This window comes from Hoplias malabaricus, chromosome 4 (assembly GCF_029633855.1).
Source record: "Hoplias malabaricus isolate fHopMal1 chromosome 4, fHopMal1.hap1, whole genome shotgun sequence".
Classification (NCBI taxonomy): Eukaryota; Metazoa; Chordata; class Actinopteri; order Characiformes; family Erythrinidae; genus Hoplias; species Hoplias malabaricus.
The window spans coordinates 24,043,619-24,103,697 of NC_089803.1; the positions used below are offsets into that span (position 1 = coordinate 24,043,619).

The 60,079-nt window shown below is 39.3% G+C and overlaps 3 protein-coding genes across 3 annotated transcripts; 1 reads left to right on the forward strand and 2 right to left on the reverse strand.

Moving 5' to 3' along the window:
- The first annotated feature begins 13,474 nt into the window (after positions 1 to 13,474).
- LOC136694995 (T-cell leukemia homeobox protein 3-like) lies at positions 13,475 to 22,377 on the forward strand. The gene is made up of 4 exons (XM_066668808.1): positions 13,475 to 13,639; positions 13,685 to 13,850; positions 20,540 to 20,780; positions 22,164 to 22,377. The coding sequence occupies exons 1-4, from the start codon at positions 13,475 to 13,477 to the stop codon at positions 22,375 to 22,377; spliced, it is 786 nt and encodes a 261-aa protein (XP_066524905.1).
- LOC136695575 (claudin-23-like) lies at positions 17,040 to 17,780 on the reverse strand. Its single transcript, XM_066669724.1, has one exon. It carries the CDS (start codon positions 17,778 to 17,780, stop codon positions 17,040 to 17,042), a length of 741 nt encoding a protein of 246 aa, XP_066525821.1.
- Positions 22,378 to 24,345: 1,968 nt separating the features above from the next.
- LOC136695161 (Kv channel-interacting protein 1-like) lies at positions 24,346 to 59,196 on the reverse strand. Its single transcript, XM_066669029.1, has 8 exons — positions 59,057 to 59,196; positions 34,020 to 34,144; positions 31,482 to 31,551; positions 31,118 to 31,188; positions 30,712 to 30,819; positions 30,386 to 30,490; positions 28,556 to 28,618; positions 24,346 to 28,427 (listed from the first exon to the last, which is right to left on the reverse strand). Exons 1-8 carry the CDS (start codon positions 59,112 to 59,114, stop codon positions 28,380 to 28,382), a joined length of 648 nt encoding a protein of 215 aa, XP_066525126.1. The 5' UTR covers positions 59,115 to 59,196; the 3' UTR covers positions 24,346 to 28,379.
- Between the last annotated feature and the right edge of the window lie 883 nt (positions 59,197 to 60,079).

Here is a 60,079-nt window from a genome sequence, read left to right on the forward strand (position 1 = left end):
TAACCGCTTATCCAATTCAGGGTCGCGGTGGGTCCAGAGCCTACCTGGAATCATTGGGCACAAGGCAGGAATACACCCTGGAGGGGGCGCCAGTCCTTCACAGGGCAACACACACACACATTCACTCACACCTACGGACACTTTTGAAGTCGCCATTCCACCTGCAACGTGTGTTTTTGGACTGTGGGAGGAAACCGGAGCACCCGGAGGAAACCCACGCGGACACAGGGAGAACACATCACACTCCTCACAGACAGTCACCCGGAGCGGAAAACTAACCCACAACTTCCAGGTCCCTGGAGCTGTGTGACTGCGACACTACCTGCTGCACCATGCACCACCCCTATCTCTATGCAGTGGTTCACAAAATTAATGTTTTATTTCACTTTATGCCTTCTTTTTGTTATTGTTTTGTTATGTATAGTTGTCAGAGCGTCACACCCATACAGATTATTAATTTAGATCAAAGATACCCCTCTGAAAGTTGACAATATTTTACTCACAATATTTTACTTACACACCAAGTACTTGTAAATGCTATAAAGCAACTTACTTAAAGCTTTTACAAATGGAGAAATAGCAGCCTGCTTCATAGTGGTCTTTAAAAGCACAGTAAAACCATTAGTATTGAAGAAAATGCAATACACACACACACACATAGTGACACACACACACACATACACACAGTTATCAGTAAAAAACACATCCCCCAAACACTCACACTCTCTGCTTGCTTCTGTAAAGGACAATCTGCTCAAGTATGTGTGTCCCCTGCCAACTTCCGCCTCCCTGTAGGAGTATCATTGTGCCTGTGTGTGTGTGTGTGTGTGTGTGTCTGGCCTGCTCATTTGCTGCTTGGCTACATTCATAAAACTGGGAAGTGATACATTGTGCATCACCCAATTGAGTGTGTGTACATGTGTCAGTTTGGAATAGAATCCAGAATCCATCTTTGGTTCAGAGCAAACCAATAAGTCACTAACAGCTTCTGTTGGTTAGTGCATGTCTTTTTAATGTGTGAGTGAACAAGTTGAAGAGTGACGGCATGAGAGAGAATGAAATATAGATGAAAATATAGATCATGAAGTAGAAAGAGAGATAGAGAAGGCAGCTGTTGAGCCCTCCCCACCCATAGGGGTCCTCACACCAATCAACACCACTCTATCAGATTAGCTTCTAATGGCCCCAACACCCTTTTGCCTTTGACTTTCCATTAGCTTCATTTTTAACACAGCAGTAATCCGGTGATTTAATAACCAGTACTCCTCTATACTCAGGTACCGATTTTGGAGAATCATAGTTCGATTCTGGATCACAAAAGCCAACTCATCCCATGTTTACCAACAGTTGTATTCTAACGCAACAATAATAAGTCACACTTATACAGCGCCTTTCATAAACCCAAGCTATTGAAAAGAACCCCAACATTCCCAAGAGCACAGTTCCATTGCTCTACAGCCCAGTGCTCCAAAGGTATTATACTGTGATCCTAGGACTCATGTACAGCTGCTGCAGAGTATCCCATGTCATTTTCATGTTCTCCCTTACAGATTATATAAATTAAACATGGACAGTACTGTTCAATATTTAGGCACCTGAGAAAATGAGATTTAAAAAGGCTATTTATCCAAGCAGTAAGAAATCATTCACTCAGGACAAAATCCTTATATTGTAATAAAAAAAAAAACATAATTACAATAAGTAATGATATTGTGCACATATGTGAGCGTGAAAGAAGTACCAAGTACATGTAAGTGCTATAAGTGTATAAATGCAAATTTCCACAAATGGGGAAACCTCAGCCAGCTACAGGGTGGTCTTTAAAAAGCACAGCAAAATCCTTAATATTACTGGAAATTCAACACACACACACACACACACACACACACCACACACACACACACACACACAAACCCTAATATTAGAATAAAAAACAAATAACATTATTACATTAAGCATTAAGTAGTGTATGTTAATGTTTTGTTTAAGCCTTTTCAGATCTCTCCTCATGGCAGTTTCCAATAGTCCAATAGTCCAATAATCTTCCAATAGTTTTTACCAAGGATCAGGCGTGCCGTTGATTTAATAAATCTATACACTCAAGGAGAATATCTGGAAACAAAACTGATCTTCACACGACACATCTACATTTTTAGAAAAAGACTAATCTTTTAGCTGTGTTTTATGTTAGTTGTTCATTCATTCATTATCTGTAAGCGCTTATCCAGTTCAGGGTTGCGGTGGGTCCAGAGCCTACCTGGAATCATCGGCGCAAGGCGGGGGGCACTAGTCCTTCACAGGGCAACACAGACACACACAAACGGGACACTTTTTGAGTAACCAATCCTGTGGGAGGAAACGGGAGCACGCGGAGGAAAACCACACGGGACACGGGGGAGAACACACCACACTCCCTCACAGACAGTCACCCGGAGGGGGAAAAGAACCCACAACCTCCAGGTCCCTGGAGCTGTGTGACTGCGACACTATCTGCTGCACCACCGTGCCCGCCCTGTTAGTTTGTTTTTAATTGTAATTATATATAAATTTATAAAAGCACCATGTTACTGAGAAGATACATTTATTTAAATTGAAATAAGCGTATCAATTTTGCACTGTACGTCCACAATTGGTGCACTTTAAAAAGAGTTGATCTACACTTTTGGGCGTAGTGTGTGCCTTGATTTACATTCCATGTTATCTTCTACCTTCTGTACATCTGATAACATCTTTTTAGATGTTAGATGTATGTGTGTTCTGTGCATCAAAAAAACAAACAAAAAAGACAAAACACAGCTGTAGCTTTTGATCAAATGTGAATGTCCACTCACTCAGGGCAGCAATGTTCCCTTCAAGCTCATTATCTGTTCATTTCTGTAAATGAGCTCATATTTCTTCATGGCTGCTTTATGGAGGCTGATTCTGTTGACAACACTTATTTCATTTTAGGGACAGTCTCAGTTGCATTGATAGAATGTCTGTGCGTGTGTGTGTGTGTGTGTGTGTGTGTATTTGTGTGTGCATGTGCATGTGTATGTGTGTAGGTGTGTGAAGGGGGAGTGTGACAGGTGGATCTTCAGCAGGAGGGGGCAAGCTTGGGTCACCCCCATCTGGGGGACCATCGCCATGAAGGTGCACACACAAATACACACACAGACACACACACACAAACACAAGGTGGTGAGAGCAGCTGCCCCATTCCACCCCCACAGTCAACAGAGAGAGAGAGAGAGAGAGAGAGAGAGAGATAGATAGATAGAGAGAGAGAGAGAGAGGAAAGAGAGAGAGAGATGTTTGCGGAATGTTATGAATTATATTAGAGAGAGCATCAAGTGACAAAAAAGGAGTAAGGCAAAAAAGCAAAAAATAAAGATTTGTAAGGACCAATCGTGTGTGTGTGTGTGTGTGTGTGTGTGTGTGTGTGTAAGTAAGTAATGTTTCTGGATGATGGTCAGAATTGAGTTGTGCGACGAGAGTAGGCTGGAGGCCTTTCACAATTACACACAGACAGAGCACTGAACATGACAAACGACTGTCATTCATACAGCATCTCTCCTCTCCTCTCTCTCTCTCTCCTCTCTCTCTCTTTCCCCACAGGGAATTAGAAGCAGAAAATATGAGAAACTGAAATGAGAGGAAATGCCTTGCAAAAGTTTTAGATGTGAATGCAGACCTTGTACTGAACTGAAAACCAAACTGTTGACCTTCGACTAATGATTATTCATTTCTTTCTCTTACTTTTCTTTCATTCCTCTTTTCCATTTCTTTTACTTAAACTTCTTTTCTATATATGACTATATATGTCTTTTACCTCGGATGTCATGGCGGAAGCAAAAATGCAGTATTTGTTACTGTACTTTTTATTAAAAAAACAACAGGATAAATCTCTGCATGAATTCAACAATTTTATTTTGCTCATGTGGTGTCATAAGCTTTCCTTAAAAACATTGATATCGCACTGATTGCACAGAGATTTTATTCCAGATAGGTTGCTGAGTGACTATAACAATGCAGAAAAGAAGATTGTTATGGTTTCCAACATTTAATTCAACATTAAAAAAAAAATAACAACTGTTTTATGAAGAAAAAGGGAGCATGAAAACAGTTGGTAAGAATAAAAATAATGGGGGAAAATGGAATAGCATATTGCATATAGCCCCAATGAGCTGACTGGTAATGTGATATATACACCAGTTATTAATCATATACTCCTCAAGTATCAGGCTATATTATACAGTATATGGGACAAAGATATTTGAACACCTACACATTACACCTACAGAAGCCTTTATGGCATCTCATACCCACAGGTAATAATATGGCACGTGTCCTCCCTTGCAGTTGTGACAGCTTCTGCTGTAAGCCCTCTGAAAAGTGTTCTTACAAGTTTTTTGTAAATTCACTGTAGGAAGTTTTTGCCAATTTTTCAAGAAGATTTTTTGTAAGGATAGACAGTAGGGCCTGGCTCACAATCTCAGTTCTATTTTCATCCCTTATGTGTTTGATGTGTTTAAGATAAGGGCTTTGTCAGGGCCTGTCAACACCTTTATGGAGTTTGTTTTGTGCACAGGGGCACACTCGTGCTGGAACAGAACAGAGTTATACCCCAAAAGTATGAGGCAAACCAATTGCCCAAAATGTCTTGCTATGCTGAAGTATTTAGATCCCACCTCACTGGAACGAAGGGCCTGGGAAAAACCCAAGAAAAACAAACCAATAGTCAGGCAGGTGTTCTCTTGCTAATTGCCAACCCCAGACTTGTCCATCATCCAGAGAAATGTGATTCATCATTCTACATAACACTTTTCCCCTGCTCCAGAGTCCAGTAGTGTTATCCACAACTCCACACATGGCTTGGTATTGTGCTTGGTGATGTCTTGCATGTACCTGCTTAGCCAAACCGATGCTATGTACCTCCCAGTGCACTGCTTATTTTAAGGCTTTGAATTCTATAATTACTAAGTCAACAGATCACTGGAGACTTGTAAACACTGTGCAACTCAGCACACAGCAACTTCAAAATATCATTAAACATGGTCTGCCAATTCATGGCTGAGTTACTGTGGTTCCTAAACACTTCAACATTTCAATAATATCACTCAGAGTTGATTGGGGAATATTTAATTGGAAAGAATTTTTTTAAGGGGGGGGGGGGGAGGGGGGGGAGGTGGGGGGGGTTGTGCACCTGTAGCATTGTAGGACCACATTTATTTTAATTGATTTTTTTTTTTTATTTTAATTTAAAATTGAGTGAGCACTTTAGAATAGCTAGATGCTTGATTTTATACACCTGTGGCAATGGGGACTGAACGAAACATCTGAGTTCAATGATTAGGAGGTATGTCACAATAATGTTTGTCTATACATCTATATGTACAATATAATCCTGCATGCAGTTGTTCAGTAGTGTTAAGAAACAGACCATAGCCATGATACTCCCAAGCATATTGGGATATAAATTAATCATGATATAATAACATAATCATATTAGACCCACAACCCCACCCACCCCCTTCCCCTACAGAGAGTATGTGAATTTGCTTTTGAGATTGACAAATACAATGTGTGTGTGTGTGTGTTGTGTTTGTGTGTGTGTGTGTGGTGTGTGTGTGTGTGTGTGTGTGTGTGTGTGTGTTTTGTCCCGAGGGCAGGACAGGTGGGTTTTGGTTGCTTGGTTTGCTGGTGTGATGGAGCAGGACTGTGGAGTGAGTGATGCCAGGGCCGGGTGCAGTGAGACTGGGGGCAGCTGGTGGATTTCCTTTCACTCTCCAAAACCCCCACCACCAGCCCACAGGAGGGGTGAGGAGGTTAAGAGCTAACGGAGACACTAACTGGATAATCAGCTTTTATTAAGTGACCTGTGCTCCATAGAGAGAGAGAGAGAGAGAGAGAGAGAGAGAGAGAGAGAGAGAGAGAGAGAGAGAGAGAGAGAGAGAGAGAGAGAGAGAGAGAGACTCTAAATGACTGAGGAGGTGAGCAACAAATACCCCATCAATAAAATAAAAAGCTGCACATCATTTTCACAGTTATCTTCAAAATGGTACCTTTACCCTACAAGGCAAATACATTCATGCTTAATTAAGATGATGTTGCAAGTTGAATTTGAAATGCTATAAAATCAAAATGTTATGATGTGAAAATCATTTGAACCCTATATTTAATAGTAAACAGTGCAAAGACAACAAATTAAATGTTAAATGAAATCAGAAAAGTCTGTCTGCGTTGCCCCTGTGAAGGACTGGCGCCCCCTCCAGGGTGTATTCCCGCCTTGCGCCCAATGATTCCAGGTAGGCTCTGGACCCACCGCGACCCTGAATTGGATAAGCGGTTACAGATAATGAATGAATGAATGAATGAAATCAGAAAATGTATTGCCCATTTTGAATTCGATGTCAGCAACACACATGGTTTACCACTGTGCTGCTTCACATCTTCTTTAAACATCACCAATGTAAATGTTTGGAAACAGAGGAGACCAGTTGATACAGTAAAATGTTTTCCCATACCTTTTTTCCCCGAAATAGTTTCCAATACATAGAAATAGATACCAATACATTTTAAAATGGGCATAAATGTTTTAAATATATATGGTTATCAATTTTCACATTTCACCATTAGGCAAGTCATCTCCTCATCTGATGAGTCTTTTTTTGCGTGTGTATTTAGTATTCTTTTGATTTCAAAACAAACTGGCTCAAGAATTTCATCCCAAGCTAGAAATAGCCCCTCACTCTGAGGATACATCATCAGAAGGTTTCATTGTCTTTAAAAGAGGACATATCACTTTAGAGACCATGAAAGCTGTGCTTTAGGAGGAGAGAAAGCATGTTTACAGCAGACATATTGATGGTTTCTGCATAGTGATAATGTGCCATTTATGTCAAAAAAGGTGAGGCCAACATGACATTTTTAGGCAGAATGTTTAAAATAAGACTACACTTATAGAGACTTATAAATTAATTAAAAATCAGTTTATTACATAGTTATAGTTAGCCTGTAAACACTTTAATGTTATTAATAACTATTTTATCACAACAGTGACCCCTTTTTTGTCTAATATACAAAGTGTCAGGGAACTTACTTAAAATTTCAATAAGCTAAGATTAACCTGAGATAACCTGAGGTTGTGAAATTCGTAATCTTGTATGTTCAAGCACACCACATTATCAACAGTGTCTAAAAAAGGCATTCTATCTATCTTTTCTGAAGCTGATAGGCTTAATGATGGCTCATGAAAGAGACCAAGTAATGTCAGTATTCTGCAAGATCTGAGGTTAAACAGTGTAGATGGATGTGCACATAGATGGATGTGGGTTCACTATTTGGCAACAGGTCATGATTGCTCATTAATAATCACAAATAAACAGCCTGTAAATTATTTAGAAAGCTTTATAAGTGTAGTCTTGTTCTAAAGTGATACGGATTTTTTTAAATTAAAAAGCCACTTCAGCATGTGCCTTTACAAAGGCTCAAAAAACACTTTCAAAACACAGAGAACCCAGGGCAAAATGACAAAAATGTGTGAGACATAAGTGGACAGTGGATGACCACATCATAACAAAACCACCATCCTCAAAATCAGCCACACAGAATCTAAACTAACAAATAAAACTAAACTAACAAAATGATATAACAGCAGTAACCGATTAGTGTTTTTTCACGAGGGCCGTGACACATGCCGAGGGCTGCTTTGCAAAGACCTGTCCCCTGAGCTCCTCACCACAAACAGAGCCCATGGCAGACGCCACAATGTTTAATATATTAACATGGCAAATCACTTATCGTAACAATATCCATGCTGGCTCATTGCTATCTTATTGTCTTCTGCTCTCGAACAAGCAAAGGCCTAATTCCTATCCTGCTGGTCTTTATTATCCTATACTTTCTCCTTTGTTGGATTTCAGTCATTTGCATTCATCATCTTCCATCCTTTTTGTTCTGTCCATTCAAGGCCCGGCAGTTCCTGAACACCCCTCTTTGTTCACAAGCATGTGAACCAACCATGCATTCAACCATCAAACAACCATCTCTCTCTCTCTCTGCCTCTCTCTCTCTCTCTCTCTCTCTCTCTCTCTCTCTCTCTCTCTCTCTCCCCCATTGCCCTCAAGGTGTTTGGGAAGGCAGAGGCAATTACACTGCAAAAAGAAGATATAATAAATATGTTTGGCTGAGTTCTTCCAGAGCTCAAACTCTTCCCCAGTAAACAGAGTTCTAGGAAGGCAATCTAAAAAGTTTGGGTGTGTTTTGATTTTTCAACAGCTAAATTATTTTTGATTAAAAAAATATCTCTAATTATTTCTGCATCACAGTATTAACACAAGGAAGTGTTTTGTTGGTTTGCACTTACATGCCCTAATGCTAGATTATTATACATTATACATTATAATGCACTTTGCACCTCCCTAACTCACTCTAATTCATCTGTGTCACTGTTAAAAAGACCTTTCGTTTCGTTCTTAAGTTCAAGATATAACATGGTTTTAGCAATGAACTCCTGCAGGAACGTTTAAAACTCCCTTTGTGTAAAGTTTGATTCATGACACAAGAGAAAAACAAGAACACCATTTTGAGATGGAATTCAGAACAAACAAAGCTCCCAAAAATAAATGGTGGGTACTGACATTGTGCAACTTCAACATAAGAATAAACTGCCCTCACTGTCATGAATACGCTTGATGTCCCCATCCAAGGTTTTGGCTTCTTTTAAACTTTTTGGATCTTTAAGTGTTTTCTAAGTTGATTGATATTGATTTGACAAGTTCTTTTTAAAACTGTTGTTAATATTGATTTTATATGTGTTATGAACTCCTGCCTTGCAAATTGTACAGGAAAAAAGACTAGAAGCAATGTGAAAACCCTGGGGTCCAGCTGTACACATCAAGAGACTTTATTACTGTTGTTTTTTATTGTGTCCATTAAATGCAATGGGAATGCATGAAAATACATTCATTATCTGTAACCACGCAAGGCAGGAATACACCCTGGAGGGGGCGCCACAGACACACCAACGGACAAATTTGAGTCGCCAATCCACCTACCAACGTGTGTTTTTGGACTGTGGGAGGAAACCGGAGCAAACCCACGCCGACACGGGGAGAACACGTCACCTGGAGCGGGAATCGAACCCACAACCTCCAGGCCCCTGTAGCTGTGTGACTGTGACACTTCCTGCTTCGCCACCGTGCCGCCCTTCATGAAAATACAGTACGTCAAATCTGCATTAAGTTAAATTTGGGCGCAGGAGATAATAACAGACTCAAATCACTTTGCTCATGTTTGTAGGGTGTGTAGGGTGTGTGTTTTTTAATGTTTTTGTATTTATTTGTTTTCCAAAAGACAAGCTTAAATATGCGGCACAATCTCGGTGTCGGTTTCGCGGTTTCATCAAGTTCATTGTAAAAAGGGAATAGTCATCCTTTGCTCTGTTATTTTCCTTAAATTCCTTGCTTGTCTTTATAGACTGGAAATATGTGTTTCTGTTTTCTCGCTTCGGGGCTACCGTTAATATACTCTTCAGTCATCTAAGATTTACAGAGGTATAACTCTTAATAAAAACATGGAAGCTGCTTTTTAAAAGCACTATTACTTACGCCTTCAATTCACATTTTAGTGACTTGGCTGCTGTTTAGCTGTGCTCCTCTCTATTCCATCGTGTCTCTCTCTCTCTCTCTCTCTCTCTCTCTGACTCGTTATTACCCCCCCCCCCCCCTCCTCCTCCACATCCCCAGGCCCCTTGACCTCCTGTTTCTTTCTCTCTCTTGTGGTCCAAAGCCCACGCGCGTCTGTCTCGTCTGTCTGGAAAGGGAAAAAAATAAAAACGGAAGTTGCGAAATTGATAACAGCGCAGACGCGCGCGCGCAATAAAAACAGAGCCCGCGGGCCTCGAGCCGCAGCCGCTATTATGGTAATGTGGCGCTAATTTCTCAGACAAATCGCCTTCTTTTATTCTTTTATTCTCCCGTTTTATCCCTCTCTCTCTCTCTCTCTCTCTCTCTCTCACACACACACACACACACACACGTGATGGATCTGCAGCCTGTGAAGCGTTGATTAACCTCTCCTCACAGAGACCCTGAAAAATGTCGCTAATAAAGGCATATAAATAAGTTGCGTGCGTGCGTGTGTGCGTGGAATCAACTGCACGCGGCTGCTACCCTCAGGGCTGTTTGCTGAAGGGCTTTTGTCACATTGTTGTGAAACGAGTTACACACAACCAGCAGAGAGATCAACACCAGTTCGCTGACTTTAAACAGGAAAGATTTGTGCGCGGTTCACTGTGATTCTTTTCATCATTGCTATTTAGCCGGCTACTTACGAAAACTAACTAACTAACTAACTAAATAAATAAATAAACGAGACCCACTCAACTGATACAAAATTATGATTATGATGAAAATGATTAAATTAATCCTCTGGAGGAGGGCGGCACGGTGGCGCAGCAGGCAGCGTTACACAGCTCTAAGGACCTGGAGGTTGTGGGTTCGATTCCCGCTCCGGGTGACTGTCTGTGAAGAGTTGGTGTGTTCTCCCCGTGTCCGCAGTCTAAACGCACGGTTGATTGACGGTTCTAAAGTGTCCCTAGGTGTGTGTGTGTTGCCCTGTGAAGGATTGGCGCCCCCTCCAGGGTACATTCCCACCTTGTGCCCAATGATTAGGCTCTGGACCCACCGCGACCTTCGAAGCAGGGGATGAATGTGATTGGTTAAAACAGATTGGGCAGAAATGGTCAAGCACCATAATCCAGTAAAGTTCCACATTTCAGTGTTGCCATTATTTAGTGAGGAGCCGGTGGAGCTGCTCACTCATACACTCTAACAGTGTCCGATTACCACTGACATGGTGGTTCACTACATGGACAAAGAACTGGAGAAATTACACCTACAAGAGGACGTATGACATCCCAGTCTTAATTCAAATGCATTCATTTGGAGCTGGTCTCATCTATGAAGCTGTAATAACTTCCACTCTTCAGCAAAGAGTTTCTCCAAGATTTTGGAGTGTGTTTGATGTGGGAATTTTCACCAATTCATCCAGAAGGGCATTTTATGCAGCTGCTTGTCCATGGAAAGCCATGCCTAGAAGCTCCCAGGTTTTGTGCTGATGTTAATGCCAGAGGAGGTTTGGGGCTGTTATTGACTCAGCTGGGTGTTGGTGATTTTAACTCAGTGTGTGCCACAGAATTCTGCGATCCCATTCTGTAATTTTAAGTAGTCTGCCATTTTGTGGCTGAGTTGCTGAGGTTCCTAAATATTTCCTAAATATTTGTTTTCAGTAGTGCATCTTATTACACTTGAATTCAGTGAGCACTTTAGAATGTTTGTGAAGGCAGACTGCATGGCTAGTGCTGGATTTTATACACCTGTAGCAAATAGACTGAATGAAACATCTGAGTTCACTGATTAGGAGGTGTGTCCCAACACGTTCATTTAGTGTATATTAAATAGACTTCCATTCATTTTGAGACTTTAAGAATTGGTTTTGTGACGGTTCTATATCGCAATCTTTTATAATATCCAGTCTGACAGAAGAAACCGATTGATGTTGTTATAAAACCATTTAAAATGTATTCTGCATCACTCTGAAGTACGCATGACTATGACGTCACCTTAAAATGGTATTGTTTATATTAATATCACCCTAATCATATATTTTTGTATTGATATATGTCAGGGTTAAAACTGACTATGTGTTCATGTTAAAATAATTCTAAGCCAAATTCAAATTACATTTCATAAAACTGATTTATAAGCTGAATTACGTCATAAAACAGAAAAGATGTTAATCAAAGAATTAGGAACTAGTCTCAAAGTGAAAGTGCATAATTCTAAATGAGTATTTATTTATATGTTCTAGGCCGTGTTCTGTATTTCTGGCCGCTGCTTTCGAGTCAGAGTAAAAGGGACTGAGAGGAATTAAAAAGGTAATCTAGAGGGGAAATCAGGGACCGCTGAGTGGAGACACAGAAGAACCTTATCCAGCCGGTTGCCCACGAGAAGAAAGCTGGACCTGTAACATCCTGCGCTGCGATATGAAAGTGTCTATGGACCGTCAACAGAAATATTTCAGTTCTCTTCCCATAGCGTTCTCAGCGATCACGTTTTAAAATGTGTTTGTCGTAAGAACCTTTTTCCTGAAGAACCATTTCTGTAAATTAAACTGTGGATTTGCATTATTTATTTAAAAGAACCTGTAATATAACCCGTAAATTGTTAAGAAACTTCAGAAACTCTCTGCAGAGTGTCTGCATTCACATCGTAAATAAAACGGACCCTTGTTCGAATAACCTTGTTTATTGTAGATAATGTATTTTATATTGTCAATCATACGATTAAGTCCATCTGCATTTACTCCGTTATATCCACTGACTGGGGAGCGTTTGGTAAGTTTAAAATATCTGTAGTCCATGTTTTATTCTGTTTATCAACGGTCAGGACACTGTATCCGCGTTACACCCAACAACAACATTACCTCAGTGTGACTTTCCAATCAATTAATACCTGCTCTGTTGGTCCTGTGAGAGGGTCATGGCCATTGACGAACAGCGTGAAAAGCACAGAATGCCTATCAATGTACACAGAGAAACAGAGATTCACTAGTCTTTAATTAAAAAAAAAAGAGGTTATTTTAATGGTTAGGTTGATAAATGTACACTGATTTCGTTTATTAATCAAACAATTAGAATATTCATGAATAAAGCATAAATAGAAAATATGTACAATTAATAGATCACTGAATTAAAAAACTTAAAACATTGGCACCTTTTCTCAGACTCCGTTTTAGACCAATCACAAGAGGATGTTCATCGAGGATGTTCTTGAGCGCCCTTAATGAGGCTCCTATACGCCAGTGAAAATGGCACAAATATGTTATTCATTAATTAACTGAAACATAATAAATAACTTCACGGTGCTTCAAATCCACGGAATCTAGTTGTAATATACTGTAAATAATACTGTAATTTGATGATGTCACACATTCATTCATATCCTTCGGCTCATTCTACATAAATATGATATATTTGCACGTATATTAATCTGTCGTTTTTTGAATATATATATGTTTATTTTTTCAATGTGTATATATTTCAGGTCATCAATTAAAAAATTCTCTTCGTCAAAATTACATATTTTATTTGAAAGAAAAAAAACTCTTAATACCTTAGACCTTTTGCCCATTTGAGACTGTCGTTAGTACACTATCTAGAACCACCTTTGCCAAGAAAGCATCCAATCGCTGAGTGGGGGGCGGGGTTTTCCTGAAGGAGCGTGGAAAAGAAGCGCAGAATAATGTGAGAGATACATTTCAGTTGGAGAAGTGGTCTCGCGCTCCTGGACAAGTGGCTGGAGGCGCGCGCTGCAGAACGAGTTAAAGACCACGAGGAGGGGAAAACATCATGGAAAATGAAGCTACACAGATACAGTCCCGTCTCGCGTGATAAGTCTTATTCATTCACCTCACCCAAACCCACTCAGAGATGGAGCGCGCGCCGGGGCCGGAGTCCTGCAAAAACACGCACGAGCCCATTCGTTTTGGCATCGACCGGATCCTGGGGTCCTCAGTTCCGGAGACCCTTGCCGAGCGAGCCGGTCCGCAGCGCGCTCTGGACGACGGTGTGGGGGCCTTTTTGGGGAGTTCTTTGGTCTCACAGGGAGGTTCTGTTGGGGTCTCTGTGGGGGTCCCTGAGCACGGCTCAACGCACCAAATCGGGGGCTATAGAGTGATCCGTGTCCCCGCTCACAGGCCTTTAAGCAGCGCTGTCCCACCGCCCGCGGTGGGGGGTTTCGGGGGTCTTGGTTTCCCGTGGATGGGGCACAACCGCAGATTCAGCACCAAAGACAGACTCCTGACAGGTAACCGCAGCTCAGACACTCTACGGTGATTTAAAACTCTCTGTATACGCTGGAGGAAAACAATTGCGATGTTCCACGGTGAAGGATGAAGTATTAAATGTCTATGAAAACATTTTGCCACAACATCTAAATCAACAACAACAACAATAATAATAATAGTGTCGTTATCAACATTTTGAACACTTTAAAAAGTGCTTGCGGTACAGTACATTTTTTACAAATTATTATTATTATTATTATTATTATTATTATTATTCATCATATTAATTTACAAAAATAATTTCAGCCTGATGTATAGAATATTATCAGTCTTTTATGGCAGTGATTTTAATCATATCTGTCATGTGATTTGAACGCAACTGTTAACATGAACATGATTTAGGGAGCTGAGGAATCAACCCCTCAGTGTCTAATGTAATTCATGAACGGATGAGCTGAAGTCCATTTAGAGTAACATCTACAGTAAAGTCACCAGTGTTAAATTAACACTATTAGTGCAACACTTTAACACTCTCAGTGTTAACGCTAATGGTGTTGATGTAACACTGGTGAATATACTGTGTATTTGTCTGATATAAGTCCACTTCAGTGATTTGACTTTTACGTAGAATAATAAACACTAGCTCCACAGACAGTGCACATATTTATCCACAATTACTCTAACCTTTTTGGCCTTTACACAAACAAACAGCCAAAAACAAAAATGGCCAACTGACATGACACACAAAATATACAGTGTAAAAATGTGTTCATATGGGATATGTTCACCTAAAAATATGTATAATAATAATAATAATAATAATAATAATAATAATAATAATAATAATTTAGAATTTACCATATACTATAATTCACTCTGCTATACTTCACTGCATGCCGTCAAACTGAGAATCAATCAAATGTCACAAAGGAATAAACCCTTTCAGAGGAAAGTGGGCCAAGGATTGACGCCGTTACATTTTATTCGTCCATATTTGTGGGTGAGGAACATCTTCTCTCAGAGGGTGGTGTGGTGGGGGGGGGGGCGGCATAGCTCCTCCTATAGGCCAAAGCATATCTGCAATATTCCATGGATGGAAAAGAAACCCACCGTTTATTTTCAACAAAATATCGCACAGTGGCGTTTGGTCCTCCAGGGTCTGGCACCAAATTTCGGGACCATGTTTCAGTAGTTCAAAACAATGTAATTAAAGGACATTTTAAAAGACTTAAGCAGCAGACAAAAAGCAAAGTACGCATGCGCTGAATCAAATATCTGCTACAGCTATAGTTTGCGTTTACTTTGTATTTGTTGTGAATTGCTACTGCTACAATATACAACTAGAAATGCACACATATTTACCCAGGAGCATCAAACCACTTCAGCTTCTGAAGCAGGACGTATCGTGTAAGACGCTGTCTGGCATTGTTTATTTATTTAACAGAAACGGAAAAATATTGGACCTTGACCATCCAGATTATTGGACCAAACCAAAATTACTGGACCTAGACCATCCAAAATTCTTGGTCAATAAAGTAATTTGGTTTCCCCCCTGGAAAGTTTCCTCGTGCTCGTGTTTCTTTCACAATCAAGTAAGCGGAAGAAAATAAAAGATAGGCATTTTGTTTGATAGATGTTTTATTTACGACTGCCATTGGAATTCAAGTTGAAAATGTGATTTCTGTCAGTTTACACTGGAGTAACTCATTTGAAATAAATAAACAAACTAAACTAAAGAAGTAGTAGAAAGGACACATTAAAAAGTCAGGTTGTTTTCAGTCATTTGTCTTCCGCTAAAGCTCAGAAGCCTAGAACCGTTGTTTAATAAAGAACCCCGGTAGAACCTTCATTTTTAACCATGTACACTAATGCTGTTTTGCAGATTGCAATGAAGATGATGCATTAATATAGAAAATAAGCATTTACACTATCACCACAAATATTGCAGGGCATTAGAAAGAAAGAAAGAAAGAAAGAAAGAAAGAAAGAAAGAAAAAAGAAAGAAAGAAAGAAAGAAAGAAAGAAAAAAGAAAGAAAGAAAGAAAGAAAGAAAGAATGAAAGAAAGAAAGAAAGAAAGAAAGAAAGAAAGAAAGAAAGAAACAACGAAAGAAAGGAACACATTTTTCTATAAAATATGCTGTACATTTCAATGTTCGAGGTGGCCTTTCTTTCCTTATCTCGTCATGTCTTTTCTTTCTTTCTCTTTTTTCCTTTCTTTCTTTCTTTCTTTCTTTCTTTCTTTTTTCCTTTCTCTTTCTTTCTTTCTTTCTTTATTTCTTTTTTTTTTTTTCTTTATTTCTTTCTTTCATTCTCTGACATCTGTTCACGTGACCTTCGCGAGCAGGGACAAGTGAGGGAGCACTTTTTTTGGCCACGTGTTGTTTACAGCCCATTTTCTAAAACAGGTATCAGTTTCAAAGAAATACCAAATGAAACCACTTTGCGATCTGAAAAAAAAAAATATATATATATATAGGTCCAATATCCCCTCATCCGAGCTTTATATACATTTGTCCCTGATTCCAAAGAGATATAGAATATTTGTGAGGTGTACTAGAAAAATCACTTAGAATTAATTTAATCCGAAAACCTCACATTTTAAACTTCACCATTTACAATAAATACAGCCTAATACCTTCCAGGCGTTTTAGCTATAACTCCATTTTCCTTTTAGTGTACATGAGAATATATGAATATTCAATTAGCCCAAGCCTCTGTCTGTGCTTTACCCTATACTTTTGCTTGCAGTTCAAGCTGATTGGATAGGTTCCTAAGGTTTGTGACTTAAGAAGCCTAGGTTGTATGAATCTGCCTGTTTGTTACTGTGTTTGGAACACTGCAGATTCAGAGCAGGGGCCATGGGTTGACTCTTTATTTCACTCAAGATACGCCTTGTAGCATAAACACACCATGAACATGTTAATAATTTTAAGGTTTAAAATTAAATAAATAAAAATAAAAGACCTGATTAACACAGGATGAGATGGAAAAATAAGAAAAAAAAACATAGAAAATCATATCCAAGCTGTTGCGTATGGATGTATAATAATATGTGGGCTATGTGACGTCACAAAATGAATCACGTGCTGAGCCCAATTTCCATATATGGATATTATGGTCTGAGTTCCGTTTTTTTTTAATCTTCAATATCAGAATGACCCCCTGGTCATGGGCCCTGTACCCTGCACAATTTCCTATCCCTGTAGCTTCACAGAGTGCGCGTGCCACTGAACGGGATTTTCCGTCCGAAGCTGATGTCGTCTCCCAGTGAATCCACGGAGTAAGGCATGCTGCTCGCGCGGCTCCTCGCGTGTCCTTCGCCCTCATGTGGGTGATGTTGATGATGATGGGGGTGGTGGGACGCCCCGAGGCCGGGATCTCCACCGCCGGCGCGTTTAAATCCGCAGCGGCAGGTGCAGGGCGCGCTAAACATGACCAAGCCGCCGAGTATCGTTGCGATGCCGCCCGTGTACCCGAGAACGATGCAGTAGCCCACGCGGATATCACTGGACGGAGAGTTGATGTAGGTGTGGATGTGGTGGTACCAGGCCACGGGGACAATCGCCAGAATCCCTGAGATGAATATGAACAGACCCCCGAAGGCCGCCACCGACCACCGGGGCTTATCGGTCCAGCAGTGTGTCCCGATGGTGACCACCGCGAGACCGATCACCGTCACGATCAGACTCGAAAGCATCATCCTCCGCGCGATCTCGATGATCTGGTTGTCGAAGTACTCTTTGTCCTCGTGATTGCACAGAACGTCGCGCGACTCCGTGTAAGACCTGCAGATGTCCCAGATGCCCTGGTGGAGCACGAGCTCCGGGGGCTGTCCGCTGATGTTGTGGACGGTCCGCCAGTTGGGCGCCACGGTGCTGGTCAGATCCAAGATCCAGCCACAGGGCGTGAGGACCAGGCCCAGCAGCAGAATCCCCGGGCTTTTCCTCATCGTGGAGTGAGAAGGTGGATGTGCGAGAGAGAGAGAGAGAGAGAGAGAGAGAGAGAGAGAGAGAGAGAGAGAGTTTAGAGGAAACCTGTGAACTCTGGAGCGGGTGGGTCCCACAGATTCCCACGGTTTAAAGGCCATCACGTGGTAGGCCATTCAACAGGCGTCAATACTGACTCGGGTTTCGACAACTTTGTGTTACACCTCGTGAATACTCGCGCCATAGGCACGTCAACAGTGCACCGAGTCCACATGAGTCCAAACTCTTAAAGGGGAAAGGACATGGCCTTTACCTTCAAAAAGCAGACAATTCATGAACGTTCTGTTGTGTAAGATTTGATGAAGGACTGCATGGGTTATTTACACTGTACACTGTCAGAAAATGTAAGGTACAAAGAGTGTAAATGTACTTTTAAAGGTTTTTATTGTGTCCAGCTTCACAGTCTTGGTTGAACCTCAGTCTTTCTTTTTATGATCCTGATCCTATACCAGGATAACTGCTGCTGAGATGATCATCCACTTCCATTCATTTATTGAATTCTGTCTCCTGTGCTCAGCTGCGCCCTTTTGCCCAAATTGCTGGCATTTTAGTGTTGTGCTGCAGTACAGCCTTGTAACACATTACTTATTTTGTTCGTGATTATACTCCTCGGTGGAAAGCAGATTAACATGACTCCTGTCCACCTGGGTCAAGTGTATAATTATCCTCATTATCACTTAACTTGGATACGGTCATCTTGACATCTTACGTGGTACAGAACTGTTTTCAAATGACAGAATACAGCAGAATACACCATTCTCCACTTATTGCAATGATTTTTTTTGTTTGTTTGATTGTTTTTTTGTTATTTGATTAATTTAGTTTGGTGAATTGAACCCTGGAGGCAACAGACCCACCTCAACCCTGAACTGGCTAAGTGATGAATGAATGAATGAATGAACAAATGAATGAATGAATGATATATTTCAACCTGATAATTCTAACATGCCCCCTCCAGGGTGTGTTCCCGCCTGCGCCCAATGATTCCAGGTAGGCTCTGGACCCACCATGACCCTAAATTGGATAAGCGGTTACAGATAATGAATGAACGAATGAATTCTAACATTAAGGTTTTGTTTGGAAAAATGTCTTTAAAAAACAATTAACAGAGGACTTACAAAGCTTAAAACCTTTAAAAAAAAATATTATAGTTTAGTAAAGGGCGGCATGGTGGTGCAGCAGCAGGTAGTGTCGCAGTCACACAGCTCCAGGGGCCTGGAGGTTGTGGGTTCAATTCCCGCTCCGGGTGACTGTCTGTGAGGAGTGGGTGTGTTCTCCCGGTGTCTGCGTGGGTTTCCTCCGGGTGCTCCGGTTTCCTCCCACAGTCCAAAAACACACGTTGGTAGGTGGATTGGCGACTCAAAAGTGTCCGTAGGTGTGTGTGTGTGTGTTGCCCTGTGAAGGACTGGCGCCCCCTCCAGGGTGTATTCCCGCCTTGCGCCCAATGATTCCAGGTAGGCTCTGGACCCACCGCGACCCTGACCTGGATAAGCGCTTACAGATAATGAATGAATGAATAGCTTAGTGAAATTGTGGTTTCTGCTCAGTGTAGAACAGGTAAAGTTAAAACATGAATATCATTCAAAAATAGCTATTTTAACTAAATCATGCTGTTCCTGAGAAAACCTTTCGAAAAACTGCTGTCTGTACCAGAGGAGCTGTTGTTGTGCTTTGCCTGTTTTTTTGCTGCAGCCATCACCAAATGTCATTCTGTTTATCATTTTGCTGGCTCAGAGAAACGAATGGTGTTTAAGTTTAGCTTAGTTCATTAACACAGTGGTGCAGTATCCTATACATTAGTGCACTGCTGCCCTGTCAGGTGAAAGAAAAAACTGCCAAGTGCCGGTGGGAAACTAATAATGTATTCTTAAAAGTGAGGCTGCGAGCCAATTAAAATCATACCGTGGGCCGCATTTGGCCTGGGGCCAGACTTTGGACACCCCTGAACTACAGCAACACAGACAGAAACAATCTAGAAATTGTCTAGTATATACCTTTAAGCAAAATTAACAGTCCTTGTAATAAAGTTGTGTTTCAAAAGGCATTCTTCTTTCTCTCGAAATATTTTGATGAAAAATAAATAATGCTTACTACAATTAACAGCAAAAAACCCTATATTTGAAACTGACCAGGTAATTTCAGAGTGATCGCATGTGTGAATAGAGCCACTAATGTTCCAGAGAATCCTGCTGTTCCTCAAAGGCATCGCTACACACCTCTGGCCCATGCCGAAAGAACATGGAACATTTTCTGTGAGAACATAACTGACATAGAAAATCTTTGGCTGTACACTACCCGTGTGAAAAGGCAACTGTGGAAAATGCCCAGACCTAATTCCCTGGACATTTTCTGTGGTTAATATGTGAAATCAGCTTTAGAAATGTCACACCGAGCACTTCAACAGACACCAAATAAAGGAAAGGGCATCACAAATAAGGGAAAGAAGAGCAAAGAGGTTGGATTACCAAAATAAACTCACAACTCCCATCCTGTCACACTAAACTTAACACATTATTACTAACTAAACTATGCCAAAAAACAACAAATAACAAATCTCTGTTTTACAGTGGGTGCAGGGCATGATGGGAACTACTTACATATAGTTATTTCATTATATCAGTAAAACAACTGCATAATACTTTTAATACTCTTTCTCTTTCTCTCTCTCTCTCTCTCTCTCTCTCTCTCTCTCTCTCTCTCTCTCTCTCTCTCTCTCTCTCAGTATCTGCTCTGTTCCCTCTGGGCGGGAGTAGGAGAGTGGGTCACCCCTATCAGAATCGCACACCCCCCAAGCGTAAGAAGCCACGCACATCCTTCAGTCGCATGCAGATCTGTGAGCTGGAGAAACGCTTCCACAGGCAGAAGTACCTGGCCAGCACAGAGCGTGCCGCTCTTGCCAAGAGCTTAAAAATGACCGATGCTCAGGTCAAAACTTGGTTCCAGAACCGCAGGACCAAGTGGAGGTGAGTGGACATAGTGTGAGAAAGAGGAGGACCACAAACCAAGAGCCATCATTTCATATTATTCCTATTCTTCTTTACATTTGCATGAGTCACTTTCACCCTGAATACCTGTCTGTACTAATGTAGCAGTGCCATTGGCAGACCATGGGGAAACAAAGAATCTATTGAACGTTAAAAATAATAAAAAATATATATAATCAGATTTAAATGATTAATTCATTCATTATCTGTAAGCGCTTATCCAGTTCAGGGTCACGGTGGCTCCAGAGCCTACCTGGAGTCAGTGGGCGCAAGGCAGGAACACACCCTGGAGGGGGCGCCAGTCCTTCACAGGGCAACACACACACACACACATTCACTCACACGGACACGGACACTTTTGAGTCACCAATCCACCCACCAACGTGTGTTTTTGGACTGTGGGAGGAAACCAGAGCACCCGGAGGAAACCCACATGGACACAGGGAGAACACACTAAACTCCTCACAGACAGTCACCCGGAGCGGGACTAAAACCCAAAACCTCCAGGTCCCTGGAGCTGTGTGACTGTGACACTACATGCTGCTCCACCATGCCGCCCCTTAAATGATTCCGTTTCATGTAATTAATTACAGTCCATCCAGGAGTACAGCAATGACAATGTTGTGAAGGCCATTTTTCTGAAAGCCTGTAGGGCTGGTATAAGTCATTCACTGTCCCTTCTGTAGACACTCCTACCTTGTTGGAGACAGGAGCTCATCTGAAGCTGCACAGTTTTTGTTCCTCAGTAGACACAGCGGACACAGCACGCTGTTGTCTGGATGTTTCTGGTTGGTTCTAAGTCCAGCAGAGACACTTAGGGGTTCAAAAACTCGCACAGTCCTGCTGTGTCTGATCCACTCATCTCAGCGTAACACACACTAACATACCACCTCCAGGTCAGTGTCACTGTAGTGCCTGAGAATTATCCACCAGCTAAACTTACCTGAGGTGCGGGGGTCCTGTGGGGGTCCTGGCCATTGAAAAACAGGGTGAAACAGAGCAAACAAAGACAATTTTATATAAAACGAGCAACAAGTGAAAAAGGAAAATCACGTTGTATATTACATTCATTCGATTCATGTTTCATCTGTTTGTTTACAACATTTTTCCAAAGTTTGGAATCACACTTAGAGTAAAACACCAGAAGTTACTTTAAGGTTTGGGAACAGCAGAAATTCCTTACTTGACGATTAGTCAAGATATTTATCACATAATATCAGTAACTCAGAGTCTCATTAGTTCTTTACACATGAAACAGTTTATTTTTCCATATTCATATGAAATTTTTGAAATGATAAAGTTATAAACCATTCTCTCCAACTCATTCCCTCCATTTCCCATGTATGTGTGTAACTGCTGCAGGAGACAGACAGCTGAGGAGAGAGAGGCAGAGCGACAGCAGGCCAGCAGGATGCTTCTGCAGTTTCAGGCCGACGCTCTGCACAAATCCATCACTGATTCGGTGTCTGCTGATCCTCTCTGTGTGCACAACTCCTCCCTCTATGCCCTGCAGAGCCTGCAGCCCTGGGCCCAGGACAAACCTAGAAAACTGAGCCCCAATACGTCACAGACCTAGAGCAGCACCAGCGGTGATAATGTACCTGTGAGATCTAGATCTTCAGCACCTAAGATCAACAGCTGATTATATGAATACTAAACATCTGTGAAACAAAGCACATGTGTACAAATCTGTAAAAGCTCAGTGCTAAGACATAAACATTATGGCCAAATGTATGTGGACAACTGATGATGATGTCATCCATTTTTGGCACTCATTTCGAGACCTTGCTTTGTGCACAAGGGCCGTTATTGTTTTTAACAGGAACCCTTTATGGAAGGGTATCCAGATACTTTTGGCCATACAGTGTCAAAAGTAAGAATACAGGGTCAGAATTATACCACTGTGACAAAGGAGTGTAGTCACGGGGTCATGACTGATGTTACAGCTAAAAATGTGCAAACAATATTTCCAACCTGCACAGTGTTACCATGCAAACCTTTCCAGATCCAAGTTCTTTGTGTTTAGGACTTAAATCTTGGGCTTTTTCAAGGGTGATTTGCATATTATAAATGTGTGGCCAATGTAGCTTGTGTAGAAATTCATTAGAGTTAAACATGGAAAGATGCAGTGGGTGTTGTTAATGTAAAACATAAAAATAAGGATAATGCTCCTAAGGAGATTTCACAAAGCAAATATTATGTAAAAATACTTAGAGAGGGTCTTCACGCTTGCTAATACATATAAACAAAAGAGTCCAAACAGAGACGAATCATTTTCATTCAATATTTTGACGGTCTGCAGAATCTCTTGTCACAGTGTTGTTGGCACAGTTTTTTTTACTGCTGCACAGTATCCAGTTAAATGCTTGTTATTTTATATAATGGGGGAGCTGTATATTTGTATCTCTGGAAATGTATCTCTGGTCGTTACTGTAATGGCATTGTTAATGTTGGGCCAAACTGTGGTCTGTGTGACGTCAAGGTTCTCAGCTGAAAAAGCTGGCATGTGATAATTCTGTAGCCAAAGCACAATAATGAACCTGATCCCTGTACATTCTTTACACTTGAAAGAAAGTGTTTGTGGAAAATGACCTATTCTTTTCTTACAGAAGAACAAAATGTTCCAGAGGTATTCAACTGCAGTCCTTTTGTATTTGCTGGTACACAAGTTGGTCAATCAGTTACAGAAAAAGTTCTACTTCCACCCAGGAATACAAAATACAAGACCAGAAACCAGACTGAAGGTTCAGAGTTGAAAAACCTTGTTGGGTTTTGGTTAGTTTTCACAGTCACAGCTTAATCTTAAACCAGAGATCTTCACATTCAGTCACTGAATCCAGCTTCTGGTTCTTGAATTTTGTAATAATCTGTAACTGCAGATAGATGTTAATGATTAGCCCCCTAGTGCCAGGACGACCAGTGACTTAAACCCCAGATTGGGACACTTTTCTAAAAAGTGATTTCGATGTTCTAAAGAACTTTCACAATTTTTTTAAAATCAAAAAATAGAGCTTCTAAAATCATTGTGATGATTTTCACTTCACTGACCAGTAACAGGGAGATTAGAGCCTCTATCTTTGCTATTTTGGGCTCTGTACTACAGAAACTGCACTATGTAACTTTTGGAGGAAGGTAGGAAACCCCCCAGTTACCTAACATTGATTTAAGGCTTATTCATTGATTAATTACACTATTTTCAGGTTATTTAAACTCTGTGGGAAACAACCCATTTGGTTCTTTAGGGAACCCAAGATGGTTCCAAAAACACATTTATGGGTGTAAACTGATCTTAGGTCATTTCCAAACACAGATTCTGAATGGTTTGAATTTGAAAGGGTAAAATGATGTATAGAAAAATATACAAAATATATTGTTATGTAAATAATACTGATCATAATATCTGTTATAAGATGTTTTGACAAATGTTTGTGTTTCCTGATGTTTATACTTTAATTAGAATGGGTGTAAAATCTAAAAAAACAAAAAACAAAACAAAAACAAAAAAAACAATCAGCATTATTCTTTGAAAACTTTTATTGTTAAATATCCTTTTATACAGCAACAAGAAAGGATGTTTCCTGTGTCTGTCTGAGTGCTTGTCTGTCTGTCTGTCTGCCTTATTTGCTTTAGCTTAGGGTACAAACAACAATAGGTTTTAAGAAGGTTTTAGAAAAACACGAGAATCCAGTCACTGATGAACACACATCAGTGTTTCAAAAAAAACAAAACAGAATTTATATTTTATTCGAAAACAATGCATGATTTAAACATGGCCCAAGGTTTGTTCTTCTTTCTACTGACTCTGGTCACAGTGAGTGGAGATATGGCTGTATGTGTATTGCACATTATTCTTGGTAAAGTATCATAACAGCTCCTATTAAATACTGGCTTATTTTAAACTTGGTTAACTGAAGTCACAACAACCATGAGTTCTGCCAGGAGTTCATTTGTATTTGTACAATTTCACAGTGGAATCGAGGAGAGAGAAACACTGGTGGAGAAGGAAGAGTGCAGGAAAACCTCTAGTTACATTATTATTAAGATTGATATCTCTGTTTTGACACTTATATAAAAACTGCTTCCTTAGTTCAGTCTTTTTAAAAACCAAACTGTGGTTCAGTTGAAGACTTCAGTTTAGTTACATTTGTTCTCTTTCCATAAATCTCATCACTCAGTCTCTAGCACAGTGGGTGGTTTAGATATGGACACCATAACAGACTGATTCACTAAAGAGCACTTCAAGGGGTGGTTCTTTAATGGATTATTTTGAGTTATGAGAATGGGAACCTTCACATAATGCACTAGCTCTATTTCAGTTATGGTTTTAACTGTAGGTCCAAACAAATACATAATATGGATTCTTTATTATTAAGAGTGCTGAAAACAAATATGTTAGAAATGACATGTATATGCATATATAAGATGTTTTAAGTGTCGGCTGGATGTGGCATACAGCTAATACCTATTTAATTCTATAAAGAACAACTCATCAAATATAATGCATTATTAGCAAATAATGATTTTAATATAATCATAAATGCATTTTCACTCTCAGACAAAACTACTGTATCTCCACATTTGAATATTTCAGAGAAGCAAAAAAAAAGGACTGACATTAAAAATGAACACATTATGGTAGATAACATAAATTGCATTATTAAATATTATTTATTTCAATCAATTTTGGACCTTTTCTCTTGGTCCATAAATCAAATAAAATAGCTTATGCTCTGCTGCTATTTTCAGGTTTTGTAAAAGAAAATTGAAAATAAAAAATGTGGAGTTACAATGTTTTATTCCTAATACGATTATAATATTTAAATCAGTAATAATTACAATATTTCAGGTGGAAATAAAGACAGGGTTGAATATGGATCTGGTTAAATGAAAGTCATTTTGATTAAGTTTTCTAACTGAAATCATGGCTTACTTCTCCTGACACTAAATATCTTCACTCTGAAAATTAGGAGAACTCAGCCTCTCCTTACCTTTCCAGCTCTCTCCTACTCTCTGCTGATCCTGTCACAGTGGGTGGAGGTATGGCTATATGGTCACTGAGCAGTGCTAATTTTGGTCTTTCACAGTTTTCAATCAATAAAAACGAAAACAACAGCCCCCTCAAAAAAAAAGACGTGTACATGTACAATTAACATAACATGGCATGTTTGTATAATATAAGAGCACATAGTATCTTGGTCATTCTGACTTGAACCTGTCTGTCAAAAGCCACAAAAAAACATGGGAATACACAGGCAAGACTTCCTCAATGATCTAACAGCATCAGTCAGACAAACAGACAGACAAACTGATTTGGACCTAAGGTCAATAAATAAGCACAGACATGTTAACAACATAATAATACTGTAGAACAAGTAAACACAGACAACAGAAACACACACGGAGCAGATTCAACAGTTCAAGCAAGTGGCACATTGGAACCGTTGCAACAATCAGATTTTCCACATACAGTACAGTTCAACACACTATCAGAGACTCTGGATTACTGTTAGATGGTAAAGAATAGGGAGGGACACTCAGAAACAGACTGCCCAAGTCTAACAGAGAAGCCTAGAACTAAAGCGGCACAATGTAAATGTTGGGGATTTGAAACTCTGTCTTGTGGTGATAAATAACTGCATGCAATATGAAGAAGAACATTTTGTTATATAAGTTGTGCTTCACTAGGCAGATTGCTCTGATTATTGTGGATGAATCTAATGATTGATTTAAAGATTGCTGAGTTTTGTGAAGAGAACTGAAAGCTTGTGGCAGGCATCTCTTCTGAGGCTGGAACTGAATCTACAGCTGTCATCATAACTTCATTAGTATAATACTGTTTTTGCATTTTAAAGTACTCAAATAAAAAAAAAGGCTTTACTCACAGCATCATATTTTAGTTTCTTTTTTTCCCCCGGTGTGATTTTTTAACAATAAACTCAGTTTAATAGTGCAGCATTAAGCTGGTTGCAAGCTAATAAAACCTACTCAGCACATAGAAAATAGCTGAAGAATAGCCACTTATACAGACAGCCTATCTGTTACTATATATTATGGCCTAACTCCACCTACTCAACAGAAGCCCACCGTTTATCTTGGAGAATTTTCATAAGATCTTTTAGGATTTTATAAAACATATCTCTACTTCTGTTGTGCTAAAGCCACCAAATGTGGCATTTAGATTCAGGCTATGCGCAATATTAACTATAACACTCTGGATGCTAATGTGCTTTCTTTCCCTCAATGAAGCTCTGAAAAAACTATTGTAATAAATAATTAAAGTTATTATATCATCTTTGGAGCATTTTATATAACTATTGGAAACATGATAGTCATGATAGGCCATTGTGCAATAAACCCTTTACCCTTCATTTTTCCAGACGATCTGTATTCTACATATCCTTGTGAATTTGGAAGAAAGTTGAGTTTAGAAGAGATTAGAGGTCAGAGCTTGCCATGGAAGCAACAATAGGAGTTGGGAAAAAAGGGAGGTCAAACTCCAAATGACTGGGATGAAGGAGACTTTCTGTGCATCTATTCTTTTAACAAACACATAGATGAGCTTCCACGGTGGGTGTAATATAGGCTTTGTGTGTTTGCAACATAACAAAACTAAGAATTTTCTGCAATGTTAGAAGTCTGTCCTCTAAACAAGTTCATCTGACCAATCACATGTACTGTTGATTTTATGTAAATGTGGGGGTTATTCCTTGTTTTGTTCTTCCACTTGTTTTCCTATCAGGTAAATTTGCATGCTACATGCCACACTGATTATTATAAGTTAACTATATCTACACGTCAGAAAATCTGAAATCTACGCCTGAACTTTATGCCAAAACATTTGCAGATACTCCTTTTAATCTGTAAATTCAGCTGTATTCATGTGCCCCCCATTTTGACATGTTCTACTGTGCACACACAGCAAATGTAATCTCTATCAATCATTCATACCTGACCTCAATAATGTTCTTGTGGAAGTATATCATCAAATCCTCACAGAAATGCTCCCAAATCAAGAGTAGAAGCTGTTACTGCAGCCATTTGGGTCAAGCAATCTATCCATACCCTTCAGAAGACATGCTAGAGTCCACAAATAATTGACCATGTAATGTTCTTCTAACATTCAGAAATCTATACTCTAAACCCTATTTGAAACATATAATGGTTCTCACTTTAATACAATGAGTGAAGCACCTTATTCTTAACTGCTAACGTGTTGTTAGAAACATTATGTACGAGGAACTATGAGGAGGAAGAGAAGAAATGTTGAATGGGTCCATTGACAGGTTTCATATGGTCACGGATCAGGTTTCCTGGATGACAACCCAACAATATGAGTATTACCATGGTAACATGCCATGGTGACATATATAGCAGTGTAGCGCTGATGTCCAGTTAGGCTACAGAAAGTGCTAGGTTACCATAGTGATATGAACAAAATGAGAAGTATCTTGTTCTTCTTTCACTCCCTTTGGGACAGAGTTTGTGAAAAGTTCACCTTCAATAAGGTCTCCTTCTTTAATCCTCTCATTGTTTCTTTGTGCCTCAGTTCATTTTACTTCTTCTCTCCAGCCCTCCTCTTTATATCACATTCTCAAAGAGCTGCAAAGATCTCATAATGTTTTCATCCTACAGAGAACACAAAGAGACAGGAGAATAACATGGGTTTGTGCACATTGCAGTGATCTATGTGTGCACTAGGTGGCAGCACACAAAAGAATATTAAGCCTGTGAAGGATGGAAGAACAAAAAGATACCTCTTGACATGACAGAATGAACTCATCCAGCGTGACCACACCATCTCTGTTTTTGTCCATTTTCTGTACATTAAAATAAAATAGAATATCAATTCATAAAGCCACACCTATAAAGCAGCATGATATTAATTAGTTATTACATACTGCATTCAGCCATAATATTATAATAACCTCTATATTTTCTACACTAATTTTCTATTTTATCAGTTCCGCTTACCATTTAGGTGCTCTTTGTAATTCTCTGAATACTGTGTTAGCCCCCTTTCACCCTGCTCTATATTTAACAGGGCTTCTTAAACACTGTGAGTTTTAATGATTGATTAGTGTACACTACAAGTCAAATGAATCCAGGCAAGACACATTTTAAAGTAAAAAATATATACCAAAACCAGTACAACACTGAAATCAGGCATGATAGATATCAAGGATTTAGACACTTTAGCCACTGCTCAGAATGTTACCTCTTAGCATGTGTGTAATAACATTCATTCATTCATTTATTATCTGTAAGCGCTTATCTAGTTCAGGGTCGCGGTGTGTCCGAAGCCTAACCGGAATCACTGGGTGCAAGGCAGGAACACACCCTGGAGGGGGCGCCAGTCCTTCACAGGGTGACACACATTCACACATTCACTCACCTACGGACACTTTTGAGTCACCAATCCACCTACCAACGTGTGTTTTTGGACTGTGGGAGGAAACCTGAGTACCCGGAGGAAACCCACACGGACACAGGGAGAACACACCAACTCCTCACAGACAGTCACCTGGAGCAGGGCTCTGTGTAATAATAATGTTTCATTTTTCAAGATGTACTTCAATGAGGCACAATTCGTGAGTCTACACAAGTTCCACATGTTTCAACACTCTTGGGTGTCCCCACTGGAGCTGTATCTGCACATTTAGATTTCACTAGGATTTACGCAAACCATTTTGTAGCTCTTAGATACAGGTATTACACATTGACATGGCACACTTGCTAAGGGTACAGATGGGTAGACTTACACAACGTTACGTAAGTAGAAAGACTGCAGTCAGTGAGTAATTGGTGCCAACTGTTTCCACATGTGACTGGTCTCAGTGGCGGCTCCTGCCAAATATCTCAGGGGGGCAATTGTTGCGATGACAGCTAAGGTGATTTGTTCAATGGGTAAATTAAGAGCCAGCCATCTAGACAGTTGGCACTTTGCAGTGAACATATTAATCAGGAATCTAACTTGACATGGTCACAAACCATTAAACAAGGTTTTTCTTTTCTTTTTTTGTGGTATGTAGCAGTAGCACCAGTAACCACTACCCTCCTGTCCCCTATAATAGTTTGTACACCCTTCATGGGGCTATTTCAAACACACCTCAGATTACACATGATAAAAAATGTAAGGGATAAACCTTTAGAAAATTAAAAAAGATTGGAGATTGGAGTCTGTACCAAAAATAAATAAATAAATAAATAAAATAAAATAAATAAATAGGTAGTCTGTCCGAGCAAGCGTGATCTGAAGAGACACTACTGTAATGAACAACACTTGTGGCTCAATAAACTATGAGACTTAGAGGCAGGACAAACCATTTTTTGCTATTATACACCACTTTGTTTTGTTTGTGTCAGGGGTAACCAGTCATAACTGTAAAGGGTCAGTGTGGCCACATGTTTTCATTGCAGCCAAGCCAGATGACTCCTTACATAACAAATCAATTTTTTAAAAATAGACTTGGTTATTAAACAAGTGGAATCAGCAGTGTTTTATTTGATGGGACTGAAACCCTAGAGCTACACTCACATTTAGTCCATAAAAATATATAAATAATTATCTTTAGAATGTTTCTGACCTGAAAGAAGGCATCCACATGCTGTTTGGGTGTGTCTGTCTTCAGAGCAGGATACGTGTACTTCCCCATCATATCGTAAATTGCTCTTACAATGTCTGTCATCTCCTGTACAGTACAGTACATAACAACATAACATACGCATACAAACACACATATACATATAAATAATTTTAGTTTTTATGGTGTGTGTGTGTGTGTGTGTGTGTGTGTGTGTGTGTGTGTGTGCATTTGCCCTTCAGGGCTGCCGTACTTGTGTGTTGAGGCTGATGTTAAGACTGGGGTTCAATGTAAATCCATAATGATAAGAAGCATAAACATTCACACACCTCCTTGTTAATATAGCCATCTCTGTTGATGTCATACAGGTTAAATGTCCACTGCAGCTTCTCCCTAGTAGAACCCCTCAACAAGATAGACAGAGCTGTCACAAAGTCCTGACAGATAAAGAGTGAGGCAAACAGAGAGGGGTGAGTGGGTTATACTAAATAAATGTAGAGACAGATAAGAAGGGAATTTGTCTCTTTCCGGTCGCATCTGTGATCTACAACTAGGTTTTCTGAGATGAATGAACAGACATCAGGAGCAAAGAGTTTGAGACAGGGTATGATGGAGAAAAAGATAAATGGCAGAGAAAGTACTGAGGTCAGCAAAAGAGTGATAGAGAGATCTTCTTTGAGGAAAACAATGTTATAGAGATCTTATCAAAGAAAAAAGAGTGACAGAAACAATCACCTCGAATTTGATTGATCCAGAGCTTGCTGTGTCAAAGGCGTTGAAAAGATAGTGAGCATATGTGCTTGCATCTGCAGGAAGTGGTATAGAAAGACTCTTAGTAAAGTAAACACATTCTAAATCACACCTTCTTTAAACATTTCCTCTGAAACCAAGATCAGTAATCAATAATTAACCCCCCTTTGAGCCATCTGGTCTTCTGGGAAGACATCATTTTACTCGCTGATATGTTTCATTATGAATTTGATGACATACAACAACATAGTGAGACAGATAGTGACATTACACTGCTCCAGAGCTCTGTGCTGGGGGCTTCTCACCCCTCTATTGTGACAGGTGTTTACAAATGCTTGGACATGCCTACCTCCATGAGGAAAGAACTGTGAATAAATCTGTTTAAATGTGTCTTCATTGACTACGCCACTAGGACATTCCTGAGAGAGAGAAAAAAAGAGAGAGAGAGAGAAACATTACATTATTATAATGAGATTTTAATTTACTACTTCATTGCCTGTGATTATTATTGATAAATAGGCCATCAATTAACTAATACATTGGAAGTGAACTAATGATTATGAGTTTGTAATTCTAGCTAGAATTATTTATTTTGCATGAGAGATCTTGTTTCTCATTAAAACTGAAGCAAAACAACTAAATCACATTTCTATGCTTTCTGGAGTTACACAACCTTTTCTAAAGATTGACAATTTGTGCCCAAAATCGTCCAAAATGTTAAAATAGTCTTTCAAAAAACTGATTTTTGTCTTTGATGAAATAAGGTAGTACTGTAGCTCTGAAGGGCAAGATGACTTGTACAATTTTAGCCATTAAAGCCATAAAAAACTGTTTTTCTATCCCTTTCTCTAATGTTTTCCTTCTAATGAGGTGAGTACAAAGAGTAAAATAACATTTTTAAATGCCTACAATTCAGCATGTTATAAACCAGAACGTTTTATTCAGAATGTGGATATTTATTTTAGGTTAGCCCCTAGGAATTCATTGAAAAAAGAGAAAACAATCTGAGCAGCTAGGTGCTAATAAATAGCAAGCTGTTTTAGCTTTGACCAGCAGGGGAAGAATTAAAAAAAAACAAAAAAAACTCCTACCCCTCCAGAATAAGTATGCTGTACCAGCTTTGACCACAAGGGGGCACTGAAACTCTATACACTGCCCATGGCCAAAACACGAGCAAATTGGCCATCATTCAGAAGAGAAGAATTGTTCAGCTGTTCTTGATTATTTAAAATTTAAATAAAAATAATTTGAGGACAACAAAAAATGTTTATGCTTTTGATGGCTAAAATTGTACAAGAGATGCTAGATATATTTTTCAACAGATTTTAGTGTGTATAACAGGCAGAAAAATTAATTAATTAATTAATAATGTGGAACATAATTTCATGAACAAAATTTAGTTTCTTTTCATTGCAGCCTTTAAGGATTCTTTAAGTAAATTTGACTGGCGCTCTCTGCCCAACCCAAGACCAATCACAGCTAAACACCTCTTAGATTTCACCTACTATTGTTTTACATTTGTGTCAATCACTAGTGACCCACCCACTGAGGTCAAAGCCAGCGCTCATTGGTCCAAAGCAAATGCAGAACAGAGTCTTTGCTTGAATTCACGAAGACCTTACGTTAAAACTTCCCACTGCTTGGCGCCAGGAGCTTTAAGCGTGCCGAGCCGTGTTGAGTCGAGTCGTGTAGAGCCCGACCCATGGGGTGGAAAAGCACCATAAGTGACTTTTAGAGACTGAAGTGATCATGAAGTGCTCCGTGAATGACGAGGCAGAAACATTTGCATAAGTGAGTACATGAAGTTTACTTCTCAAAGACTGAACCACAGAGTAGAGATTACTTGACATGAACAGTGACAGTGACGAACTGAGTAGTGATATCCACAAAAAACACAGCTACTGAAATGTCGAAAGCGCTTATATAATAAGATCTCGAAGAACAGTTATTTGGCTTTGACAGGCCAAATTAACGAGCCTTGTGTCCCAGCTCGGGGGCTACATCTTACGAAGGACTATTTGTAGACCGATGGTGTCCCTTTCAAAAGCTCATTCACATGCGGCCGACAAATGCGTACTGCTTTTCCCGAGAAACAAATGACAATGGAACTATCCTTTAACTGGAGAGATATCCCAGAATTCACTGCGGGATGTGAGGATTTCAGAATATATGGAGAGGACTGAACAGTGACTGAAGGGCAACCTTAAATTTAAATGTAAGCACTGGGTTTAACCTCAGATAATGATACAAATAATAAAAAGGACAACGTACGCTAACGTTTCTGCTTAGGGAGCAAAAGGAGGGGGGGGGGGTGGATACTCCTAAACCATGAGGGAAAATGTAACACGACTGAGGCAGAACATAGAGTTTATTTGTAAAATGATTCTTATAAATGAGTTTTTTGTAAAATGAGTGAATTTTATGAGCAGAATTAAAGTCACAAAAGTACACAGTACACAGCGTTCAAACAAAAATGGCTGTATCTGTTTCAATTTCTGATAGAAGAAGTTAATTCATGATTTATTTAATTATAGAATTCTTGTGACCTCGTGCACTAAAAGATAATAACTAAGTATATAAAATACAGTCTAAGTAACTTAGGAAGTGCAGAATTTTCCAGCAGTAATAAATGGAAAAACAAAACAAAAATGATAATATGAAAATTAGTTTTTGGCCATGTCTTTGAGGTACTGTAGGCATTTGTAGACCGCATCCTTTGAAGAATGAAGCCCCTGAATTGGTTCGAACCTATAGGGATGCGCCAGTGAGCTGCAGTCACAGGACAGGCTAACTGCTCACAGGTGCAGGGGTGGCTAACAAAACAAAGAAACCCTAGCATCTGACAGTCATGAAGACAGAATCGTATGTGTCTGAAATATGTACATACATTTTTAAAGCCCCTGTAGAGCACTTGTAACTCTCTCTTGTTGAAATTGGTTTGAGCTTCCAGCTGATCCAGCCCCTCGGGACGATGACACACCATCGTCATCTCCAGGTCATCATCCACCTTGTCTACAGAGAGGAAGGTAGGGAGGTCAATATAAACTGAAGCAGGAGAGAAAAAAAAAGCCTTTGAGAAGTACAAAGAGTGATGAAAGGCAAAGAGAAAAGTGTGAAAAGAAGCAGTCTCCTTTCATCCAGTGGGACACACACAGACGGGCAAAGTGTCCTCTGCTGCTGTGGCTTGGGGCTTTATGAGCCTAAAGTTAATGACTGGGTTATAAAGGTGAAGGAGCTGCCCACATAAAAACACACATGCATACACAAACACACACACACACACACACACACACAAAGGTGCATTTAAGCAAAGTCATCAACTCTCATACAGCACATAACATTATGTATTACATAAATCAGTCCATATTTGTCCATCTTCTTGGTGATAAATTACTACATAACTAATCACAAATGGATAAAGGATTTCTTATTAATGACTATATCATTTTGAATCACTTGTAAAATTAATAATTGTTATTCATTATTTTATTACACTACTTAATCAGTCTATTAAACAACTAAGGTATGATACAATAACACTGTTTAATGCCATATTTCAGTTGTTTTATTTAATGACAAATAAAAGTGTAATTATGTTTTTTTGTAGTAAATAGTTAAAAAATCCTTCTCAATCTTTTGTCATTGCTGTTTCCTTGGGGTTGTTGTTGGAGCAGGAATCTCACCTTCACACACTGACATTACCAATCCCCTTGTACACACACACACACACACACACACACACAGACAGACAGAGACTTTTACATAGTTTTCTCATTAATATGCTTTTTTTTAAACACATTATTATTGTACAGTTTCATAAAGAATAAACTACTAAACAGTGCTCAGTTTCAAACATATTATACACTACTGTCCATTCACTTCAGTCATGACAATATGCATCCGTTAAATGTTCTTTTGAAGTTCCATTTTTTTACATGAGTTTGAGTGAGTCTATATTTACAATAGCACTAATGCTACAGGGGAAGAATGTAATACCAGGACTGCAGCATGCTTTAATCAGTCTCCTACCACTGTATATTCCTGAAACATACTCTCATCATTGAAAGAGTGTGCATGGTAACTCACCATCTGTGTTTATGAGTCCTAGTGTATGCAGTAGTTTCAGAGCCCCACACAACAACAGAACGATGGCTAAAGTGTGTAAACCCTCTCCTTCTCGGTCATCCATCTCTCACACAGCGTCAGCTCTGTTCCACTCAGTTCTCTACTTCAATAGCACTCATAACTTCTCTATCTACCACTCTACCTCTATCTAGCCCCCTCTCACGCTGTCTCTCCTTCTGTCTCTCTTTCTCTCTATCTACCCCACCCTTCTCCAGCCTCAATCCTCTATCTACCCCACCCCTCTACAGCCTCAATTCTCCATCTACCCCCCGCCCATTTCTTCATCTCACCCACCTCTACTCTCCTTTCTGTGTTTTCTATCAGAAACTTTTTGTCTCTACCTTGTTCACCTCCAGGGATCTGACTAAGTTCATGCATATAATAGCATTAATATGATTTTATATTAAATTTTATTAAGTGTGTGTATGTGTGTGAGTGAGAGAGATTTAGAGAGAGAGAGAGAGAGAGAGAGAGAGAGAGAGAGAGAGAGTCACACTTTCAGGTGAGGCTGCAGCCCCAGGTGAGTTCTAGATGCAGTTAGGACATAAAGGACAATAACAAATCACCTTCTCTCTCTCTCTCTCTCTCTCTCTCTCTCTCTCTCACACACACACACACTCACTCACTCACTCACTCACTCTCACTCTCTCACACATACACACACTCACACACACTGTGTGTATATGCAAGCTTGTTTGTGTGTCCTCAGATAATGAAGGCTGTATGTATCCAATATATGAAATATGTAAATTAATCCAATCAGCATTCTCACTTACACACACACACACACACACACACTACTACTACTACTACTACTACTACATGCCCCACACATGAATAATAGATGAGGTCGATTTACAGCTGAAAAATAATGGCCTTCCATCAGAGAGCATGTCAGAGTCACTTAAATGGACACAAACACTACATACAAAAGACACAGGACACCATAACAACATAAAGTGGATTTTTTATTTATTTAGTTATTTATTATGATTATTTTTTGTGAACGTTTCTGTGATGTGGAATCTTTTGTCATTAACATTTCCCAAACACAGCAGCAGTGTAAAGTGGCAGGCAGCGCAGGCTTCAGGTCACATATGACACATTCATTCATCTTCTTATTATTATTACTGCTGCAATGTTGTTTAATGAACACTAGATGGAGACAAAGAACGAACAGAATAATGGTACATACAATATAAAACATGCGGTCATTGTAGTGACAGAGGTTTTATATCTACAGTGTGTGTCTAAGAAAGAGGACAGAGTGTGGGTACACTGTTTAAAAACAACACTGATGTATCTGATCTGTCAAATACTTATATTTGTATTTAACCAGGCGATCATTAAAAACAGATTCATATTTACTGTGGCAGCCTGGTAAAGCCTTGAAAGACAAACAGAAACATTATACTACTCCATCATACTCCACAGAAATATCGTATCACCCCACTCATACCAGCACAAATCACATTAACACACCACATCATTTGATAAAATGGGCAATGGGCACAGAAACAAGGAGGTCAATTTAATGTTACTGCAGACAGATAGATAGACTGTAGTACTATCTACTTCTTATCAGTGTCTTCAATAATCAGTAAAAGCATACCACTGCAGCAAGTCAATTTATGAACTTTCTTTCCTCCCATATATTCTACAATGAACTGTGAGTGGTATTATTGAAGTGGAAGAATTAAGGTACGCCATTCATTCATTATCTGTAACCACTGATCCACTTCAGGGTCACGGTGGGTCCATTGCCTACCTGGAATCATTGGGCGCAAGGTGGGAACACACCCTGGAGGGGGCGCCAGTCCTTCACTGGGCAACACACACTCACACACATTCACTCACACCTACGGACACTTTTGAGTCACCAATCCACCTACCAACGTGTGTTTTTGGACTGTGGGAGGAAACCCATGCGGACACGGGGAGAACACACCAACTCCTCACAGACAGTCACCGGGAGCAGGACTCGAACCCACAACCTCCAGGTCCCTGGAGCTGTGTGACTGCGACACTAACCTGCTGCACCACCGTGCCGCCCTAAGGTACCACAGTAATTCAAAAAGTACTAAGGCACACAGTAAGAAAAAAATTACAGATGCTGTGCTGACTGCAAAGTTTTAAAACTCTTATGGTATGAACATCAGCACTAAAACTGTACCAGGAACATCATGGCATGGGTTTCTATGGCTGAGCAACTGTATGCCAGCCTTACATTACCAAGCAGAACGCCAAGATCTGTAAAGCACAGCGCCACTGGACTCTGGAACAGTGGAAACATGTTCTGTGGAGTGACAAATCACGCTTCTCTCTCTGGCTCTGCCTGACGGATGAGGCTGGGTTTGTCAAATCCCAGGAGAGCATTACTTGCCTTAATGCATTGTTCCAGCCGTACGGTTTGGCGGAGGAGGGATAATGCTATGAAGTTGTTTTCCAGAGGCTGGCCTAGACACCTTAGGTCCAGTAATAGGAAATCTTCATGCTTCAGCATACCGAGACATTTCAGATCATTTTATCATCATTAAATCCTTTGTGGGCATAGGGAAGGCCCTTTTCTGTTCCAGCATGACTGTGCCCCACTGCACACATTAAGGTCCATAAAGGCTTGAAATGTTGAGTCTGGTCTGGAAGAACTTGCCTAGTCTCATAGAACCTTGACCTCAACCCCATCAAACACCTTTGTGATGAAATATCATAGAAAATATAAATATAATAAATATAATATAAATATACCTCTCGTCCAACATCAGCATCTCAATTCACAAATGCTCTTCTGAGTGAATGGGCAAATATTTCCATAAAAACACTCCAAAATCTTGCAGAAAGACATTTCCAGAAAATCTGAAGCTTTTATAACTGTAAATATAGTATACTATATACACTAATGTCTATGGATTTGGAATGAGACGGCATATAAAGCCTCCTGTAGGCGTCCCAATACTTTTCACCATACAGTGTATATATTATGGGTAATTCTGGTCTGCACATGGCTCAGCTAAGCTACAGTACATTAAAGTGTAATAGATAACACTGCATCTCTCCTCACAGCAGCCTAGGCTTAGATTCTCAGATTCTGCAAGAACACTACTCTCAACCTTGGGCTAAGTCTGCTCTGTATACTTCTGCCCCTTTCAATGTGATAAATATGAAATGAACTGAATATCTGCCATATGACATAAATATCTGTAAAGGCTACAGAAAGCAAAACCATTTGTAATAAATGCCTTAAAATGAGTTTAAATGCAATAAGACTTTAAATGACTGCCTTAGAGGAAGTTCCCCTTTGTCTTATGTCTACATATTTTATGACTATATCAAACCTGACACGCTGACAGACTTCATCTCCTTCTCTGAGAAGACTGCTAATGTGCTGTAATTGATTCCTTATAATAAAGTGCATACTTGATTTATGTGTTCTTGTTTTGCTTGTGGGCGGCACGGTGTGTTCCTGCCTGGTGCTCAGTGATTCCGGGTAGGCTCCAGACCCACCGCGAGCCTGAACTGGATAAGTGGTTACAGACAATGAATGTTTTGCTTGTTTTACACCTAAGCATGAGACCTCTCCATGGTAATTCTACACACAGGAAACAAAAACCGTTCATTCTGCAGTGTCCTGTGAGTCATGCATTATTGATCATAATGTTAACTACTTACAGAAGTGTCTACATAGACATATACTGGCTCTTATGACATAACAGAGTAGGATTTAATGCTTCATATAGGTACTTCACATAATACGTAGCTTATTATATACACATTCTCAATATAACTCTGCTCTCTCTATCGCTTTCCTCCTCTCTCCGCTCTACAGGGCTACTTATAGTCATCTCAGTAATCCTGGTTATAAAGTGCTTGTTTTGCATAATCTGAATTAGCATAATCTGTGCATTACAGTACAGAGGCGACTCAAACTGGGTCCTCGGCAATGCGTGCACTCAAGAGCGGATAAAAACGTGCTGCCACTGTATTCTCTTATATATATATATACCCTATCTCGCCATGATCATTTCCCTTTATCCCTCTCTTCTTTTTAATGCTATTTGAAATGCCAGCTGCCTTTTATATCTCGTGAATATTTCATAGAGAAATAAATGTTCCAAATGTAGAGACTCTCACATATCATCATCATGCCTATATAGCTTCTAAGAGTCTACACATACTTTCAGAAATCCTAATCTGTCACTGCTGTGGTACCAATTCAGTTTCTGATGTTTATGAAAAGGACATTTAGATTAGATCATTGTAGTAACTTCTGGGTGAAAATGTATCAGTGCGATATCTTTTTGTGTATTCAGACACCAGTGTTTTAAATAAAGATCAAAATAATTCCTAAACTACACAGAGAAAATGTGACACCTAGACACTATAAACACCAAAGCTGTCACCACCAGAAAAAAAACAAAACTTAAGGCTTTACTATTTGAGAGCATTTTTATCCCTTTTGTCAAATCAACACTATGGGTCTGAAAGAATGTGGAGTTGTCAAGAGAATGTTGTGAATGTTGCTTTTAAGAGTGTATTCTGCAAGTGTATATCTATATATTCACACACTTTTATTCTTATACACAGCCTTTCCTATTTCCTAGTATACTATACAGTGCCTTTCCTGTTCATCAGTGGCCAGTTTCTTACCACAGGAAACCTGCTGCTCAGACATGGTTGTTGACTATTCTGAGCACCACAGTGACACTGATATGTTAATGGAAGTGTGTCTGTGGCACTGATACTGGAGAAACATCAGTGCCATTACTGCTGGTCCATCATCCAAAAATATCCATTCAGCAGAAGCCCTGGTCAAAAGCTGACAATTGACATCACATAAGAATCATTTGAACTAAGAAATAAATTAACTTAATACTAAGCAAAGAACTGTGCATGCATTAAAAATGATCTTTAAAGTAGTCATCTTTGTAGATCACTGCAGGGGAAAAAATAGTATTGTGCCTCAATGGTAACTTTACAAAAACAAAAAAAAAAGGAAAGGAAAGGAAATTACAGAATGTAATCGTATGTTATGGGAAAGTTTCTGTGTCCATTCACCATGAAATATTCATGCAATGTGAAGGACAGCTGGTATTTTCAAGTGATGTAAAAATAATAAAAATTGAGATGCAACGTTCTGTTTCAATTGTTCTAAATGTACAGCTACTGACCGCTGAAATGTAAAGAAAATTAAGGGTTTTATTGAAGTAATGTTTATTTTGGTTCAAATAAAGCAAAGCCAATTGATGATTCATATGAACAAATTCATTCATTCATTATCTGTAACCACTTATCCAATTCAGGGTCACATGAATCACAACAATTGGGCGCAAGGCAGGAATACACCCTAGAGGGGGCACCAGTCCTTCACAGGGCAATACACACACTCACACCTACGGACACTTTTGAGTCGCCAATCCACCTACCAACATGTGTTTTTGGACTGTGGGAGGAAACCGGAGCACCCGGAGGAAACCCACGCAGACACAGGGAGAACACACCACACTCCTCACAGACAGTCACCCGGAGCAGGACTCGAACCCACAACCTCCAGGCCCCTGGAGCTGTGTGACTGTGACACTACCTCCTGCACCACTGGGCCGCCCTGAACAAATTCAGTGTATTCAATTTCACAAATATATTCTCACAATTCTCACAAACATCTTCTGCTCTTTCTCTATTTGTACATAATGTTTTTCCTAGTTTTTTATGTCCAAGGCACCAACAGTGTTACTCAAACAGAAGTAATGACTTAAGAACACAGACGTATGATAACTGACGTGTGTCCAGAACACCGTCTAAATGGTCACCACAGAAACTCTCACACAGGACCTCATATGGAACACTTATACACATTTGTATAACAATACACCAAACCACCAAACCTCTCTTAATGCACTACAGCACCGTATATGACCCTACACGAGCATGCACACTCATCACTCACAAAAGGGGTTGTCTGAAATATAGCTATTTTTGGTTCCCTAAGGATTATTTGATATATTAAGAAGCACACTATTAGACAAGTGTTAAGACGATTTAAAGAATTTCCACAAAATTATTCTATGACAAAAAAGCTAAAAATAAAAAACTGTGTAGAAGTCAGAGACCACTCTTCATGCATCTCATTTCCAGATGAAGTGTACTAGCCCAAGACATGTTATTAGTTGCTTTTCTACTTCTCACCATCCAAATAATAAAAAAAAAACTTTCTGTGATGTTTAAGGCTGAGCTCTGGGGTAGTCAATTTATATTTCTGATAAAACAATCAGATACTTGTTTTTCCTTTTCTTAGTAATATCTTCAGTCTTTCAGTTTAAGTCTTATGTCTTTCACAGTCAGAGGATGGACAGAAACATTAATCACACACTCTAAAGCAAGAGTGGATATTGATATATTATTCACATTTGTTTTATCTTCCAAAGATGGAAGTTCTAGTGTAGTATATGTCATTGTTGTGTTGGTCTACCATGTCTTGTGTGGTTGGTGGTGTACAATTCTTTCAGTCTTGGAATCTATTTCCTGAAAAGTAAATAACTTGTACTTAAAAATCACTTTGGAAAATACATTAATAAAGTGTGGTGTCTATTTTGCACACTACTGTACGTGTTCAAACATAAACCAACCACATACAGCGAGACAAACCTTTGTACACTGACAAAACTGTCCAACCTCCATAATCGCCCACCCACATTTAAGCTTTTATAAAAGCCCCATTAAGTCTGTCCTAAAGGAATGATTTAATAACCACTGCAGAAGAACCAACTCAAGCCCTTATCTATCAGGAGAGAGAGAAGGAGATAGAAAGAGAGATGAAAGGGTGATGCAAATGGAGACTGAAATTCAGGGCTGAGGAAATAAAAATAAATATATATATCATTATTTTGTATTTTTGATTTTTTTTCTTCATGTGGAAGGGTGGTATGAGGATAGGGAGACATTGATAAAGAGATGAGACAGATGAAGAAGAAAGGGAGAGAGGAGGAGAGTGAGAACAAAGCAGAGAGAAAAAACAGACAGTGAGAAAACAGAGATGGTGAAGAACATGAAGGAAATGAGAGAACGGCTGAAAGCAAAGCAGAAAAAAGACGAGAAGAAAAACAGAAGAAAATGTGGCAGAGAGAGATTTGTAGGGTAGCCAGAGGCATAGAGTGGGTGGTGATTGAAGATGTGAAATATTCACCAGAGAAAAAGCCACTGCCACTGCTGGAGCCACCATGAAGAATATATTCCCTACACACACACACACACACACACACACACACACACACACACGTAGAATGACTATACCCCTCAGATCATGCAAAAACATCAAAAAAACACCATAAAAATCATCTGAACAAACAAACCCTGAAGCAAGTAAAGAAAGCGCACATACCCTAGCCTCAAACATGTACACAGCAAACCAACAGCAAAAACAGAAGAAAATAAGAAGCTAAAAATGATTTTGCTGTGCTTGGTGTGTTCTGGCCTTGATGGATGTGTCCAAGATGGTCGAAACAGCCATTTCAGAAAAATCCATCAAGGTCAGAATGCTCAAAGAGCAACACAGTTATTTTTGCCTTGAACTCATTGTTGTTAGCATATTCTTCACATTGCTAATGTGCGTTTATCACTATAATACCTTACCATTTGATCAAAAATGATCAGATGTTGCTATGGAAACCTGCCCAGATCAAAGTCTGAGGAAGCTTTTGTAGGCGTACAATGCAATTAGAGCGAGAGCACAGCTTCATCAGGACTTGTTGATCAGGCACAGACAGCAACACGTGCTAATTAGATTAGCGCTTTCCAGCAGGGAGACCACTAAATCACCGCCTGTCATACTCCATATGAAAATGAGCATTCAGCTGGCATTGTTAGCACCAGTTTCAATCCTCAAATGAACACTACATATTTTTATTTATGTATTACAATGTAAAAAAGAAGCTGTTCAGCTTTTTCTGTATGTTATGGAACAGCCATTATGTAGACACTTAATGACAAGATGCATCATTAAGCATTCTTTAAGCATGGCCACCCTATGTGAAGAAATCGTTAAACTGAGAATAAATTTAGATTAATTCATAGCCCTTTTCCACTGCGACCCTGAAATGGATGAGCGGCAAAGAAGATAAATATGATAGCCCTTTTTCACTAATGAGAAATTAAGAAGTTTTGGTTCTCGTTCACAAACATTTCCACCAAGACAAATTTGTTCGCAAGCCAGAAAATTTCATTCCCTGCTGTAACCAAAAAAGAAGTTCAGGAAGGCTCAGAACAACATTACCACACGTGTATCATTTCATTAAAATGTGAACCCACTGTAAACAGTGAATTAATCATGATTTTCCTGACTTTATATGTTTATCTCCAGCTCTGGAGCTGAATTCAACCATAGCGACGAAGAAACCGAGCAACCCCGCAATGCCCTCCGCTGATGACGTATTACTGGTTCTCATAAAAACTGGTGGAAACATGAAGCAGTCCACTGGAGAGAACCAACGTTCCAAGAATCCTGAATGGCTATCAGGTACTAAAACCAAATAGATTTTTTATGTTCTGCATGTTCATGTTTTGCACCCAGTGTTTCTGTGTAGGCTCCAGACCCATCCCAATTCTGCACTGTAGAAGCGGTTACAGAGAATGAATGAATGAATATTAGGCAAGTCCTGCCTTATAGTAAACTTGTGAAATAAGCGAAAAAAAGAGACATATATAGTACTGAATGTCTATTGGGAAATCAGTGACTGAGAAGCTATAAACAAATAAACAATCTTAACAGAAGACAGATAAGTGCTGACTATTAAAAAGATAATTTGCATAATTTACATTGTTTGTATTATGTACAGAATTTTAATACCTGCATTTTGATTTATGTCTGTGATTTTTTGGTATTCTGTCCAGCTTCAGACTTGTGTTTGAAAAATATATGTCTGTGTGGAGATTGGGCTTAGAGAAACACATTTTTCCAACACAATTTTTTTGGATGCCATCCTGACTGAGCGTGAACACACACACACACACACACACACACACACACAATGTTTAAGGTTGCCACCGGTTCAGTGTAATAACCTATGGAATATTTTTTTAAATAAAATGCACTCTTCATACTGTCCTTACACAAGTCCACCGTCTTAAAAATAATAAATTATCATTTTTAAAACAGTACACATATTTGTCTCTTCTAGGTGGTAAATTTGACGTATTGAATGTAGAAATAAAAACAATTCTAGTGTATAAAAAAGTGATTTTTTTATACAATTGTATGTCAGAAAAAACATATCTTACAGATAGAGACTGTTAAAATTAATGTAATTTATTTTAAAATGAAAGAGTTTTTTTTGCTTATTTATATTGATGAATTTGTCAGTGTGCTAATTTCTAAGTATGGACACAAAAAAATAAAAAATATTGGAAATACAAGGTTTTTTCATGAACACATGCTCTATTGAGCACAAAGAGGTGCCTAGCAGTTCAAATCGCAAGAAGCCCAGTATATTTTTTATTCTCCTTCTATATATCTGATCAAAATGTATTTTAATTGTTAATAGTATATAGATATAATTTATAGATGCATTTGTTTAAAGCAGATTTGTACCTTAGGTCTGCCCTCAGTAAAAGTAGTGCTGAACTCTCCAGGGGCAATATTCCAAAAGACTGGAATGAGATGCAATTGGCAAGACCAACAAAGGAGAACAATTGCTCATTCATTAGCATTCCACGGTTATTCAGACAGGCTTTGTAATAATTTGTGAAGAGATGGTATAAGTGTGCCTCATTAGATTTAATGTGTATATATACAGGCTTATTCTCTCTCTGCATTCCTTTCCTGTATAAATAAGAGTGAATAGCCACTATGAAAGTAACGTGCAATGTTTTCATTTGGACTTAGTTCCCTTAGAGCAGTTCCTAGGAAGTTAAGTCAGTTTCTAAAACCCATATTAAGTGTAAACCTATAGTCTTGTTCAGAGTATACCTACGGAATTCTGACGTTATTACACTGCACAGACGCACACTGGCATTCAATGGCAATGTTAAAGCCCGTAATGATTTGCAGTTAAATGTCATCAGTCATTTAAATGGTGTTAAATCTATTGTGAAACCTTCCCAGAAAAGTCGTAACTGAAGGGGGCAAATTACCTACTAATACCCTACTTCAGACTAATTAACCACATTGTAAAATTGAAGTCTTAGTAAGTCACTAAAAACCTTAAAGTTAAAATTAGGTCACAAGTGTAGACAGGGGTTAATTCGTGTCCAGGGAACTGACCTTGTGAGTCAAGCAATAAATACATAAGCTTAAGTAATACAGAAACCATCAACTCAATACCTAGTATCAGCACTGGGACGATACCAGAAAAAAAAGGAGTAATATGAAGTAATTTTATATATGGGTACAAATAAAAATCCTAATATAGCAATTGCTTAAAATATGTAATGAAGTAAATATATATATCACTGTAAGAGATAGCTTTTGTTTTTAAGTAATGCACTGAAAGAGCAGTAATAGTAGTGTTTAAGCACTTTAAGCATGGCAATATTAACTGAGGGTCTACTATAAATAAACAGCACATTTTAAAGCTTTGTGTATTTAATACAAAGAAAATCTTTGGAACCACATTAGTCAACAATCAAGCTTTCTGCACTGGGCCAAAAACTGTATCAGGAAGCTGTTTCCTCTCCCCTGTAATGATCCAACATGCTTCTCATTTTCAGGCTGACAGAATACAGCTCTAGTATCCACACTGTTCATCAACACTGACTAGCACAACTAATGCCTTTCATCATTAGAGACAGGCTGCTACACCCCACAGAGCTTCAGGGAGTCATCAATGTCCTTAAACAGAAAAACAAAATCCCTTTAACACTAACACTAAAGTTAAAGTGAGATAGAGAAAAAGAGAGAGACGGAAAACAGACAGAAAACATGATAACTGCGACAAATGCTAACCCAATGACCACATGTGCACAATCTGCTAGCCCTTTAATCAATCAGTCAGTGAGAGAGAGAAATAGAGAGAGAGAGAGAGAGAGAGAGAGAGAGAGAAAGAGATTGGAAAATAATTAGAGTAATACATAAGGCAACAGGTGGCTTTTATGTTCTCTCATTCTCTCTCTCTCTCTTTATCTCTGTTTCTATTTCTCTTTTCCAAAATTTAGTCTTTTTGTGTTTATTATTTCAACATCAGAGACCAATCAAACCCCCAAACACACACACGCACACACACACACGCACACACACACACACACACACGTGCACACTGCCACACAGACACATGCACACATAAACACACCAACACTGCCACATCCACGTTGCCATGACAACAGCGCTCCCAAGGTAACAGGCAGGGAAAGAGTGTGTGAGTGGAGTGATAAATACCCAAAGCATGTGCACTTCAGACATCTCACGCATACAACTGTTGAAACATACGTTGAGACACAGGCGAAAACAAACACAGGACAGACATAGGCCAAGCGTTCAACAGATGGCTCATGTACAGTGAGTTGTGAATACACAGATGCGAGATCAGAAACGTCTACTTGTTGCATCAATGGACACAAAGTACATGCAAAAAGACCTAAATTACTGTACTGGAAGAATGTGTGCGGGTATAAGCCATTTGCCATGTACCTGTGTATCTGAGTGCTCATTTTACGTGGGGATACTACTCTCGAAAGTCAGCTGGTATATGTATATGTGTGTGTGTCTTACCATTGGAAGGTCGCCTCTGTTTGGTCTGCATGGTCAGTGTGCCAACCACTGCACCCATGTTGTCGCCGTGGAAACAAGTGTGTCTGAATGGAAGCAGCTCCGTCACATGTGTTTCACTCACTCTCTCGCTGACACACTCTCTCTCTCTCTCTCTCTCTCTCTCTCTCTCTCTCATTCACCCCCTCCCCTCTTTCCCCTCATTCTTTCTGCTCTCTGCCTGACGTCTCTTTCTCGCGTTGTGCCCCTCTTCTTACACCCTCCAAGATGTTGAATCCCTTCACCCCTCCTTCTCTCTCTCGCTCTCTCTCTCCCCTTGTTGAGTGCTGGCATCATGCAGTGTGAGTCAGTATCAGAGAGCCACTTTATAACACACAAACACACACTTTGCTTACATGACCATGCCAAATGTACTTAGTATATGACAATTTCCACAAACACAGTAACATAAACACACATGTACAGAGACTAGAACCTAATCCATCTCTCAAAAAGAATGGGAGAGAGGGAGAGGTGCAACTATGATGGTATGGGGTGGGCGACAAAGGGAGACAGGGAGAAGGGAAATACAAATATATTTTGGGAATAAGAAGCACAGAAAGAGAGTAGGGAAAAGATAGATAAAGGGGGCAAGAGATTAAAGATAAATGGAAGAAAATAAAGGGAGACAATATGAAGACAAAAAAGACAGGAGGATGTAGGAAAACCAAAAACAATATGGGAATAAAAAATTGAGTCGGGGGTGGGGTGGGGGTTGAGAGAACAAAAGACAAGGATATGAAAAAGAGAGGGAGAGTAAGGAAAAAGAAGAAAGAGATGGGATATGAAACTAGACCAGAACATAGAGACTTTTAAGTACTTCAGCTATCGCAAATGATTTTAATTTGAAATTGAACAGTTTTTAATGCTAAAATTAAACTGGACCATTTAGAACCATTTAAATAAATAATCATAGTCTTTTCCTTAAAGTTATAAAAACATCTCAAAACTTTTAAAAGGATTCCCTCTCTCATCTCTCTCCCTCTCTCATCTCTCTCCCTCTCTCATCTCTCTCATCTCTCTCAAAGAATTCCTTTCAGATCTAAGCTTTGCACACTGAAAAAATGAAAACTGAAGAATTCCCTCGGTTCATTATGTTAGTGGATCTCAATATCGATAAGGACTTCAGACGTGCTTCAGCCAGCTTTGTTGAGCTCCATTAAAAGTTTTATATGTGCTAAATTGAGTACATCATTCAAGTTGACACTTTTTATGCTGCAGCTAGTCAAAACATTTAATAATATTCAATTCAATATAAAGATTCATAAATCAGACCCCAGCCTCCAACTGAAAGTGTGGTCGTATGTTAAAGTTAGATGTGCCATGACCCGTTCTTGACAAGGCTAGTGACCAGATGAGAAAAAGGGCTAATACTGCTATATTAGAGCCAACATTTTTTATCAAACATTTCTTCTGAAGTCTGTGGTTTTACTGTTTAACAGTGTTGGGCATAGAATGAAATGAAACATTCTGGAGCAGCTGCCTTTGAGCTCATCTTGCCAATGTGTAGGATGCTCAGGGCCAAGTACTCAAAGTAGCATCTAGTTGTGATCTAGAGCTGAGTTCACTTTTTTTCACGTTAGACATTGATTTCTGTAGTAAGTGTTTTTCTCTGGTTGCTGTGTGGATTAAATGACTGTAGTTATACTTTGTGTTGGTGGAAAGCTTTGTGGAGGACAGTGTTATAATCGGGTTTTGAGAGTTACTGATGAATGAGTGTGAGTGCTAGCACCTGCTTACTTTAGCCGGATTAGCTCAGTTTTTAGTATTGGACATTGATTCTGGTAATAAGTGCTTTACTGTCGGTTTCTGTGGTTATAACAGCTAGTGTACCACCAAAGTTATGGTTGTAATAACACGGTCCAGTGTGTATTATTAATGATATATGAGTTTTATCATGTGATCAGCATTATTTTATTCGATTACACACATTCCCCCAGCTCAAAATCAGCCGGAACCCCAGAGCCGTCCGTTATTTTTGTACTTTTTTCGATGAGTGAGTAAGTAAAAGAGAGAGAGAGAGAGAGAGAGAGAGAGAGAGAGAGAGAGAGAGGGGTGTGTTTGTCTGTGAGAGGGAGAGTGTGTGCGAGTCGTGTTTTAGTGAGTGAGCTGATCATGTTTAAGTGAGTGAGCGAACAAGCGAGGGAGCGAGAGTATTGTAAACGTGAAATAACACTCAGCAGCAGGTAGGGGGTGCTCAGGAGACAAAAAGCGCCCATTATTACATTGTATTCCTTTAAATTGAGAATTGAATTGGGACACACTCGCGCCGCTTCAGGGCTGTAGCTCCACCATCCACTGCGGTGAGCAGCTCAGTGTTTTACTGGAGCCTCATACAGAAATGTGTTGAACGTTGTTGAGGCAATATTGATCATAGTCTCTTCTTTATGTTTGGAGAATGTTACTGTGACACAGCCTTTTGTTTTTTTACTATATATTTAACAAACAGAAAGTCATCTTGTCTGTCCCTATAACGACACGAATACACGGACACGTCTCACTGTTACTGACTTTCTGACCAGTAAATTACATCTGCACAGCTTTTTGTTTAACTTTACATGAATAAATCTCTGTATGATTAAAATCAGAACACCAGAACGAGGTGTTACTCAAAAAAATAAACAAGGCTGTGAATTAATTACAAACCCTTATAGAAATGTAAATCAGTAATAAATATCTAGTTCCAGCGATGCCCTGTTCCTTTATCAAATATAGATTACTTAAATCTATATAAAATCTGATCAAATGTTAAGGTGCTTGGTTTTAGAAATGTTCAAAAACTTAAATGTTAAAATGTTTTGTTGTTGCTTTCTTATCAATGAGTTGCTTTAATGTCATCTCAACACGGTGCTTCAGTTTTGTAGCTTTGTATTAACAGAAAATAACAGGCTTTCCATGATCCTACACACACTCAGCAACTGACGAGATAAACTACTTTTATAGTTTGTTATTATTTGTTATTATTGTAAACAAAGACATTGATATGAAGCACCAAAGCTTCTCCAGACCTTCCAATGACAAGGGGATGTATTTTGGGCTTTCCTGCTTTTGAAATACCACAAACACCTCTGCGACAACGGTTATATGGTTAATGGTGGTCCAGCAAATCAAAGTTTCTCTTTGGTCTTGTTCCAAATAAATCTGCCTACACTACCAGAACATGTCTGTGAGGATTGAATGCCTTTCTGCCACAAGAGTACTAATACTAATGTTGAATGTTTAGCTCTGGATTACAAATGCCACTCACGATCATCCTTGATATGAGTTCAGTCGCTCCAGAGAATGGAATCCCTCTGCTCCACAGCCTACCACTGGGGGATTTATACCCTTCTTGCTGATGCTTTGAATTGAGCATAGTACACAGCAACTTCTCCAGTGTTAAATCAACACTATTAGTGTTAACACTGAGAGTGTTGACAAGTATTAAATTATTACACCAACAGTGTTAATGTAACACTAATATTGTTGATTTAACACTGGGGAATTTGCAGTGTGCCCTTCACACCTGTCAAAACCATCAGCATTAAACAAGTTCTACATTTTGAGAATCTAAAACCTCATCTACAATGAACATCTAACAAAACCTCTGCATGAGCTGTTACACAAGGGATTAAACACTTCTTTCTCACTAACTTAAGAGACATTGTCTGTTGTTGCTACCACTCTGTTTAAGCCTTTTATCAGTCTCCTCGCTCTCTCACACTTCTAGCTCTCTGACTCAGCCAAAGAGAAAAATGGAATTTCTTTCTGAGATTTTGATCTGTTACACAGAGCCTAGATTCAGAGACTTCACCTTTAAGGATGTCTTATAACTAGATTTTTTTTTGCAATATAATGCATTAAAGAACTGATTTTGAAGAAACTATTTTCAAAGCCAAATACAGTCACACTTAAATTCTCTGCACACATTAGTCACAGTACATACTGCATTATATTAAAATAAAGAAAATACACAAATGGATATTACGGAGCTAAAACCCATATATTTGGAAATGTACTAGAATAAAGCACAGAGTAAACAGGGGTGGTTTGTTCAGCAGTGTGATTAATATGGAACATCCATCCCACCACGCCATTGTGTAAGTGAAACATTCCACATTCCACCACTTGTCAAATTGTGAGTGCATCAAGTTGACCTTGTAGATGGATGGCCTACAAAGCAACAGTTTTTAAGAACAAAAATGAACAAAAATGGTTGGTGGATATTTTGTGTGGAGATTTTCACTAAACTCTAACAACAAAGACAACATTGTCTATGCAGTCCATTCAGCTCAAACGTATTCTGCATGGATCAAATGTATGCGTTGTATCAAACAATAAATTTAGCTAGACAGCCCCCCGTACCGCCTCTGGGTTGTTGGGCTGTTACAACTTATTCTATATGCCAAACAGCACATTAGGGCTGATCACAAACAACGGAGCAGCCACCTCTTAAATCACACTGCCAACGAGTGCAACAACTGGAGAGAGAGAGAGAGAGAGAGAGAGAGAGAGAGAGAGAGAGAGAGAGAGAGAGAGAGAGAGAGAGAGAGAGAAAGTGAGTGAGTGTGTAAGAGTGTGTAAGGGGTGTGCCTCTGGGGACCTGGGTACAAGGTGGCAGGCACCCAGAATGAACAATAAGAGCAGCTGGACTGGACTGAAAAAAAAAAAGGTCAGGAAAGATGAAGACGACAGTAGTCAAGGAAGAAATACATGGATAATTATTGGTTAACTGTCTTTGAAATGTGAAATTAATTACTATTGTGAATTTCCACTATTGAATACTGACCTGCCAAGGGTATGAGAAAGGCACTACATAAATAATCTCTTGACTAGGAGAACAAAACAAAGAAATAACAGTTTCGCTGCGCTTCTACAGTACGCACAGCAAGCTTTATGATTGTTTATGATCGCATAAAATAAAAATGAACCAAAACACTGCAGACATGTAATTTTTATTTGAAAGAAATCATAGGCCGTCTCTGCCCTGAGGCTTCCCCACTGCTAAAATGATACAGGATTGGGACTCTGTCTCCCTCTAGCTCACCAGCTGCTGTTCTCGTGAAGCACAGTTAGTGTTTGTCTTCCTAAATGAATGCCTTTTGTCTTGTTCTTGCTCATATTATACGGTTGTCAGACATGTGGATTTGCCTGCAACATCATAAAAGCCTGGGAAAACATCCACCAGATGTTCATATCACACTGTGAGGCACTAAACTAAGCCATGTATTTTGCAAGTCAGTGTTTATTAACGGAGAAATGTATTTCTGAACTGTCTTGGATTGTAACATATGATTGAACTCCAGTACAACATCTGTAATGTATGCTGCTGTGAATGGTAAATTATCTTCCTTAATCCCAATTTTGGAGTCCCAGGAGCAATGGCGTGAGTCCCCAGCCAGATACCTCCAGGCCTGAGCAAAAACTGGTGAAGTTCCAATGCTTCATTGCCCAAACCAGCTGGAAGGCATGGGGTTGACATTTTGAGTGATGACCCTCTACTGCCAACAGGAATAAGGACCCCAGGGTTCTTTCTCATGGGTGTCTTTAAAAGGAGACTGAACCATCTCAACCATGGCATTATACTAATTATGATTGTCTTTAGGGTAAATGGCAGTTCAGCACTGCAATCTTTAAACACCACAAAAAAGAGTAATTGAAACTGGCTAGGATGAAATGAAATGCTAAACTATATTGTTTTTGGGCACTCCTTATAACTGGTGAATTCAGCTATGTAAGATCCACCTACTGTGGGCACAAATATTCAATTGGCCGACCAAGTATATATTATAACCTCCATAGAAAAAGTGTGAAACTAAAGGGAACGCTATAGGCAACTGCACAGAAGCAAGCTTTGGCCATTGTCAAGCATTGGTTAGATGGGTTTTAAAGCTTTGTGCTTCTGGCTGTATAGCAGTGGAACTGAATTCTTTACTATAACAGAGCACTGTTAACCTTGGGATTTTTTGAAGTGGCATTTGGGATCCAAATGACCGCACTGAATTCTTGTGACTATCAGGTGTTCAAAGAACCACTAGGCTGATGTCTACACTAAAGAATACACATATTTACTTCAGAAAAATGGGGAAACTGCCAATTAATAACCATGATTTCAGAGGTGTGAGATTGTGGGATAAATTAAAAATACTTGCCCATATACTTTAGTTGAAAATGTGCAACAAATCTTTCACCATGCCCTTTGTCCAGGGCTGCTCTATTACCACCCACCCAGCCTGAAAGTGCGCCTAAATGTCACAGCAGAGGATGAGACGGTGCTGAGTACATACTGGCAATGATTTTCAATCCCAATCCTTGGGGTCCAATGCTCTGCACAGTCTCAAGTATTCTCTAACTCCATCAAGTCTGATTCAGATTCAAGAAGGGCTTGATAATTATCTGAAGAGCTGGAGCAGGACTTGAGGCAGAGAATAGTTGAAGCTATTGACACTGCTGTCATTGTTGTCCAGTGTCTTGTAAGTACTGTTGTCCATCTGATCAAATATAAATGCATTCCATTTACTGAAGTAGATGCAATGTAAGCGCCATTCGATCACTTTATTCTCTCACTGCACAAGATTTATGAAAACTGTCTGCAGAGGGACACGGCCTATGTTGTAAGAAAACTTGTTTTCACGCTGTTACAGTGCACTGGGATAACAAGTTCAATAAAAAATATTTCTCTGATACTTACATTCAAAATTCTATTAAGTATGCATCAGGGCATATGTGTGAATAATAAAAAATTAACAAGCTACACTCCTAGTAAAAATGAACCTTCTGAACTGCAGAATCCTAAAGAGTGTAAAAGAAATAGAAGAAAGAGGAACAATCTGTATAGAGCAGTGATGCATGCTGAACTCTCCTGGTCAGAGTCTCAATCTTTTAGCATTACTTTTCTATGGAGATTTACAAACAGCACTGAATGCTGTGCTCTGTTAAATAGTTAATTCACAAATTGTGAGGCATCTCCAAACTGTCCAATGAATAACATGTATCTCCGTGTTTGCTGATTTTTAGTTTACCACATCATTTGAATGCAGCAGCTTTCCTTCACATTGTGTGGATATTTAATGATGAATGGACCAAAAGACATGCTCCAAAATGATTGGAATTAAATCATTTTTACAGGAAAAAGAAAAAAAATACATTGACTTCTATTGACCATCAATACATGCTTTTCTTTGGACAGCAACAATATGTGGCATATGTTTGTTTTTAATTGTGTGTGCACTGAAATGACTAGAATCTTATCTCCCAAAATTTGACCTATTTCTTAAATCTTGTGACATTACTTTTTGAGAAAACCAGGAAGAGTGCTAACGTCAAAGAACGTGATACCATCAAAACAGAGACAAGTGCTGTTAACTTGTGCCTTACACCTACTGCAGTAATTATGTCCTAACACTGCATAAAGAGTATTTTAAGCAATAATTATACAAAAATATAGAAATGACTAGCTGATTCTATTGTATGTGAGATAGAAAATTAATAGCATAATTTAACCAAATAGCAACAGAGGACTGGAGAAAGAGTACCTTTACATGTACAGAGTAAAACATATCATAAATTAGTCAGATGGCTAGACTTCTATTAAAATAAATCAAGTTATTAAACCGTATTTAATTATAGTCTTATGTTATCTTTTTATAGAAGGTAATGTAGGAAGTTATTTTCTGACTGTGGGCAATGAAAATGCTCCAGTGTAAATTCATTTATATAATTTAACGTTGTTGAATAATACTATATAAAAACATAATTAAAGCCCAAACTCTGCATTCCTGCCCAATTTTATTACAATATTTCCATATGTAAGCTCACAAATAACCAAGCTGTTCTTTTATTGTTTAATATTGTGCGTACCACACATTGTCTGTGTTATCAGATACTGTCAATCCAGTAAAGACAACATTAACTGAAATGAAAGGTTTTGTTATTCCCCTCACTGATACAAATGTTGTTTTATTATTGGTTTTTGTTATTGCTTTTGCCAGACAGTTTAGTTGCAACAATTATTGTGTTACTGTCACTTGACACAATGATTTAGCTTCTTCAGAGAGAGAGAGAGTCAAAACATGAAAAAAAACATGAAAGATGAAGATCTGCTGTGTGTGTATTTGTGTATTTATGAGATCCCAGAGCGTGTAGGATTACCTGCTAAATATGTTCACAGCTGTCACACACTAAAAGACCCCACACTGCATTAAAACAATGACACATCTCAGAGTCCTATGTACTATGTGTAAATGTATTTAAAAATGTTATTATTTATTCATTTATTTTTCATGAATCTTAAGATTAATAACATTTATAATTTATAATTCTGTGAAGAGTTTGCTCTGTTCTCCCTGTGTCTGCATGGGTTTTACCTGGAGGGGGCATTAGTCCTCCACAGGGTGACACACACACACACACACACACACTCACACCTACAGACACTTTTGAGTCACCAATGCACCTACCAACGTGTGTTTTGGACTGTGGGAGGAAACCGGAGCACCCGGAGGTAACCCACGCAGACACAGGGAGAATACACCAACTCCTCACAGACAGTCACTCACAGCAGGACTCAAACCCACAACCTCCAAGGCCCTGAGCCTGTGTGATTGAGACACTACCTGCTGCACCACTGTGCCACCCTTGAATTACTCATTCATCCATTATCTGTAACCCTTATCCAATTCAGGGTCGCGGTGGGTCCAGAGCCTACCTGGAATCATTGGCGCAAGGCGGGAATACACCCTGGAGGGGGCGCCAGTCCTTCACAGGGCAACAGATGCACTCACACCTACGGACACTTTTTTTTGAGTCGCCAATCCACCTACCAACGTGTGTTTTGGACTGTGGGAGGAAACCGGAGCACCCGGAGGAAACCCACGCAGACACGGGGAGAACACACCAACTCCTCACAGACAGTCACTCACAGCAGGACTCAAACCCACAACCTCCAGGTCCCTGAGTCTGTGTGACTGACACACTACCTGCTGCACCACCATGCCACCCCTGAATTAATCAGTCAATCAATAATTTGTTTATTTGCTTTCACAACAGTTGTTATTTACTATTAATGCCAATAAAGCTATTTGAATTTGAAAGCAAACTTTGAGAGAGAGTGAGAGAGAGAGAGAGAGAGAAAGAGAGAGAGAGAGAGATTGTCACAGAGTATATAAGGGGACCTATAATGATATGTTGTCAATTACCAATAATTATAAATTTATTGATTATATATAACAGCTTGAGGCGGCACGGTGGTGCAACAGGTAGTGTCGTAGTCACACAGCTCCAGGGGCCTGGAGGTTGTGGGTTCGATTCCCGCTCCGGGTGACTGTCTGTGAGGAGTTGGTGTGTTCTCCCCGTGTCTGCGTGGGTTTCCTCCGGGTGCTCCGGTTTCCTCCCACAGTCCAAAAACACACGTTGGTAGGTGGATTGGCGACTCAAAAAAAAGTGTCCGTAGGTGTGAGTGTGTGAGTGAATGTGTGTGTGTGTGTCTGTGTTGCCCTGTGAAGGACTGGCGCCCCCTCCAGGGTGTTTGGATAAGCGCTTACAGACAATGAATGAATGAATATAACAGCTTGGGAAAAAACGTATATAGACAAATATACATGTTATACACACTACTATGTTCTTTTAAATCTCCATTGGCTTTACTCATGTTTATGTTTTATTATGTTTTCTATTCATGTTTCACAGTGGATGTGTGATTCTGTAGAGGGATGTGTTTGTGTTCTCTTCAATCTTCACGCTTTCTATGACACAGACTAATAAAAAAACCATATGTTATTATCACCACATTCTCCCCAAGGAGGGATAATCTTTCTTTCTCCTCTTTCTCATTGTCTCTATATATCGTATTCTCTCTCTCTCTGTATCTCTCTCTCTCTCTCTCTCTCTCTCTCTCTCTCTCTCTCTCTCTCTCTCTCTCTCTCTCACTAGAATCACACTGCCTCTCAGATCCCTGTCTCCATCAAGTGCTCCAGTGTCTCTTTCTCTTTTTCTCACCTTCCACATGATATTCCTTTCTGTCTACTTCCCTCTCTCTCTCTGACCTGATTTCTCTCTCTCTCTCTCTCTCTCTCTCTCTCTCTCTCTCTCTCTCTGTCTCTCTCTCTCTCTCTCTCTCTCTCTCTCACACACACACACACACACACAATCTCTATCTGAGCTTGAAAGATTGACAGCCCCCAGTTCAGAGTGGTGTGTTCTTATGTGATGCCTGAATCAGACATGCCATATATAAGACTGTGACTGCTTCTTTTACAGTTAGAAGTGGGTGAGACATTTAATTTTCCTCAACCTGTTTGCTCAACAGCCCAGAAAATAACCCTTTTACAACTCCTCCATGTCCTATACAGGTTTCTCTTCTATTTCATTTGCCTTTCTTCCATTTCTTTCACCTGACCTAAATGAATCATCTTCAGCCCTTCTTTCATTCAAGGCTTATCTAACCAACTGTGAGTGCCATTCACTTACAGCATAATACGGCTGTGTATTATTGGCTAGCACTGGACAGCTTAATGCCACTGTACAGAAATCATACATCACATAAATAAATGCATGTACGGACTCTGATCTTTCTCTCTCTAAGCCCCTCCTCACTTTTTTTCCTGTCTATACTCTTCTCCTCTATTTGTTCTCCCTCTCTTCTATCTCTCTTTCTCCATCAGCTTTCTCTTTCCCTCTTACTCTTATTATAAAATGAATCTTTGGATTCTCCCCAGAAGCAAATCTGATACTCCTGCTACTGACACAAGACCAATTACAACCAGGGGGAAGACTTATTATTAATGAATTGGGTATTTTATATTTAAATGTACTTCTAGCAATGTTAATATGATGACAATTCTCATCCTTTGTTCTCTCTCTCTCTCTCTCTCTCTCTCTCTCTCTCTCTCAACAAAGCATTCTAAACTCCTCTAAACTCACATTTTATTTAAAAAAATAACATTTTATCTTAAAAGACATTCTGTTAATTACACCTTTACACATCGATGGAAAACTAGAATCAGACTAATATTGTTCAAAAAATACTGATAGCATAAACTCTGATAGCATTAATGTAGATTAAATGTAAGATGACCTGTCAGTTGCCCTTTTTCGTTGCCATTTAGAAGATACAAGGTTTGATTACGACAGCCTTGTTGTGTGCAAAATGTTTCTGTGAATCACCGAGCGATGTGTTTGTGTACGTAATCAGGTCATGCCTGACAATGAAGCTTCAGTCCATCATGTGGCATAAGAACATAAACACACACACACACACACAGTCTAATGTGTATATTTTTATGTCTCTCTCTCTCTCACACACACACACAGTATGATTTAGTGTTAAGCACAGAGCAGGAGAATACCATAGCCTTTTATAGAGCCACAGCACATAGTATATTTACATAAACTCATCCAGGAGCTATGAGGTTAGATTTACTGTGAATGAACATGGCTCTCTCTCTTCCTCTCTCTCTCTCTTTCTATCTATCTATCTATCTATCTATCTATCTATCTATCTATCTATCTATCTATCTATTATCTCTTTAAACAACTTGAAATACATTCCTAATTTCTACACTTGCAGAAGTATAGCTACTCACTGTCAGTGAGGTGGTACCCATGAAGGGTATATTTTCTGTATGCTTATTTTGTGTTGTGTCTTATTCCATTGCAACTACATTTCTTTTCATTCTGTTGAATCCTTACTTCTTGCACTGATTCCATACACTCTATTCTATTATAAAACATTATATACCTTGAGTGCCTTTAAAACTTATTCAAGTTTCACAATTTGAGCTTAAGGGACACGTTGTACCTTTCATGGCACATTTAAATAGTTTGGACCTTGGTAAACAAATAGTACCTGGACAGACACATTTATTCAAACAGTGTGGAAAACACAGTAATCATACCTTCACAAATATAAATAATTGTTTTTCTAGAGATTAAAGATTATGTTATATAGCTATAGAAGTGGATTGGAGAAAACAGGGAGCGTCTGAAAACACACGCACATTTCTTCACAGTCTCTCTCTCCCTATCTCTCTCTCTCATACATAGACACACACGCACACACCCACACACCTCAGCATTAGAGAAGCTACTCTTACCTTTGCGATAGTCCACCTGTTTGCTCTGCATTGAGAAAGTCCCCATGACGAGTCCCATGTCTGCTGTTTGTGTAGGTGTGTATGTATGTGTGTGTGTTCTAAGAATTCTGTCCGTCTTCCAGGAACCACCTAAGATTCACCCCTCATCCTCTGACTGTCTGGTGTGTGTGTGTGCGTGTGTGTGTGTTCTGATTCTCTCTTCGACTGCTATTGGGCTTACAGCTCCACATCATTCCTTAACTGTCCTCCTCCCTTTTTTCCGTTCTTCCTCTTTCCACCTCTCTCTCTCTGTCTCTCTCTCTCTCTCTCTCTCGCTCGCCACAATTTTCTATCACGCGACCCTCTCTCTCTCTTGTTATTCTGTGCATATAAATCTCTTTGTCACTCAAAAGTACTCTCTCTCTCTCTCTCTCTCTCTCTCAAATTCAGTACCTCTCTTATTCTGCGCATATAAATCTTTTCTCTTTTTAATAATCTGACCCTGACGTCTAAGAGGGACAGACACAGTCATTCAGATTCACAGACAGAGACAGACAGACTGACTGATGGACAGAGAGACAGAGAGATGAGATAAAATGGGGAAATATTCAGACGTTGAAGCGAATAAGGAAAGATGGCTGTTGGATGAATAATGAGTGTATCTCATTACCAAACATGCATATTCAGGTGTGTGCTTCTTTAAAGATATAAAGTAAAACTTGTTTATGTGTGTGTGTGTGTGTGTGTGTTTGTATAACTGGCTCATTTCCCTTGAGCAGGAATCAAAGCTTCCCATCCAACAGCACTTTTCATAGACTCATCACTCTTTTTTCCTTCTATTCCATCCTTTCTTTTCTCCTTAACTCTAAGCACCTGAACATAGCTGTGCCATGCAATATGAATGAGAAATGTGCATTTCATTCATCAAGCATTTGTAAGCAACACTCAGGCTCCTGAAAGCCCCTGACTAACAGACATTATTTCCTGATAGCTTTTGTTTGTTTTCACTTATCTTGTTTTTTCAGACAGGAAAAGTCTTTCGAA

Coding starts and splice junctions, on each gene's coding strand:
- LOC136695575 (XM_066669724.1), bottom strand. CDS start 17,780: ATGAGGAAAAGCCCGGGGATTCTGCTGCTGGGCCTGGTCCTCACGCCC.
- LOC136694995 (XM_066668808.1), top strand. CDS start 13,475: ATGGAGCGCGCGCCGGGGCCGGAGTCCTGCAAAAACACGCACGAGCCC. Junction 13,640..13,684: donor CCTTTTTGGGGAGTTCTTTG/GTCTCACAGGGA, acceptor GGGGTCCCTGAG/CACGGCTCAACGCACCAAAT. Junction 13,851..20,539: donor CAAAGACAGACTCCTGACAG/GTAACCGCAGCT, acceptor TCTCTCTCTCAG/TATCTGCTCTGTTCCCTCTG.
- LOC136695161 (XM_066669029.1), bottom strand. CDS start 59,114: ATGGGACTCGTCATGGGGACTTTCTCAATGCAGAGCAAACAGGTGGAC. Junction 34,145..59,056: donor ACAGGTGGACTATCGCAAAG/GTAAGAGTAGCT, acceptor TCCTCTCTGTAG/ACAAGGTGGATGATGACCTG. Junction 28,428..28,555: donor TCATTCTGTCATGTCAAGAG/GTATCTTTTTGT, acceptor TGTTCTCTGTAG/GATGAAAACATTATGAGATC.